General features: G+C 39.1%; 1 protein-coding gene across 1 annotated transcript; it reads right to left on the reverse strand.

Moving 5' to 3' along the window:
- Positions 1 to 29,078: 29,078 nt before the first annotated feature.
- On the reverse strand, positions 29,079 to 36,968 carry LOC104534694 (zinc finger protein 385B-like). Its single transcript, XM_010192495.1, has 5 exons — positions 36,833 to 36,968; positions 33,320 to 33,565; positions 32,067 to 32,245; positions 30,862 to 30,963; positions 29,079 to 29,297 (listed from the first exon to the last, which is right to left on the reverse strand). The coding sequence occupies exons 1-5, from the start codon at positions 36,966 to 36,968 to the stop codon at positions 29,079 to 29,081; spliced, it is 882 nt and encodes a 293-aa protein (XP_010190797.1).
- Between the last annotated feature and the right edge of the window lie 14,323 nt (positions 36,969 to 51,291).

Consider the following 51,291-nt stretch of genomic DNA (forward strand, 5'->3'; position numbering starts at 1 on the left):
TATATATATATATATATCTCCCCTGAAAGAGCTTAAAAATTGTTCCCTCCTTCTAAGCACTGGATTCTTGAAGGCGGGAAGAGGGAGATTATAATTATTAGAGAAATAGAGCTTCAACGTGAACAGTGCCTCCAGCAACATGTTTATGATGATAGATAATATATTGCCTTAAGCTAGAAGTAGTTCATTATTTTGATTCCTCTCTCACTGGAAAGAGCACACAGCAGGCATATGTGCTGTTAGCCACTACTTTTCTGGCTGGTGTGTCATTTTCATTGTGTGGTACCATCCAAGAGGGCTCGTGGAGAGGCTTCAGTGCCTTGGGAACACTGCCTGACCCTGCCCTTTGGGTCAACTAACAGTGGCCATTTCAGCTCTGTTTAGCTCTGTGAAAAAGGATGGCCTCATGGAGTTAATCCAAATTTTCTATCATTCTCTTCAGCTTCTGGAAGAACCTTTATTTTGTTTGGAGAGTCATTCTGAAGAAGGGCTCTCCAAGCTGAACTGTACATTAAGTTCAGCTTCACTATCCAAACCAGTTTTTAATTTGCTTCCTGTTATGATGGCTCAAAAGCATCAGCAGGGAAATGCTGAGTCAAAAGTTGATGCAAATGAAGCTTTCTGAGGGCTGGCTTTTCCCTGTGTGCCAATAACTAAGAGTAGAGAGCACTTTATTCTCTGTGTCTTTACCCCATCAGGAGTTCTGGGTAAATACTTTATGCAGATGGGTTAGCTGTCCATTATTCTCCCTTTCACTGAGAGATGAGAGTCCTGAAGGTTTGGGGCATGGGGCTTAAACAAGGTTTTATGAAATAGTATTTTTCTATTTTAGAATATAGCTGTCAGAAGGAAAACAAACAATCAAAAATACAGGAGTTAAGATTCCCACAGTCACCTCCAGGCATTTAAAAAAATCTCATTATCCCTCCAGACTTACCACAGTGTTGACGATACTGTGTAGAGGTGCAAAGTTCTTCAGCTGAATCACTCTGTTATCAGATGCTATATGCTCTGTGAAAACAAAGAAGTTTCTGTTGATTCAAGGTCAGGTAAATTCCAATAATACTTAACTCTTACTGAATGGTCCAGAAAGTGCCTCTAAGATTTAAGCTGGTCTACTACAGTTACATTTGAGTGTATTTTCTTCAATTTCCTCAAACACCGATAAGTGATTACTTTCCTTCCCTCACTTCAGCATCCCCACAAGACATAAGCCTGCCTCCTCAGCATCCTCCCAACCTTGGTCTATATAACTACCTACAATGTCAAAAAGCAGAATCAGCTGGGTCATCCTGTGCTAACAAAACATATTCTCATCCTCCTATTGCTTTGCACCTTTTAGTGGCATGCCTGTGAACAGTATTTGCCACATTTCTTTGGGAAAACAAAATACAGTGATTCTTGTGATTTTACTTAGTGTTCTTCTGTACTATAAGACTCTCTTTTAGATCCTTTCCAAACTTTTTTTTTTTTTCCAATTTGACTCTATGGCTTCTTCCCTCAACATAAGGAATGAGCTTTTAGTTGCAAGTGTGTTGTAAGCTCATTCTATGAATTGTCTAGCGGAACACGAAGTCTTTCTTTCACCTGTTATACTGTGTACATTCTCTTTTCCTTTTTACAAAAATATTGAGATTACTAGTTGGTTTGTCTAATCGTCTGTTTTCCAACCTACTAACTCTGTAATCAAGGTCTGTGAGAAACAACTGAACAGAGTTCAGAAACAGGGTATATTTGATTAGGCCTGGCGCTATGCAAATAGAGCTGCACTAATTCTGGACGAGATCCAGACTTACTCTTGTGAATTTACAGGCTCAGTTCAGCCTGGTGATATTTGTACCATATTGTCTTGCACAATTTATAGACATATACTCCCTCACCTAGGCACTAGTGCAACTACAGTTGTGCATAGTAGTCCTTTACTTGGGCAGTAAACTCTTCCCTGTGCTCCAGTATCAGAGTTGCTTTTCTGTTGTTGTCTCAATATGGTAGCCATTTCCATTTTTTCTCTTCTTTTAAAATTTGTACTGACTGTTAGCTCTATGTCTGGAAGCATTTCCTGCAGGCAACTCCTAGCCCAGGTTTCTGATCTGTGCTGCTTTGCTCCCCTCCTGCACAGGGCAAGTGCTGCATGGGGTGGGTCACTCAGTGCCTCTCCCATATGCAGCTGCACGTGTCCTACTGGGCTCCCTGACTGGCCCCTCATTCTTACTCAGCTGTCAGCAATAGGGGATGATTTTCCTTGGAAAAATTCTTTGCTAAAAATTTTGACTATCACTAGCTATTAGTTATGGCAGAGAGATGTACCTACACACTAATCAGAGCCATAGGAATTAATCAGAATATGAGTCCCTTGCTTAGCAGATTTATCATAATAGGAGCAATTTTAATCCCTCTTGAGCAAAACTGGATTTAAGCCAGTTTAACCAATACACAAAAGACACTGTAGCTAATTAGCAGGTCTTTGTAGTATCCAGACCCCAATAAATATTAATGTGATGTCCCAAAGAATGAGCTTTATGTTCCTGAATCATACATTTATTAAGTCAAGATTTGACCTTTCAGGAGATTACACGGGTAAATTCCTTCACTCTCTGCAAACACAGGCAAAAATAAGTCTCCTGCAAGCATACCCTAAAAGAATTCAAATGTCATAACCTACACTTAATTAATATATTTGATTTAGCAGAATAAACATACCCAAATAAATGGAACCCTCCTCACCTAGCTACAATAAATTAAATATTAACACAATATCACAAAATCATAGAAAGGTTAGGATTGGGAGGGATCCTAAAGACCATCTACCTCCAACCCCCCCTGCCATGGGCAGTGACACTTTCCACTAGACCATGTTGCTCAAAGCCCCATTGTCTTGCCAGGCACTGACGGGAGACTGACCGGCCTGTAGTTCCCCAGGTCTTCCTTTTTTCCACATCTTTAAAATGCCATGTATTAGTTTTCAATAATGCCAACAGTTACAACTCTTCTATTCCTCCCACACTAAGAATAGAGTCTATCTAGATATAATTACTTCCAAAAATCTACATTAAAATCCTACTGGAGGTACAGAGTCGAACACACCCAAATTAGTAAATTCTAAAATTAAATCTATCAATAGAGCAATGATTCACTATTACATATGCATTCTGGTATTTTCCTCTCAAATTAAAGATTGACAGCGTTTTAACTCTGTTCTTTTACACAGAGGAACAACTGATAAAGGAGATAGCTGCTAGTCCTCACATGGGCCAGTCAGTGAACAACTCCATGCCACCCTGTCTGCCAGGGGCTGATGTGAGACGGGCAAGATCTTGCTTGGTGTGAGGATTCCTGACTTCCAAGAGCCCAAGGCAGTCTGCAGTGCTCAGAGAAATTAATTCAGAAAGGACAACTGCAGCACTAGAATAAGATACACACTGCCTGCCAGAGGCCCTGCAAATGGGTTGAGAGGTTTCGTTTTGCCATCATAGCCATCCACACTGTTCCTCTAAAACTTCAGCTAAAGCTCTGGAGTACTGTACTGACAAAAGCAAAAGGGGACTTGCCAGCCTCCAAGGGCAGAAATATTAGATCTTGGCCAGTGATAAGACTCATGATCTATCTAGAGGGGTTTACAGAAATTGATAAAAATCAGAATTGGTGATCTTGCAACTTCTGGACTGTATTTTAGCATGAGTATTCTGTGAAGAAAGTCTCTCCCACTTAAGCTGCATCCAGCTGTGACAAGAGTGCCTGTATGCCATATCTGATGTGTGTATAAATCTCTGGGGAGAAGTGGTCCTATGGTTGTTGGTGCTACTAAAATAACCCATCTGAGGATAATCTACTCCTGCCAAAACTTTCTACTATCAGCTGATGTAATATATATACAGCCACAAACATTTGTGATAATAAAAAGCTTATTTTATCCAGCCATTGTTACTTTACAAATCATGTTTATTTTGCTTAAAGATATTTTTTTTACTTAAAAAATAAAGAGTACCATAGTAAGCAGATATGCCTATTGGACATCTGTAGCAATACTGCTACAGTTACTTATTAACCAGTAAGATTTTTCTTTCCTGACAAAATTTTTAAAAATATGTAAAGGAAGAGATAAATTGGAAGCAAATTGAGTTGAATGAAAGAAGCAAATACCATATTAACATTCAGTGTGCATAATAATGTGGGGATGTCTTTGCTGTATGCACCAGTAACTGTTGCACAGCATTAAGTCAGCTTCTGCTATTAAAATTGAAGATCAATCTAACTAAAATTTTCCTACCATTAAGATGTGTTATCTACCGTCTTATGACTATATCCTCTTCTCTGTTTCCTATTACAGGCAGAAAAGGAGCTATGTTATGTTGACTTAAAGTTTCTGTAGGTGAGTACCATCCCTTGCACTGAGAAGGGAAAGCAACCTCAGTCAGAAGAATTTACAGGGAGAAAAATTCTGCTCCTCATATTCAGTAAGAATAACCACAGATGTTCATGGGCCTTCTGCAGGAGCAGAAACTTGGCTGCTACAGAAGAAGGCATAGACACACATCTGTACCCCCCATCCTAGCTGGCCTGTGGGTTTCATGCACATTGTTAAAATGTGCTCAGGTGGATGGACGGACACATCCCACCACCTTCTTGCTTGACTGGATCACTCTCCTCCCTCACTGCTCCCTACCAGCTCAGGGAGGATTTAGAAGTTTCTTTGATGCACATAAAATGGTGAAGATTTAATGTATTTTCTGGCATAGAGCAAACTTAATGAAATTTCTACATGTTGACCAATCAAATATAAATTTTTGGCCTGATGTTTAAGATTTAGGAAGGCACGAATCATATTCTGAAGGAAATTAGACTTAATTACTAAAAGTAATGATGCTATGAATAAGCACTTAGATTCTCAGCAGGAGGTAATTACAGTTATGGTAGTTTGGAAAATTTAGCACTGCGGTTTTCTTTATAAGTGTTTCGTCGGGATGCTAATCTAATACCTTCCAAAGCAACAGGAGTCTCAAGGATAAAATACTGGAGACCAACATTCACTTCTGTATTTAATCATTACATTATTTTTTATGTTTCATTTCAGCAAAGGTACTGGCAGCTACAACTGATTGACCATTTTCTGTGGAATCAAATGAAAAAAAATAGTATTCTTTTCATGTTTTCCACTGAAATAATTCTTTTGCCAATTAAACCCATAACCTTACTGGACTTTGTTTGCATATTTGTTTGCAGGTAAAAACATTACAGGACAAAACATCCCTCAAGAGTTTTTATCAGTACAATTTTTTTTTCAGAGCCTTGGAACAAAAATCCAAATGGATCTCCCACAGTGTTTGATGAAGTGCAGGTCTGTGACCATCATATTCTGCATTTCTATAAAACTTTTCCTTGTCAAATGCAAGGGAGAAATAAAAGAGTCTTTCTTAAGTATCAGAGATAGAGAAAAATGAAGTCAAAAAGTGGTTATGAGCTGGGGTTTTGTTGATCCGAAATTTGAGTTAAACATCAACCACTATAAAGGGAATTGTGACCCCATAGAAAAGCCATGGTGGGTGGTAGCATCAGGAGCATGATTGCTGTACCTCATTACTGAACTCTGTTTTCCCTTCATTTCTTGTATTTGACATCACTTTGCTTTTACAGCAAATGTTTTATTGTACATTTTAGTGTGTGTGTGTGTGTGTGTGTAATGTTTGAAGTTTATCAAGGGAACTAATTCCCTTCTATAACACAATAGACGAAGTTATTGTTAGTGTGAGTAATGCTGGTTTCAAGAGACTTGAAAAGACCATAGGCTTTGTGAAGGGCATGGAGGCATCATTAGGAGAGGATGAAGTGTTGAAGCCGTAACTTTGACCTCACCGCTAAGTGAGGCAACTGATCTGAAGGACACTTATTCTACAGGGTGTGATTTCTCCCTCTCTTGTTTCCAAGCATTCCAAAGCAAGGAAATGCTTTATTCTGGCTGATGTTGGATGATGTAAGAGCTTGCTTCCTCCTAGCTCTGTGCAACCACTCCAATCTGCATGTTCGTTTGCGCTTGGCAGAAGGAACTATCTCCACTAAGTACCCAGCATCAGTGTCTGCTTGCTGCTCTTATCCCAGTCTGTCACTGCCAAGCAAGGTTTTTGTTGCCTTTGGACTTTAAAAATGTCAGATTCCTCCACAATTTGTCTTGGAGAGCAGGGAATGCTATACAAATTTTCAGTGAGGTGTAACATTCTGATTTACAGTAAGCAGAAAAGTGGAATAGGACTGCAAAAGCTTTGATGAAGATACAAGCATTTTAAGAGGCTCAAATGCATACCCATCTCTTTATTCAGTCTTTTGAACACTGCAAGAATTTTCATTGTGGCCATGTAGGTCTGAGAGGCTGCCTGCATGTTCTCTATAGCAATGACAAACGTGAAAGTATTACTTTCAGACCAAACAGGGCAGGTCAAGCCCTTCACAACAGGCGCACCAGCCGACAGGTTGACTTTCAGTGATGATCGTAGTCGCATAAACCTCTAGCCACTTGAGAGATAGATATTTCTTATGATTGCATCTGTTTTATATAAATTCTGGAAGGCCTGAAATTCAAATATATGTAATTCCAAGAAACTAGAAATAGACCTCCATATTAACAGGTAAATGAAGTACCAGCATCCTAGTGGGAACCAGATGCTCTCCCTTGACTATTGAAGCACAGAAGATGGTTTGAGTTCCAGACTGGTATTCTGCCAGTCATATTTAAAGCCAAGACTATCTGCAGCTGGTTTTCCTCCCTTCCTTTAAAGAAAGAAATTAATTATATCTTCTTTGCATCTACATGCCTCACTCCAGAACTTTAATTAAGGGAAGGATAAGATTGTTAAACTTCCCTGCTTTAGACTTGCCTCTTCCCCTTCAGTGATTCATCATGTTAGTGAGACTTCCTTTTAGAGCACGTAACTCAGAGAGCAGCTTTTCTGTGCAATTAGATATGTAGACTGACCTCTGTCATCAGGAAAGGATGAAAATGACCTTTAAAATATCAGGCCAGATTCATAGTTACTTCTGGCCATGCTGAAGTGGCTATGCCACACTGCAGGGAATATACTACAAAGGGTGAGTCCTCTTTTGCTGAACAGGGCAAGTGGAGGGACCATCTGTACTAACTCCTGCCTGGTAGGAAACTTCTTGTTTGTGAACCTGGCAAAGTCTGATAGTGCTCAGAATTGCAGAATAGCAAGAAAGCAGACTGAATAGTGAAACCTCCACTGAATTTTTTAGGCCCCCCTGCAAAAAAGCCCCTATGGGGCCCTGAAGAGAAAGACAGATCTTCAAACCTATCACCTAGACACACATTTGTGAGCAAGTAGCAGTCAAAGCTAATTTCTAGACTGGCATCAAAACAGTCTCCCTCAGTCAAGCCAATCTATTTTTGTGCTGTTCGCTTCTGAATCCAAAAAAGGCAAGATTAGCAAATGCTATTACAGCTGGTAAGTAAGTGTTAGTTACTGACTAAAAGTATAAAAATTCAGTAGAGCTTTGCTACATAGGAAGTATACACATTCAACAACAATTATGTGATTTCAACTTCATTAAATCAAGAAAAGGGTAATTGAATGTAAATTATCACAAAAGAGATGTGTCCAAACAGCTTGACTTGGACCAAAACTTGGACAATAGCTGCAGTGAGATGACTTCCCAAAAAGCCAGCTTAAGGACAAATAAACAGTATTATCAGATGTCTTGTTTTATTTCTAACCAGTCCTGGCTACACTTCAAGCCAGAATACTCTACAGGAAGACTTTTCCTATGGCACAGACACTCAGGCAGGGGTCCATCCACAGAAATGCCCATTTTAAGGTTTAGCTTACAAAAATTCTTTAGGACAAGAATCACTTCCTCTTTATATTGAGCTGACACCAAACCAGACAAGTCAATACTGATATAAAGCCCTGCTCTTTAACCCTCTGTTCAAATTATCTCTGTAGTAAATATTGTTGCTACTTCTGCACATTTTCAGTGTGATCATGGCCAGAGTGAATAATACTCTCAAAGATGAAATGAAAGCACTAGTAATCAATCTGAGGGTTGATTAGGCACAGTGGTTTTTTTCTCCTCAGGCCTGACTAGTAACTTTCCTGCTTTCCTATGCCAGTGCCATGAGATAAAAAGCACAAAAAGCAAATTGACAACATACCATTACTGCCTGTGAAAGACACTAGACTGGTCAAAACCATTATTCTGCCACGAGCAATGTGCCTGGGTGAAGTGTTAGAAATACAAAGTCAGTTCAATGCAAAGAGGCACAACTCATCCAACTATTCATCAAATATGCATTATACAAATGGAGAAGCTGTACCTTACTTAATTAAGATCCAGCTTTAGAAGTAGTAATGTTCTTGATGGGAAACTGTTTCACTCTGGTATCTGTAAATGAAGACTCCTACCTGTAAGGGAATGATCATTTGGAGAGGTGGCAAGGGAAAAGCAGAGGATTTGGTCTTCATAAAATCAATTATTGAGATCAATCTGATCTTGAAGCTGAATCCAGGCCTTGAAAGGTGAAAAAGCCTCTTCAGAACTGAAAAATAAAGGAAATAGTAAATGCTGAAATTGGTTCATCATTTCAGAGCAAGGAAGATACATCTCAGGAGAAGAGAGTAAGGACTCATAAGGAGGGCATGACATTGGAGGTACAATTCTTTACTATTTTGTACTTGTGGTTTAGGCCCAGTACATAACTGAGCACCACAATGCCCCAAAAGAGGGGCTAGTCAAAATAAGGACTGGGAGGGCTTCTCATCACTTAAAAGGTGACAGGCAAAAGACACTCATCATAAGGAGGAAAAAAAACCAAAACAGTTTTGTTACCAACATCAAAGTAGAACAATGAGAGATACAACCAGATCTTCAAGTCAAAACACCTTACCCCCGCCCCTCCCTTCTTTCTGGGCTCAGCTTTTGACCCCAGTTTCTTCACCTCCCCTCCCCTTTGCCTTGAGGTGCAGGGGGATGGGAGTGAGGGCCGCAGTTGGTTTCCACGCCATGTGGTCCTTCAGGGGGTAGGGAGGACTCAGCCCAGCCTGTCTCTCTGCTTACACGTGGCGCCCTTTCCACAGGAGAAAAAGTCCTCAAAAGTCCAAGACGGGTCTGCCCACAGCTGCAGTTTCCCTCATGCACAAAACTGCTTCAGCCCAAGTCCACAAAGCTCCAATGTGGGTCTGCCCATGGTCACAGTTCCCTCACACACGAACTGCTCCAGCACACACTGCCTGGAGTCACGGCTTCTTCAGGGGCAGCCACTGCTCATGTGGCCCTGCCCCACCAGTGAACTCTACGGGCTGCAGGTAGTCAACCTGGCTCTTGCCACGGGTTGCAAAAGGGGAAACTGGGCTCTGCGTCCTCCTCCCGCTCCCTTTTGAAAATCACAGCATCAGAAAGCTTGGTGAGAGGGCTTTGTAAGCCAGTGAATGTGAAGTGCTGGGTCAGGCAAAAAAAATATTCCCAGGCTGGGGACCAGCAGCAGTAATGTGTGTTAAAGTATCCTGAACAATTATGGAAAAAAGACAAAGAATTAATGACACCTAAGAGAAAGAGGCACCAATTTCAACTAAGGGAAAATGACTGCAAGATTTGATTACTCCAGAAGCTGTAGGAAGGACACTTATCCCCAAAAGCTGGATAAGCAGCTCTTGCTTAGCACAACATCTTTCACTGTATCAGTGACAGTCACTGCATTTTCCAAAGCACTAGTGACTTTTGGAAACCCTTTGGTATACAGCTAGGTGAGAATTGCTGCTGAACGTCATGATCATGTTAGAAATATGTCAACTCCAGTAGCTACTCTTCTAGTGTCTGTTATTCTAAGTTCTGCTGTGGTATTCAGGAGATGGTTAGTAAGTCCCCTGTGTTCAAGATAGCCTTTTTGGTCAATGCAAAAACTGGGTAACATAAATTCCCTTTCTTTGCAAGACTAACACTTATAAAGATTTCACGGTTTAGTTCAGAACCGTTCCATTTAGTGGACTGATGATTTAAGCTTTCCATAGTAGATGAATCATAAATTCTGAAATCTAGCTCAGTTTTAGTTTTACTGTTGTGATAGGCATCTACACTGAACAATCTATAAATAAAAGAATCCAAATGACTATACATCATAAATATTTATTTCCCTATCCATCAGACAAACCTGGGACTGAGACTGAAAAATACATTTGTGACAAACCCTTCTAGCAGCTGCAAAATGAGCAATGGGGACATCTTGGGATCTTTATTAATTTAGAGGTAGCGGGAAAGTGGGACTGAGTTTCTTAATACTGTGCCCCAGCGGCTTTCCTGACACATTTCACAACATGAGCTAGACAGCTGCTCTCATCTTCTCTGTAGACAAAATAAAGATGACTTTTGATATCAGTGTAACTTCTTTTTCAGTTAACAAGCTGTCCCTCTAAGTCAAGAGCTGCCTTTGGTGATCACTGTCTGTAACCCCACATCAATTCTGTGCTAGCGGGTATGTGGCAGGAAAAGGGACAGAAAGGCTGCAAGAAGTTGATGGCCGTGGCAGACTGCAGACTGGCTGGGGAAAGCACTTCATACCTGTTAATATTAACTCGGGTACTCTACAGCCTTAAATTACTAGGATTTTCCAGGAAAAAGTGAATCCTTGATGGCAATGCATTGCTCTAACAGCAAGGCCACAAGTCCTCATTGTTATGTGAGCAGCTGATACTGTAATATCTTTCAGGCTGGAGCCTTCTGGGGAAAAAGTAGCAAATATTTCAGTTGTCACTCTCAGTTTCTACTTTTTGCTGCAGTGTATTTTTAACAGCATTAATTATTGTTTGGCACTTGTACTTGGAGTGTTCTCTATGAGTCAGGCTAAAAGTTAATGGGCTCTAAATAATAATACAGAAGCAGACAATTAGTAAAAATGCATCAAAGCACTCTGTAATGCAACCATATTACCAGCTGATATAGGACTTTTGATGTAATTACTGAGGCTAAGAAGTCAAATGATTGAACCAACCAGCAAATCAATGAACTGTGCATACACAGACTATTAAAATCTAGAGTGGCAAGGTATCAGTCACCACATTACTCTGAAGTGAGTCATTTTTTGGCAAAAGTTTGCTGAGAGGTTGTGAAATCTTCTCTTTTGTAGGTTTTAAGAACAAAGGCTAGGCAATCTCTGCCAATGCTTACTCACCCAAACCATGAGAATTTTTTCCTAACACCTAATTTAAATCTTCCTTCCTTAAATTTAAGCTGCTTGTCTCTTCAGTCAACACGAAGAACAGGTTGTTTTGTCTTTTTCCACTGCAGCCTGTCACAGACTTGAGGTACAAGCAGATGAGGGTGAATGAGGGGCTGCACCACTGCCATGGGGAAATAGCTAGTTCAGTTCTGAGGACAAACATATCTTTGCACATCCTATCTCTGCTATCTAAGCCAAGACAGAGGCTCTCATTTATCCCTTAGAAGAGGGTGCTGAAATCCAGGGATGCTGCCATTGAGTTTTGATAAGTACTGGCCTTATATATAGCTTCTTTAAGTTGGAAATATGTTTTTAATTCTGTCCTTACTTGTAAGCACAAATAACTAACTCTTACTTTAGGTACAACTTGAGCACAGACTGCACTTGCATATTGTGAGAATACTGTTATTTTATTTCTTCTTTACTGATTTTTTTAGTTTGACTTAAGTCATATAATTAGATAAAAAAAACACGTAAGCTGAACTGATGTGTTCTTCAACCTCAGGAAAAAAAATAAATGAGACCAAAAAAGCCCCAAACTGGTCTTTTGAAGTTTGGGATATTGTCCCAGCTGAGAGGTTGTTGGAAGAGGGATGTTTCTGAAAGTTTCCTGCTTGCTTTCTTTTCTAGCTAAGAATTTGGAAACTGAAATAGTTGCTGACCTCTAACTGTGATATTACAAAGTGACAATGAGGACATTCTAATAGAAAATGGAGCAGTGTGTGTCACTGTGTGCAAAACTTTAATACTGGTACCCGCAGATAATTGAATATTTCAACTTGGAAACCCATAATTTAGACAAAGAGTCTATCTTCTAAAAAAAACCCAAAACAAACCAGGCAACATACAAATTAAGGTAACAGAAAATATGAACAGAGGAAAGAGGAGCCAGTCATGAAATTTTCAGAGATTTAAAATGAAGAGAGAAACAACCATTTAATTTCACTGCTTCTCTGCAGAGTATAAGTTATTACATTTTTAAAATGAATTTTCAATTGACTGAGGAATCTCAAACTGGTAATTAATTTGTGCCCTCAGCAATAGCTGCAGCAGGCTGAATGCAGCCCCAGTGCTTCCATTACATGACACGCAGCGGGAGATGAGAAGAATAACACTACCAGTGGGATTACAACAGCCTCCTTTTCTGTACACACGTCTCCCTATCTATACCATCTATTAGCAGACATCATATGGAAACTAGAAGCTGAACTGAAACTCCTCAGGTGATTTCAGGGCTGTTTTCATAAAGCAAACAGAAGACAGCACACAAATGCGACACAGACCAGCTAAAGCAAGGTGTCAAAAAACTTTAGAGTGAAGGAAATTTTGAGGGGCAAGGTAGAGACCTGGAGTATTTTGCAGGTCTGTAAATGTGGTGGTAGACTTCCTTAAGGAACATCCGCAAGGTACAGGAAGAGTATGTTTGAAGAAAGAAACAAACCAAAAAGCACTAAAACCTTTCTTCACTGAAAGGGCTTTCTCAGGGATCGTACCTGAGAACAGAGATGCTGTCATTTCCCTTTAATAACCTCACAGATCCAGCTTGGCAATAAAAGGAATATATGGGTAATATCTTCAAACAGCCTATCTACAGCTGAATGAAGCTGCTTGTGAAGGCCTGGGACTTCCCTCCCTCCTGCTGCCGCAGGCTCAGTCACTGCTGAGCCGGGGGGCACTGCCCTAGGCAGGCTCTGCCCTCTGTTCCCTTCAAGGTGCTTAAAAGCAAACCTCAAAGCTTCTGCTCTGAAAAGGGATTTTTCCAGATCAAATTCACTTGACAACTGTTTATCTGGAACACTATATTTATTACCCTGATGCTTGTATCCTCAGTTACTTCATATGAACAATGGTGGAAGTCACTTGAATGGTATCCAAGGAGACAACTTTACTGAGCTAAACTAATTAATCTTACCTTACTGCTGCTTACAGTTCTTTTTAAATAGACAGTAACCAATCCCATAGAGCCTATTACAGCTCCTCTGTACAGCACACTTTATAAAGGTATGTAATACATTTATCAGAGCTGGTTTTGCTTCTTAAAATAACTCTGTTAAGCTTCTCCATTTCATTCCTAACATATTATTTTCCACTTCTGCTGTCAGCCTCTTGTTCTCATTATGCTACCCCTGGATCTTATTTTCCTTTACTTTCAATAACATTGATATCACCCATGTGTGCCTTCTAGTTTTGGTGCATTATTCCCATTTTGCCACCAGGTGTCATCAAAACGCACCCCCAGCACCACTGCTCGCAGCTTGCTGAAGGGTTGGGGAATTATTTGGAGAGCTGGGATGGAAGTGACATTAGCTGCCAATAAATGGACACTGTACTAAGAAGGCCACACTTTTTAATTCCCCATGCTTTCTCTGTTTAGCTAGACATTTGCATTATAGCTACAAAATGCAAACAGCAAGCTCCAAACATTTGCACTGTGAGTGGTCGGTATCAGCTTACCTTTAATTTCATTAGGAGGTATTTTAAAGTCTGCCCAGATTTACAGTGCTCATCAGCACACCTGGAAAAACGTCTTTCTCCCTGGGTCAGGCCTGCCTGGCTTTTCAACAAGCCATCAGAGTTCCACATTACACAAGATGAAAAAAAAGGCATGAATTGAAGAGGCATCAGAGACAACATACCCACTTATTCCAGAATTTCACTTTAAAAACATTAAAAGAAACCCCAATAGATTGTGAAGCAATTTCTTTTTCAAAGTAAATGTAACTCTTGGTCTTTGTCCTCCAACTCTCCCCAAATATTTACTTTTTCAACAAAAACATTAAATGCTGTTTCTACCTAGCACTTTCTAACTGCCCATTTCTGTATGCTGTCACTTGTCCAGCTTGCCATTTCTACATTAATTTACTGCACAGGGGATTTCTTTTTTGTAAACCATCTGGACCAGAAGCTTGGATAAATTACAGGTGTTCACTGGGGCTGTTAATCAGATCCCTGATACAAAAACATTATCTGTCAGGTGCAGAAGTAAACCTGCCCTGAATTCGCAGAGATGGCCAGGTACCATAGGACTTGCTGTGTGCATGGGGGAAAAGTAAACCCAGCCACAGGGGTGTCAAGGCATTGCAACCACTGGACACCACACCGGGCCAGGCAGCACCTATGGGTCCCCATGGGCTTGGACATGCTGGGATCATCCTTCTGCCAGTCACTGCTGGCTCTGCCCAGCTGTTTTCTATTTGTCTGACACCAGCCAGGTGCTTCACAAGAGCCAAACGCGGGGTGAGATTCACCCCTTCATTTTCTTAAATATCTACTATTAGCAAATTATAGAGCAGGTTGCAGCAAAAAATAAGTGTGTCACCAAACCTTCTGGTATCTTTCAGAAAAGAAGATCAACTCTAGTGCACAAATAAATTACTTATTTCCAAGTTGGTTGTTTTGTTTTAGCTCACACAAACCAAAACATTTGCATCACTTTATGATTCCTGCAAGGCCTAGTTTATTGATTTTTATCTTTTGAGGCAGTTTAGCTGGACTGGATGCTACCCAGCACCTTTTAGCTCAGCTGCTTTTGGCTAGGCCAGTTCAGGATCCTGCTTCCCTCTCAGATCCAAAGGAAACAACCCAATATCTTCATTTGCAGTTATCCTTACATGAGGCAGGTAGCAAAGCCTCCTTCACTTGCTTAAATTCTTTGGGAGTAGAAAGAAAATGGATTAAAAAAGGATAAGGGGAATTGCAATCTAGAAACCCTCTACATCTTGCTGCATCTGGAGGAGGGAAGCGTGCTACTGAGGAAGAGTCCCCATTCAGTTTTGAGAATCTACAGAAGTCTATGAAACTCTGACCTATCCCTTTGCGTTGTGTGAAATGGCAACTTTCATGAAATTTAGGCTTTGCAGGATCCCACAAACTGAATTTAGTGTTAAATATAACCCCTAGATTACACACAGGACTGGTTATTAATATCACATCTATTTGACCTAGATTCGGTAGACTGCAAAAGTGCCACATTTAAATTTAACTTCTAAAGAAAAAATAATTAAATTGAAAAATCAATCACTGGGTAATTTAATATTCAGTTTGTTTAAGGTCAGATTGCTGCTATCTTTTTATTTATTACAAATACAATTACAATTATAATTTATTACAATTCAGTCAGAGAGGTTCTTTGGTCTTATATCCAATTGGTTCTCCAGCTACAGTTGCTTTGCACTTGCATTCATTTTTTCAAACTGCAGTAATTTCATTCAGTTCAGAACATTTTCAATGAATTTCTTAGTATTATGAACTATAAATATTTTCTGTGTGTGTCATGGTATATGCATCTCCACTGTTCAGAGATCTTAGCTCAGTGTAGTTTGGATCCAGATTAAGATATGCAATTCCAGATTTAAGGATTTGTGCCTGTGGTTCTTGGGCTTTTTTTTTTCTCCTCTCTTTTTAGTTTATGGACTCTGACTAATTAAGTATAAAAATATTTGCCTATATAAAAGGATCACTAGTATTTTTATCATAGCATGCTAAATGTCGGTTAATGTTAAGTTTTTAATGTGTTTTTACAAGAAGCAACATTTCAATGTGTGCTATATTTTTAAAACATCTAGTTAGGTTTTATGACAAGCAAGCTTATTGACTTGTAACAGTAAACTGTGAAGTAACCTAATCACTTTAGGAAAGTAATTTGGAAAGTACTTAAAGTATCTTTTTCTTTAAATGATATATATTTTTAGGGAAGCAATGTTGGTACAGCTTGCTCTCTTAATAAAATCATTCTTTGAGGGTGAAGCAAATGCACCATCCTTTAAACAAGACCTTGGTAGACTGTTTTAAGGACATGCAGAATTTCTGCAGCTTAAAGCTGTAGTTCTAAAAAGAAAAAAGAAAGCTATTTTCAAGTTTAATTGCACTCATCTTAAAATAACAGCAGCTGGCCATAAGAAACTCTATCTGCATTACTTCCTTTCCTCTGAGATGCATTGTAAATCAAATATAATGTACTATTCATCCCTAGAGCTGACTCTGCTGTTAGTCAAGAGAATTAGGCTTTTATTCCTAAAGTTTCGCATTTCAAGGTAGTATGAAGCATTAGAAAGAATCACAGATTGTTAGTCTTTTCCTGCATATTAAGCCAGAGTTTCTCATATAAAGATCCATGTTTTTCTTTTCAATGGGCATGCCTATGGGAGGAGCACAGCTGGTGAGACATCTGCAGTGGGGCTGACTTCAGGGAGGTTCCTGCCAGGATTCTGCTCAAGGATTTCAGACATGCAGTCCTTTGCTGTTTCCTTTTTTCCTGGGTTAGTGAAGAAAAAGAAATTCCTCAGATGAAACTACTTTCAGTAGTCTGTTTACACTGTAGTTTACAGTGTTGTCCACTGCATTTTTCCTTCATCAGTAGACAAAGTGAAGGAGGACAGAGGCCACACCAGAACATGGCACTGAGCTGTGTACCTCAAATCGCTAGGCTTCTTGTAGCAGCCAAGGCCGTATCTCCAAATGCAAGCATTATGCAGATCAATGGGAGTACAAGAGGAATCTCTAAAAACACAATTAATTACAAATTCAAGTTCTAACTAAAAAGCTTGAAGAGTTCTTCTAACTTAGCTGTATGTTGAGAATATTGAAGATTATTTTCAGTACGTTAAAAAAGGAAGTTCTCAGGTAGCAGATTTTTTTCCTTTTTCCTTTTTTTTTTTTTATTCAACCTGAAAGCTTTTTAGCAGACTAAACTGCTTCTATTATAAATCAACATTCCAGGTGTTATAAGCTCTACTGAACTTTTCTTGGGGTCCACTGTTGTTGTTCTGGCATGAAGAACCTGCAGGAACTTCAGAAATACTTAGCATTACCTCTCAATTCCTTCAAAATGACTACAGAATTATTTCTTTGGAGGACCTTATTTAACCTCCATTCTTTCAATCTGTGCCAAGAGGAAACACATTTTTACTGTGGAGTGGTAGTGTTAATTTTTTGGCTTCTTTATCCTCTAAAGAGGCTCTGGTCAGAGTTGGCTTATTCCAAGATTTAACTCTGAAAATACCAAGTTCCAATGCTACAGACGTGTTTTGTTTGTTTACTCATTTTAATGCCTCTAGAAATAAGAGAATTCTTCCCAGCAAATAGAGGGAAAAAACCCCACCACCAGTAGTACATGCAGACCAAGTACTTTGCCTTCTAACAGTAAAAAGAAAACAGAAAATGAGTCAGACTAGTCTACTGTTACGAGATGTACTAGATACGAGTAACTTTGAACTGGATAGTTCTCTTTACAAATACCTGTACATACTTCCAGGTCCTCTACCAGGACAAGGCAGGCCATGGGCTGGCTGCAGAGTCACAAGCTGCAGGACAAGTGCCAGAGATGAGAGAAGCCAAGCATTCAAGATTTGCAAAAGTTATGTCCAGGGCACTCAGCTGGTTGAAGAGAACAGCATCACCCCTTCCTCCTTGTTGTTGTAAGGCAAAGAAAAACACAGCCATGTGATCTCCATCTTACTTTATTAGCTCTCCCTTTTAATAATAGATAATCAGTAAGAGGCTGATTTCCCAGCTGCACAGAGGCCTGGCAGCCTGTTTCACAGATTGCTTTGATTCAGTCCTGGTAGAACTGCCTATGTTTTTGCCTTTTCAAAGAATCACTACCTGTTTTTGGGGTCCTGGTATGTCTTTTCATCAGCAGGCAATATAAAAAACTCCCTTTGTCTCAACTGCATGTGAGAGAGACACTCACAGAATTGAAAATTTTCTTACTTTAAAAGAAGCTAGAAAGCAAGTGGGTGATCTATTGAGATGCATCATTGTGTGAACTGCGTGTTGAAAGCATGCAGCCAAGCTTTGAGAAAAGGTGGGAACAATCACTGCTATCAGCCTTCCAAGTACCAAGCAAAAAAAAGGTTTGATAATTTTCTTCTTCTCTGTCATGATGAGAAAAGACAATTCCTTTGACAATGTGGTGAAATATCTTTCTAAAATGATAGAGGATGATTGTAGTTTTTTGATTCCTACCTTAAAAGAAACCTTATTTGCTATCTAGAGTCCATTTCTACTGACCTTATTCTCTGAAAACCTCTATGTGTATTTAGGAAGAATCAGATACTTTAAGATGATTTCAAGGCAGGAATAAATTTTATACACGGATGTTTTAAAGGCTGTCAGGTCACGTCAATAAAGTCTTGGGAGGATTGCTGTTTGTAAAGCAGATATGGTGTATTTAAATTCAGCGTTAATTCCTCTTTGATATATTGAAGAATCTGAGCAGTTACCCCATTCGAACATTGTCATTAGTCCACTTAAAATTTGTACTAACAGTGGAATCATAGAATTATAGAATGTATTGAGTTGGAAGGGACCTTTAAAGATCATCCAGTTCAACCCCACTGCAGTGAGCAGGGACACTGTTACTAGATCAGGTTGCTCAGAACTCCATCAAGCCTGACCTTGAATGTCTCCAGGGATGGGGCCTCCACCACCTCTCTGGACAATCTGTTCCAGTGATCTATTACCCAGCATTCAGACAACATCTTGCAATTTAAGTCTCATAAACAGGTTTCAAATCAGACTAAGGCAAAAAAGTGCAAAGGTATTTCTTCTTTATAACAATACCAATATGTTAAGAAGCCAACATTTTGTCAGTGATCTCAAGTTCTCTGTTGTTGGCTCCTGAGGAACAATATGCAATAGCATTTTGTGTTTCTTCCTTATGCCAAGGTCTCTCTCATGCCAAGAAGAAAATTTCTTTTGGTGCCTAACAACATTTTTACTGAAACATTGGAAATATCTGACAAGTTCTGTTAGTCTTAAAGTTCTACCTTCATTATCAAATGTTTTGCATTATTACAGAAGCATGGAGTTGAATGTCTACTTTAGAGTAGACATGCAATGAACATATGAATAGAAAGAAATAACCATCACCATCCAAGTTTCTTCATTTATTTCCATTATCTCCTTGACTTGGAATATTTACCAACTCTGGAAATGTTGACAGTAAATGTAAATGTGCCTTGTGGAAGATGAATAGAACTTCTGAACTTATTGCACATAGGAACTTTTTCAAGTCACAGAATCAAATTTGGCAGTTAAAATTGTAGCCCTAGGGGGAAAAAATATAAATAATTAAGGGTTTACGGTGTGCAAATATATTTTATAGGTCATCAAGTAATGGTGTGCAGAGTTGCCAGTAGAATGGGTTAGAGTGGCCAAGTGATGTTCCTAGGTAGAGTGCTGCCCTCAGTGGCCCACTTCATAAGATCTATCAAACATCTATCAAACAGCTTTTTGGTTTAAATCTCTAAGTGACAACACATAAGTGCACTTCAAATCACAATTGAATTCTTGCTCGTTCACATCATAAAACAAACACTGGCAGTCTGAAAACACACCTTCATAAACGTGTTTTTGTCCTTAAATGCCTGTGAGTGCATTGTATCTCCTAGCAGCTCACAAGCGATCATGGTGCAGTGAGAGCTCCCTCTCCTCTTGCAGCCCACCTTGCTTCCTCTCCTCTCACTGCCTCCTCCCTGCACTGGTAGAGTGTCATCCTGGCACACAGCAAGCAGCCTCAATAAGACACAAATATAATATATCTCAAATTTCCTTTAGTTCCCTTTAAAAATAGATGTTAATAACAGTAGGCAATGTATGTGAGGAGTTAAGTGTCTTCTGGAGCAGACTAAAACAGTTTAATGCCTCTCTCCCGTGGCAGAAACTGCAGAGCAGGCCAGCTCCAGTGATTCAGAAGGCACAAGAGCATTGCCAGCATTCAGTCCCAGAGAGGGAACAGCAAGCCATAACTTTTAAAATTAACTTTTGCATTTGAAAATGGGGATGTAATTTTTATCATTGACTACATTTGAACAGTTCTGATGCCTTTGCTACCACTGATCAGTATCTCCTCCACTAAATTATTTAGAGAGGGCAACCATGAAGCTGATTTATGAGAGTGGTGCCAGATCTGGCATCACAAAAGGCTCAGGTGATAGTGTCTGTGTTTGCATGTCCCCCCACCTCTTATGTATTCCAAAGATAGGTAGCAAAGAAGGAGAATATAACTGGAGTCTGTTTAGCAACAGCAAGGAACTGCAGCCTGAGATTTATGGTTTGGTAGCTGTCACAGGTGAAAAGCATTCACTAATGAAGTCCAAACTGGTGTCAGATAGACGTTGTGTTCCTGTTCCCATCTCCTTTTTCTTGGGGGATGAATAATTCATCAGCAAACACTCACCTGTGAAAGTCACAGGTAAATCTCATACTGGAGGGTTTTTCTGCATGAACTCTGGTTGCTTCTCCACTGGGGGAGGGAGGCAGGAAGCCAAGATGTGTGAAATGCATCTCTGCCTCAGCGAAGGAGTGAGGCATCAACTCAAGGCACTCTGGAGGATTAATGGTTCAAGATATGGAAGGGGATTACTGTAGCCTTGGACTCAGGGGCAGGTAGACAACAGGAGACAGATCTCTTGTCCCTCTGATGTATGTCAGATATTCAGAAGGAAAGGAAATTAAAACCCAGCACACATTATAAGGCATGAGTGCGCCTTTCCATACTGTGGCTATTCTGCAAACAGTGCCGTTCCGCAGGGTGGGTGGACTGTGTTCAAAACAGGAGCACATCCCTGTGCGATCCCATCAGGAGTGATAGAGACATGAAAAAGCAAGGGTGGAGCCAGTGTATTTCCTCTTACATAAATCAAGCCCCCCACTATTTCACTTACCATGTTTGGCAATGGGTAGGCTCACATTGTTCGACTGGGAGAGACTCAGAGCATCTTCAGTGAAGTCAAGCAGGGAAGATCCGTTTCTCATTCAGCCTTTGCAGAAAATGTTAGAGTACATTTTAAAATTTGAATTGCATGTGAAAACCTGATTTGGCACAGTTGAACATGAAAATTAGCTTTGAATGAAGCTACCACCTGCTTTCCTGAGGAGATAACATATCCCAAAAAGGAAGTGTTTGCAAGCATCACTGACCCTCTAAGGCAAGCATCAGTTCTGCCAGAAAAATGTGCTTAGCACAGTCAAGGCTGACAGAGCTTAGACAGATAAAATGAGAGGGGTCATGGTCATGTTTTCCCCTATTCTTGGGCTTTCTTATGTGCTAAAATCTGACATCACAAAATCTTCTGCCAGTTTTACTCTCCCTGCAGGTGTTGTAGTGGTGGTTATTTTTTGGGAGAGGGGTGGTAGGTGGGAGATGTAGGTTCCCTACAGCTGCTATAAGTGAGCTGTAGGAAAGATACTGAAGGTGGACTGTTTGGTGACTTTATAGTTTAGGGAGCTGCTTCAAGTTCAAGGGCAGAATGAAAAAATCTCACCAGCAGTTGCTGGAAAATGAAGACAAACTTCATTCAGGAGATGGAGGAGGGAGTTGGCATCTTGGCAGGCTATGAGAATTGACACTTAAGAGGCTGATAGAGGTCTGGAGAAACAAGTGGCACTGTTTGATGTGGTCAAGGAAGGAGCTAGCAAGAGGATCAAAGAGTCAGCTGATATAATCAGAAGGCAAGGCAGGACAGTGCTGCAATAGGTTCAGACATAGGATGGCAAGAGCTTGGCTGGCAGAAATTGGTACTTGAACAGTGGGGAAAACCTCTTACAGCTGCAGGAGAGGAAGTGTCTAAATGGAAAAGTAACTTGGTTGGATGGCTCTGGGGAGAAGGCTTAACAGAAAATGGCATCTTTTTATGACCAAGAGATCTTCTGAAGGAAACACAAAATCCTGGGGAAACGAAATGGAAATTTCCCTTGCCGGACAAGAGCCACATTTGGATCTGGAGTGCCAGAAAGGGTGTTCATTGCCTGGAGTATCTTGAAAGCTGTGGCTCAGATTTAGTACTCTGACAGCACCAACTGGCTGTGTGCATGTGAGGCATTTAAATCTGCTGAAATTACGTCGTATATCTAAAGCGTAAACCGCAGCCTTTGAAAAGAAAGCCTGTGTGCTGTGGCTGCTCCTAGTCTAGGAAAATAGCTCACAGTGGCTAACATCTCCTACCAAATGTGTTTTCCATCACCACTACAGTTAGATACTTTCATGTAAGACTGATCTAAACATGTTGGTCCCTTTCCTGATGCAAACTGCTTCATGGGGCTAGATGTGGCCATCCTGGTACTTATACTGCCTGCACTTCGTGGTTCCAAGTCTGGCTATGCTTGTTTCCCCAGTTCATCTGATGTGGAAGGCATCCCTTTCCTCCAGAACACCTTAGGTCTTCTGTCCTAAGTCTGCTGTTTTGACATGGTTACTGAACTAACAAACCCACTGCAGACACCTACCCTCACCTCGTGTAAAGAGACTGACCCAATTCTTTCCCTTCACACAATACATTAAAGTGTTTTATGTTGATGAAATGTGCTTTAATACTTTTTTTCTTCAATTCTACCCAAATCCTTAAAATCACTTTCCCTTTACATCTCATCGAATTTAGTCAAATAGTAGAGAGATTCAAATAGTTTTTAACAGTCAGTGAAAAATTGTTGCTAAGGTATGAACTCCACCTTTCAGTTTTTTCCATATTCACTTGGCTTGAGCAATAAAATCACAATATTTTCCCTACCTTTATTTCAGGGAGTCATTTTTATTTGTATGTTTGTATAGATCTGAATTTGGTTTTGGAGACAAAAAAACCTGTGTAGGGGATTTCTGTCTGACAGCATGTCTATGTTCTGTGGATTTTGCTGGCCAGTTCTCCAGACACAGAAAACTGTCTCCACCTTACCTAACCCTGCTTCTGAGATATCAGGTGCCCTTTTTTTTGGTCAGCATCTTACCTGAGTAATCCACTGGATGTTCCTCAGATTCAGCCAGCAGTAGGCTTACTGTCTGTTGCACAGAATATTTTTTTCCTACTATAATACATCCTTTGCCACTTACTATGTTGCCCACATTACTTTTAAACAGTCCATAATATTTTTCTAAAAAATATGATCGATTCTTGCATTGATGTTTCTTTTTTAAGTCTGATAGGGTGCAGAAGAAATATGCAAGACAAAAGCCAAACAGTCCATCACTCCACAACACACATACTTGGAGACAATGCAGAATAGGTGCCAGCCATGGTGCCTGATGCACTAACAGAAGTTGCTTGACTGTGAACACAGGACGTGAGCAAGACCAGTGAGAAGTTTTTTAGCCATCGAACTGGTTAAAGGGATTCAGATAATCTAAACAAATAACTTTATGAAAATAAAATTTTAGCAATCTTCTAGCAAAACTCACCAAGGCCTGAAACATATCACAATGCAAGTACTGCAAAGTCCTTTTTTGGCCTGAAAAATACCACCTCAGCCCATCCAAAATCCAGTCACAACATTGCAGGACAAATAATTTCCCCTCCCTATCACTTTGACTCTCTCACCTTTCCATGCAGATCTTCTTTTCAGTTGCCCTTCTTCAGCCTACTACAGGTAAGACTCTTGTCTTCATTTTTTTCAGGCTCTCATAGCAGGTGTCCACCATGTTATGAGTGATCAGTCAGTATTGAGGGCTGCAAAGTTTCCTTCAGCTTCCAATTACCCTGTAACACAATGATTGCATTTGAATTTTCAGCAGAAGACTCTTCAATCTTTTAGAATTAATGACTCATTTAAGATGGCAAGGTTTCTGGAGGTCACGTAGTCTAGTCTCCTGCTCAAAGCAGCCAGAGTTGTATCAGGTTGCTCATCAGGCTGCATATGATAGCTTCCCCAAGGGTGGATTTTGCAATAACCTTCCTGGGGAGCCTGCTCCAGGACTTACCCACTTTTACTGGGAAAACCTGCGCAGCCATAATATCTTTTTCTGCAGCTTCTCATTGTTGGCTCTCTTTCATGAGGGCTTCTCTGAGAAACGTCTGACCCTCGTCCTTGTAACCACTAATCAGACATTTGAGGACAGTGGCTAGAACTGCCACAGCCTTCTCCAGGCTCCATAAACCCATCTCACTTTCCTGACTGCAACATGCTCATTTCCTAACTACCATTGCGACCTTCTCCCAGACTTGCTTTAGTTTGTCAAAACTTCATATCAGAGGCCCCAGACTGGACACATTACTCCAGGTGCAGCTTTGAAAGTGTCCAACAGAGGAGTTTTACCATGTCCCTTAACTTGCTAGCCACGGTTTTGCTAAAGCAGCACAGCATTCAGTTAAGCTCTGCTGCCACAAGGGCGCACTGCAGACTTGCGTTCAATTTGTCCACCACAAAATTTGGGTGTCCCCTGCCCCGCCCGGGACCTTTCCTACAAAGATGCTTTCTGATGCATGGGTCTGGTCTGCAACATTGAACAGGGTGGCTCCATTCCAGACACAGGACTTGGCCTTTGAGGTTTTCATCAAACCACATCTCCAGCTTGCTGAGGTGCCTCTGGACAGCAGCCTCATCCTCCAGCACACTTCCTGGAAAAGCAGGCCCCCATTTGATATTAGAAGCCACACGCTTGCTGAATGCTCTCCAACCCACTGTACAGGTCGCTGGTGAGTACGTTAGGTGTTACTGACCCCCAAGGAACAGCACTCAACTGGCTGTCGCAGACTGCGATTGGCTACCCAATGGTTGGAGCTTGGTGGCTCAGTCACTCTTACCTGGTAGCCAGCCACCCTGTCCATGCTGCCCTCAGTTGCCTGCAGGTGCTCTATGAGAGGCTGTCAAAGTCCTGACTGAAGTCAGCGTGAGGGCATCCACTGCTGCCCCTTGTCTGCACAGAAAGCATTTGGGCTGCTCAGGCACCATTTTGCCTCTGGTAAACTCATGTTAGCCAGTTGCAAGATACAGATCCTGTATCTTGCCATTTTTGAAGACAGGCACAAAATTGTCCTTTTTTCCAGCTACTGGGGACCTCTCCCAACTGTAGTCTTTCAAAGGCGATAGTCTCAATTTGGCCTCATTCAGCTTCTGGTGCTTGGCAGGTGTTGACTCTTGGCATCCAGCAGCTAGCACAATATTCTATCAATACAAATAAATATTAATAGGAAACTAAACCAAATAGAAATATGTCTTAATCAATGTTACCTTAACCCAAAAACATAATATCCAAGAATTTTAGATACTCAAAAACATAAACATGGTTTTATCTGAAATGCTAGTCATGCCAATAAATGCTTGAGGATACTCAGAATGTCACTTGGAAGAAGAATGTTAAGAAAAAAAGGTTAAAAAAATATGCTAGGCACAGTAAGACAACCATCATGACCACTGTGACCAGAAAGTGACAGCTGTGGAGATTTACCGTCCAAACAAGCATGAATAAATAGTACAGTACCTCACTTATTCAAGGTGACTAGTTCAAAAGATATACAGTGAAGCTCACTGGGCTATTGCCAGATGCATAGATAGTGCAATACTTCCTGCAGAGTTTAAAATCACCATGCTCTCTTTTTTTCAGACAAATGTAACAAATTCTTTTGCAAAACTTTTCTGAGTGCAAAATGTATAGTCCAAGATCACAGAGAAAGAGAGTAAAAGTTAATTTATTTTTAATGAAATAATCTCTTTCTTACAGGAAACATTACATTAGTTAATCAGTAGATGGACCCAGTGTAATATTATCATAAGACTTCAAGTGACAACATGGACAGGAAAATGCACATGCTAGCTTCTGTCTTCTTCCTTCTGCTCTCTGACCGAAATCAGAGGGAAAGATTTTATTATTGTTTTGACCTGCAGAAATGAGAGGCACACATACTGGTATAATGCAGTGGTTATAGAAGATCCTATTGCTATTATTTTTCTTAAAAGTATATATCTGTATAGACTACTGGACCATAATCTTTGTTTGATATCCATTATGGAAACCTTTTGCAGTACAGGCACCGTGATCCAGCCACGCGCATCAGCAGCAAGGTCCTGCAGCTGTGTCTGTGTCTAGTCTGGATCCTCCTTCTGTGACAGAAAGACAGCAGTAGAATAGTAGACATACGAGAGAATGTGAACCTATGACATTAATCTTATTAACTTAAAGGTTTGTATATTCAATATATTTATTCAAAATGGTAACTGCATTGCAAATGTTATATTTCAGTACTAGTTCCTTGTTATAACAAATCCATGAATTTAATAGCCAGCTCTCTGTAATGATATTACACCTCAGGAGAAAATATCCTAACATATCAGAGAAGCAGCTGATAGCCTTTGTGCAAGTATGATCCAAATTTTCTTTCTCATGGAGACCTCGTTTCTGAAACATGAGACTGCAGTGGGCATAATGAGAAGGTTTGTCATTTATCATGTAATTATAATCTCAAATGTTCAGTCCTGCATGTCATGGACAAAACTTTGGTGGCAAGCAGAGTTACAAAGAGTGTTGAATACAAATCTGAACACGAGTCTTCTTTGGCTTACAGTCTTTTAGCTCCTTGTGTTTCACAGGGTAAGTAATTCCTCTCATTGCTGAATGTAATGACACGTTCTTTCACTCTTAGTGATCTAAATATTTCTGCGGTGTAAGATGCTCTTTGAAATAACCAGCTGGCCAAGAAATCTACGCACCTCTGGCTGGTCCCCTTAGTACAGCTTTTGTGTATTTTAGATGGAAACATTTTCAGTTGCAGAAACTTGTATTTGCTTTTAACTTCTCATCACGAGAACAGTAGGTTCTAAAAAGCAGGTAAAATAGTATTTTAATACATTAACAACTCTTGTTTCCTGAAGAACTAATTAAAATACACAGGTCTGAAAACCTATTTCATGTTGGACAGAAACAGACTCCTCATGCAAGTAACTCCTCTGAAAGTAGTTGAGCAGTTAAACCTGACTCTACAAAGATGAGTTACAAAACCAGGCACAAACAGATGCACATGGAAGAGCGCCCACCTGTACTAACTTGTGATTCCCACAGTCCACAGGAGTAATGCAACTGTACCTGCTTCTCCAGAGGACACTGAAAGTCCAGACTGTTACCTACCCCTTTGTAGGTGATTCTCCAGCAAATTACCCTCTCACAACACAGTAGACTGCTCCACTGAATAGTGGAAATTGGGTATAATTACACTTGCAGAAAATGGTCTCTAATATCTTGCAACTAAGAGGTATATGTTGGTCCATAAATTCTCTATTATAAAGTTGCTGAAATTTTTATTCCTTGGCCTTTGTGGATTTTTAATGGCCCTGTTGGCTTTGTATTAACCCTAACGGCCTTACAGTTGAGTCTTTTACTCATGTACTCTTTATTGTTCACTTTGTACTAATAAAGAAAAGATTTTTACAGAACAGATCAAGCTTTTCAGCAGGGAAAAAGAGAATTTCACAGCTTCCCCAAACATCTGCCTTCAAAAGACTGCTACGTGAGGCAGCTGCCTATGTTGCCCATGCTTCAGAGGCAAGTCCTGGCTCCAAAGTGACCCACTCCCAGTCTCAGGTATCCCCAGATTGGTTTTAAAGTTAATCCTTAATCTCAATCAGAGATAGCATAACCATGTTGTAGCATTTTGGTGGTGCAATAAGAAAACAGTAATCACCCACCTGGCCCTACTGCTTCTTTCTCTGAATCTCTGATGTAGTGAATGTTTACAGCCTTACTGCAAAAAAAGCCCCACTAAAGGCTGTAACAGGATGTAGAAAGGAAAACACCAGGGAAGTAAACACAGGTTCTGTAATTATACTTTATTGCAACTCTAATGCTTTGCCTGCTCCTGAAGACTCCTTTAACTAAAATTGTTTGTTCCAGGTTTTTTTTTCTGTACCAAATAATAAACACAGGAAGCATGTATATTTTTCTTATTATTTTATTGAAAAGGTACATTTAAAAAAATACACAGACATTTTACTATTAGGGATTGCAGATAAAGATGCTCTAAAAGTTAATTCTATTTTATTCCCTTTCTCCCACCTGTTGCCCCCATCATCACATAATGACTTCAGTCTGAGTACTGCATATTGACATCACCTTTATAAAAGGGTTGGGGCAGTAAGAAGACAGGTGGGGCATTACTGCAATATATTCAGTAAACAGAGAATACGGTCAATTATAAATATTTTATGTTCTGTACATTATTGCATTAGGGAGCCACAATGTTATGCAGCATCATTACAAAGGAAACTAGTTAGAAATGAAGAAAAAGGATATTTAAGTACAAATACATGGATCCATTGTCATGTTGAACAATGCATGTGAGCTGTATTAATGTGCAATTGAAAAGCTTTTTTTCTCTTTAAACATTGCTTAGCAACACCAGTGAGGAAACAACAAAAATAAGTTAAATGAAAGTAGCAAACAAGTAGTAATCTTAACTATGTGTTATATGGCTTTCTATTTTTAATTTCTCTAAATAAAGTGTGACACAAAAGAAACAAAAGCCTCAGTGCTGCATTGCTTTCAAACATTTGCACAGAAACTAAAAATATTAAAATCAGACATGTGATACATCTTTAGTACTACACAAGATACACCAGTACCGGGGCCTAGGACAGTACACAATCCCTGTCAACAAGAGCACACTGAAAAAAAAAAAAGGTACACAATTAATTTTTGAGATGTTATCCACGATCAAGCATTTGGTTCATCTACCTTTTTTCCACATTAGATTATACTCCATTGGTTTTCAAAGAAGTATTTACATAAGTGTGAGCAAGGAAGACCCTAGTTTTCAAGTCTGTCAGGAAAACATTTTATGTTCCTTGATTCCAAGGTGCATCGTACAAATTAAAATAAAAATAGATGCATGAATCTTTAATGATACACATTTTATGAACAATTAAGTTTTTAGTAAATAACTCACTATTTTGATTAACAAATGAGAGACAGAGAGAGACTGAGAAAAAGAGTTGTCTAGACTCCAAAATGCAGTACTCTCAATGATGAATGTTATGGTGTGGGTGGTTGAGGTGTCATGCTGGATGGCATTTCAAAAGAGAAAGACATAAAATCTCGACCCCTTTGCTGCTTTTCTTTTACTCTTTCTACTGGCCATAGTTACCTCTTTTACACATCAATAAATCAGTATGGTGCAAAAAGTATGGAGGCAGGTGTTGCCCGGATGGGACCATGGCCTGGCCTGAGGAGAGCTGGTGGTATTGCAGGCGCCTGGAACAAGGAGGCAGAGGGACGGGGAGGAAGGGACAGGGCGGATGAAACAGCTGCAGCTGCAGCAAGAGGAGATGAAAGGAAAGCAGGTGCCAGTGGCTTAATCATGTCCTTCTGGAATGCAAGTTTCGCCTGGAATAAAACACACAAAAGAGCAATGTAAATACAGGTCTCCCTGTACCCACTTTCACATGAGGGGAAAAAATGAACCCTGACAAAGGACATACCGTGATTTCTCACTAAAACCTCATGTTAAATGCTCAGAAAACCAAACCGTATATTTAAAGACACAAATCTCTTGAGTGCAGGGGCAGCCAAACTGGAATTTAGAAGGAAGCATAATTTGCAAGTGAACAACATTAAATTATATAAATCGCAACTGTGCAAGAACTAGTAAAAAAGCATGAATAAGACTTCAATGTCAAAAGTCGAATTTTCCACTTGGAAAAACGTACTGTAGAAAAGTAGAGTGGGTCAAGATAGGAAACCAGTATCAGTCCAGCCAGCTTTTTACCTGCTAATGCTGCTCCTTTCAAAACAGAAATATTTTTTAAGATCAACACCAGAAAGAATTCTTTCTGAAATAACTATTACTCAGTTTATGATCTACAGTGGTTTCTAGTGCTTGTGGTGAAATACACACACCACAGTCTTACTGAAAATGGTCTGCACCACAATCACACATTCATGGGGGCAAAGATACCCACTTCCTTCCTTTATTAGTGGAGCTCTCTCCTTATGCAATAGGTTATAAAATGATGTATTACACAAGCAAAGATTAGTGTGTGCAGAACCTATTGAATGGGGAGACTTAAGAAACAGCCTGCAGCATTTTCATTTTCCTCTATACAATTGCAAAGATATACTAATATTTCAGCTTTTAAAGGATTTTTTTGTAGGCACTCTGGTGCACACAAATTTTCATCTCTCTCTTTCCAACCTATAAATTGTTTTTGTGCCATAGGTGGCATGCACTTTTCCCTAATGAATAAAATAGAGGCTGAGTCATGAGCAAATAAACATACAATCTGTGCTGTGCTAGAGCCAGCCTGAACTCGGGCTGCAGCTGACTGGCAGAACCAGCTTGGGGAATTCCTGGAAATGCAGGTGGGTGTGAAAGGGGAAGGGCTGGGGGCACAAAGGCAGGAGAGGTGTTTTGATATCCAGTGACAGACACAGCCCCAGTGTGCAGATAGGCAATCAGTTCTCCTATGCATCTGATAACTCTTTTGCACCAACATAATGCATCCACACAACACTCTCTTTTGCTATATGCACAGAATGAGCATCAGTATTTTTATATCTTAATATTTTATGTCCTTTTCCTTGACTGCATCTGTCATAACTGCGAGTTATCTCAGGTGCCCAGAAAGACAGAGTATATACATTGCAGCCTTCAAGAAGTGCACTGGCTCAGCAGAGCCAATACCTTTCCACAGGACACACGGTTCATTCCCCATTCTACTGATTATTCCCTTCTTCCTCGCAGTAAATAATGCTCACAGTGCTGTCTGTGTGCCTTTGACTGGGCAGACAGAATACATAACTACCTTCAAATCCGATCCCCATGCAGATTCAGCCTGCAGGGGGAGAAACGCTGCAGAAGCGTCAGGCCTGTCATGTTCCTGTCTCTGTGCCATAGAGTTCCCAAGGTCACAAATTCACATAGACAGTGATGAGAAATAAAAATACTTACTGCTAAAATACTTGGGCTGCGCTGCAGTTTGTTGTAAGGACTGTATTTAGGTTTCATAGGCTTTCCTGCAACTCTGTCCTTATGCCTTCGGCTGGAAATGTGCTGAAATAAATATCCCCACATTTAATTAGCTGTTTAAACATTTCTCAGTTTTTAGTTTGAAATTGATTTATCAGCAGGATATGCCTAAGCGTCTGTTTGTAAGATAAAGTAGGTTCTTTAGAGAAAGCAAAGATAAGTTTTGCTAAATTAAACATAACATTTTGGAGCACATCAAATAGAGAATCAGAAACTAATCAAATACAGTGAATTCTGTGATCCAAGACAGGCTCTGCAAATTATTGATATTTTGGTTAGTATTTCCTTTTTCCCCTTGAGGAGTTTTGAACCAGGCAAAATTGTAATCACTAGGTCACAGGGATATTCAGAAGTAGGAGGTAAATTTCAGTCTTGCTGATGCTGTTCAGTTGTAAAAATAATTCAATATTAGCTGAAGGAAGAACCAATACCCAGGGATGTATCTACACCATGCAATTTAATACTATCTCAGAGATAACTGTAATAACAGTGAACGACAGGACACATCCACACAGCACAGCACCATCCAGTCAGAAATTCCTGTTTAGGTATCAGAAATAACATATTTGTACTGGCACAGCTCTGAATCCAGGGCTAATTGGCTTGGACAGAGCAGAGCTGCATGTTCATACAGCTATGCTGCTAATGATAACATTGCTCTACGCAGTTCAGACATATCTACAGTATTACCCTCCTGCCGATTGTCCCAGACTAACAGATTCAAGTCACATTCTCCTTCTCACATAGTATTAAAAATTATTCCAGCAGATTGAAACAGCACCATAAGAGGAATTCAGGGAAACTCAACTGAGAATTTCTTCCATTTGGGAGACCAAAGTTCAAATACCTCTCTTGAGCCATAGCAAACTTTTAAACTAGATATTCTGTATTATTCATTGATACTGACACCTTGTCCAACTCTGCTTTATGACTCTCAAGCCCTTTCTTTCCCAGCTGTAACAATTAGGTGAACTTGGCCTATGATGAACTATTTAGAAATGGTTGTGGGATGACCAAAAAGAAAGACTAAGCACACTTTTTGCCAAAACATCTTCACATAGACCTACACCCCACCTACAACACTGCAATGCAACTAAACAACAGAGCCCCAGATATGTGCAAGCTACCTGTTTAAGTTGAATTTCTGAATTAACATGGACATCACAGATTTCACAATGAAATGTCTTGTTCTGCAATCCTGAGCCTTTATTGCCATTCTGCACCTTCAGCCGGGATCCAGGTCTAGGGTAGGACTTGATGGGACCAGCACCATTACGAGCTTCAACCATGGTCTTGTGCTTGGAGCCTAATGGGCAAGGAGACAGAAGTGAGTTAAGGATCAGCAACATACAACCATGTTCATTCGCCCAAGGACTTTTCGTAACATGTTCATCTTAAGACAGAACGGTGAAAGTCATGACAGATTTGGATTAATGTTGACTCTGTTTTTCATCAACGTAGTTCCCACTTGCTTGATCTAAATGGAAGCCAGGCAGTGGAAGAGGGGTTGGTAAAAAAAAGGGAACAACAGGCACACTAGACCACTGTCTCTGTGTTTGGGGCCAGCGTGTGGCTGTATGGCCAAGGTGTTTGATGCTTATCCTTTTGCAAAATTCATGTAGCGGGTGACTCATGCAAAGGGACATTAGCCAAGTGCAGGAAAGGAATCACAGCAGTCACTCACAACCTGTCTAGGAACAGGAATACTTCAATAATATGCTCTGATTTGGAAGAAATGGCTGCTTTGGCCATTTCAAGAATGGATTACAGCTGTAAAATCAGCTTCAATGCTTTGTTAACAAGTTTTATATGACCAGCATGCCACAGAACAGCAAGAGCACATCAGGAGTTGCTGTTGCAGCCTTTTAAAGAGAAGAAATCTAATTCATAATAATAAAAAGATTCTAGGACATCTAGGAAATCAATGGAGCCCACCCTAAAATTATAAAAAATATCAAATGACAAAAATTACTGTAAGTTGTAACAGCAAAAAAAACACCAGACACCAAAGATAGTGAGATGAAATATGAAAGAGCTAGAGAACTGACATTTTACAAACTTTAGCGTTATGGAAACTGCTATGATCCTCACTATGGAGATACGATGGAATCTGATTAAGTAACATGAACTGCAGGCATTTTGTCAACCAAAAGCTTATACAGTACATGAAAGCCAGTTCAAAAATTTATAGAGCTTTAATAAAATATCAACCACCATGCACGAAACTGTCATTAACAGAAATGTTTTTGTTACTTGACATTGTAAGTTTTAACTAAAAGACTCCTCAGTGCAGTATGGCTACCACAGAGTCAGAAAACCAGCTTGTTACACTGAATTTCAAAAATAACACACAACTGACTTGCATTGTATGAATACTCACCTGTATTGTGGGCTTCTAGTTGCGACAGGGAATTCACAGCCACTTTGCATAATGAACAGTAAAGCAGTTTTTTGGCTTTTTCCTCTTCTGACTCAGAAACTGTGTTAGGAGCTCCATTTGTGCTCTTGGAGGATGAGGCAGGTGTTACAGGTGCCACTGCTGCCACTCCAGGTTTGGGAAGAAAAGGACTCACTTCTGTGCTGGACTGCTGACTCACACCATTGGGTTTTGCTTTCCCGTTATCTTCTAAAAGAAGTAAAATACGTATGTCATAATATGCTGCACACACAAAAAAAAACCCAACCCCACGGAGTAATAGTCCTGTGATTTTGGTGAACCTAATAAAACATAGGCCTAATTCATCTCATTTTATATTGGACAGCAGCATCCTTCAAATCTTGTTAAAATCCTACCATGAAATGTGTGTAATTTGACAAAAGGGCCGATTTTCCTGTTTTATGGTTACCAGTGAATACCAATGACTTCAACAAATTCACGCCAGCTGTTGTTGCTGTTATGCTGCAGGTCTTACCAGCTGAAAGGAGCCCAAGAAATCCCAAACGCAGCCAGGGTTAAGGACTAGAGGGCACTGAGAAAAATGGAAGGCTTTGCACTGGGGATTACAGAAGTATTTCTGAAAAGCAGTATTTTTGCCTTTGGAACGGCTCAAGTTTCTCAAGGTTACTGGGAGGATGCTCAAAGGCTCCATCACCAACTTGACATATGATCCCTCATTTCAGCCACAGGAGTTGATTATGGTACTGCACTGCACACACGAACACAACTGCTAATATTTTCAGGTTTTTCCAAGAACAATCCCCAATGTATCCAGATGACTCTGATATGCATTCAGCACATTCCTGTACCACTTCACAAGCATAAGTCGATCATCTGTGCTCCTATGAGACAGGTAGGCACGTATCACTTCACTCTACAGACAGTGATCACAAGGTAAGAGATTAAATGTCCCAACTGTGCCTAAAAAGGAACTTTGTGCCAGAGCCAGTATTCAAATGCTCCTTGCCTACGTGTTGTCTACAAGAGCTCATTTGCATTTTAACCTCATCAGCTGCAGTCCTTGTGACTAACAAGCCACACTAGCTGCCAGCAGCAAAACAAGCTCACCTATAAAGAACATGAGAAGGGAAGGGGACAGTACCATGGTGTTGATAAGAGCAACTCTAACAAAGTGCACACAAGAAATGATTGCAGAAGACTGTGACGTGTTGTCACTCTGAACAACAGGAATCAGATTTTACCATCTACGGAAGTACAACATCTACTTAACAGCAACCTCTTAAAAGCTGTTTAAATTCCATCTGAAATCTATGGCACAGTTTTAAATAATGTTGAACTGATCCGAAAAACTAGGTTCTATTTTGAGCACTTGGTTATTTTTAAATATGAGCCCTTGCAATTTATGTTAACAGCTACCAGACTCCAAGTATCAGGCCAACGCTGTGCTACCAAGAATTCTGAATACAGGATTGTACCTCCTACAACAAACATTTAAGAGTGCATGTGAACTATGAAGAGGCATCTTGAAACTAAACCCACAGTTGTTGGCATGTTTCCCAGAAGTGCATTGCAGTACAGCAATTTTAGATTGTTAAAAACCAGGAGAAAGAAAATTCTAATAAAAGAATTATTATTTTTAAAGTAGCGATAAAAATACTTTGAGATTACACAATATGAACTGTATTAAACATTGAAAATTATCAAGTACAAAGACTACTATTAGGACCAAATTAATGATAAAACCAGATTCTGAAGGTATTTTGATTGATAAAGTATGACAAAAGAAAGTTATGTTAAATCATAGCTCATAGACTGTTCAATTTTAATATCACTACAATAATAAGTCACATATGCAAAAATCTAGAACATATTATATGGCTTATGAGTCTTCATAAAAGACAAATTTTTAATAAAAAGCATTCGCTAATATTTTAAATTAAAGAGTTTTCAATATGGAAAGTTCATAGAGGTGCTAACATCTACAAAGGAAACACAGTGAATCGCTGTCATTTGTGAATTCACATTACAGGAAAACAGACTTTTTGTTGTTGTTCTATGCAATATTATGCCAGAGTCCAAAAGGCATAATGCCAGAATGTATGCGAACCTGCGTGCAATAAGGGAAGGTTCCTCAGAATTTGTCATTTCAAGCTTTAAAATAATAATATACCAGCAGAATTGCAAGCTGTATGTTAATATATAGAGACAACACTTCCAGTTTCGTTTCGGTTTTTTTAAATGTTGTTTCCTATGTATTTTTTTTTAATGAAAGCATAACAATTTGGTGCTTTTGAAACACTTCCTGGAGATAGCAATCATCTCCCCTGTGAGAGAGCACAAGAAGGGACCAGCAGGAACACCATCTGACCCCCGGCCTGAGAGACCTCCTCATGCAGCGAGTGCACTGGTCACACTCTGGCCTGCAGCCCCTCACCTCACTGCTCAAACTGCCTGCAACAAGAGGGAGCAGATTTTTATTTCTTTGTTTTGCCATCAAACGTCTGCGGAGTGAGGGTCTGAGCAACGGAGTAAGATCTATTTCACACAGGCCACCAATTACCATCACAGAGTGATGGTTTTCCATCGCTGAATTTAACAGATGATTGAAAAATGACAGATTTCATTTCCCCATTTCTACTCAGTTAGCTGACCACCAGCTGATGTAGAGCATAAATTTTTAAAATATTCCCTAGATTTACAGTGTTTTCAGTATTCATAATACAAAGCAATTCTAGAGTATATAACGTGCAACAAGCTAACAAGAAAACTTCTAGAAAACTAGAGGGAAGTTACCAGCATCCAGCTGGGCTCAATTCTGCCAGTATCGAAGCTTTTGGAAAGAACCTCAGTTCACATAATAATTTCATCATTTGGAAAGCTTCCTGACACAAATAAGCTCTTCATCCATGGAGATGTATAAGGAAAGACATACGCCCCTCTATGAATTAATGTTTCCTTCCACCACTCTAAATGCTTAATGCAGAACATCTTCAAAGATCATAATTGTAAGGTTATTATACAGTTTAACTCCCACAGAAAGTACACGGAGCTAAGTGCACATTTGTCACTGCAGTGGGGCCAGAACTGGGTTTTCCTGGCTTCTAAAATCAGAAAATTGCACTTCTCCAAATGGGCTTTGATAACAGCTTATTGTTTTCAATCCACAGAATTCAAAACACCATTACTTGCAGTTTTATGTTGGAGACAGAAATGCCAAGTATTCAACTGTGCAAAGCACAGGAAATGCAAATCGCATGTATATACAAAGCACAAAAAAGACTACTTGTTTATTTGTACTTATAGCACAGAGCTAACAAATAATATCTCCGTGCAGAAATCAGAAATGTAACTGTTAATGCCTGCTCACATATACGTACTTCCAAACTGTATAAAATGCATGTGGATGGTTAGATGCAGCTGTAAGATTATAGTCCTCGTGATATTTCTGAAGGGAAGTATTATTGAGAGTAGGCTCAGATTTGCTCCAATTCCCACCTGGGCCAGCCAAGGCCACAGAGCCCAAAGGAGACCACGCAAATGCACGTGTGAGTCCACCCAGCCCAGGACCGGGGTCGTACCACTGGTTTCTGCTGTGCAGCTCAGCAGAGCACAGCTGGAAGCAGGAGGCCATAGTGGTATCCACCTCTTCCCAGCAGCTGTAGTTATGATTCAACTTGAGTCAAGGTCAGGTTGAAATGCTCACATTGTAAATCACATGCAAGAGGTACATTTAAAAAACTAACCCACGCTGTTGCACTGTAACCAACTATGTTCTTTTTCCACGTAGAAAGGGCATAATTCATCTGTGTTAAATTCCTATCTTTAAATTAAGTCTTCTTTTTCCTCAAGACTCCAGAGAAGTAAATCAATGGTTCATTTCAAGTTCTTACTGAAGCCTGAACTTATTTTTAAATAGAGCCCAAGGAAAAAATAATGCAAGCTAATTAAGTATTGCTTTGGGCTCAGTAATATCAATACTCTTGTTGCCTACTTACATTGTTTTAGTTCTGCTTTGAAGTTGTTCTCACACATTTTTGGTTGTTTGCCTTATGTTTGTGTCAGCACCATGGTTAAATTCAAGACTTATTTATCTAATTCATACTGCCTCATTTCAGCTGCCTGTACCAAAGTCAGGACACAGCGCAGGATAACATCTGACAGGTTCTGGCTTCCAATGCAAGACCAGCTGAAGTGACCTACCAATTTCTGCAGGTCATGCCACTCTCACTACAGTTGCTATGGCACAATCTATAACACCTACCCGTTAATGCTGAAAATCATAGTCCAGCTAAGTGAATGGGTTTTGTCCTAGCTCAAAAAGGGGTAAAAATGTTACCATAAAACTTCTTCCCTCTGACACTCAACTCGCATCTCTTCAGTTATTTTCTTTCCTGGTGAACAACTGAATGTGAGCGCTCTGCCCTGGCTCATACTCCAGTGACCAATGCAGTCCATGCAGGAAGTGAAAAGACTACATTTTTTCATCCCCCTAACCATTCCATTAAGCAGCTTGGTTTATAAGGTTCCTTTAAGAGAGTTCATTTTGTTTACTTTGTGATTTGTGTGAAGTGTTTACAATCATGTAACATACATATACTCGCACATTATAAATTTGTATTTTACAATGATCTCTTACCATACTAAAATGTGCCTGTAGTATTACTTTCTACAGTTAGGAAACAACTTTTTTTTCTTTTTGAGTGAGAGTCATGATTTTAGTGCACATTAGACAGAAGTTCCAATTTTGACTTCATGGTGAAAATATACATGCTACTTTCAACAGAAAAGTAACTTAGAATTCAGATCCTTAATTCAAAATTGAGATTCTTAATAAAAATAAAACCAAGGACAATTCTAAAACTCATATATAAATCTAGAAATTCAAATGATAAAGGTTTTCTGTATCAATAACACTCAAATCCCACAGCATGTCGAACTGCATTTTTTTGTCACTGAAGATACACAAAACATAACTTTGCAATAAACTTGTTTTGCAATGGCCTGTTCAAATACCAACTGAAATTAAAACATTATCCAAGGTAAAGATGATATATATGATACACTTGTAGGAGCCCTTTCCAACACATACGCTAAAAGCTTTTACATACAGAGTTCTGCTATGATCCTAATGACTCTTACAAAACTGTGACATTTTCTGCCTGTATGAAATAAATAAACCTGCTCTTACTGTGACAGTAACAGAAGAAATAATATTTTGGTGACTGAAAACACATTCTGTGTGTGTGTGTGTGTGTGTCTATGTGATAAAAAGTATAGCTTTACACCTGCCCGTCTCCTTTGCCAGAAGCTGGGACTGTTACTCACGACGTGAGCCGAAGGTTGCACACGGACAGACAAGGATCGTGGGACAAAGAACAGCCTCTGAAAGCAGCACTGGCTGTGATGGAAGTGGCTCCCGACTGGGAAGAGTCCGTGCCGTGCCTATAACCACCCACTGCCATGCTTCAGCTTCGCACCTTTCCTAGTGCCAGGTCCTTCCCCTCGTGCCCCAGCTGCAGGTGCTGAACAGCAGCTGTACACAAAGTACTACAAAAGAAGGGCAGCACAGACATTGCATGTTCTCCTTTCCTTCTTGAAAAACCTGAAGGAAAGAGCCATTCAATTTCTAATGTAATTTCCAGCCTAATCCATTAGGAGAAATACAGCAACAATTATTTAATGTAAAATGGAAACACTGCATGGTTATCAGTGCTGTGCAAGTGATGAGCAGAACAGATGTATGGTTAGGTGCAAATCCTTTTGCGCGATCAGCTTTGTTTACAGTGGTATGTCACAATACTACACCACTACTGAAAGAACGACTTTTAAAAACATGGGCAGCTTGATTATCCTGAACACCTTCAATTAATTTCTGACCATGCCACTTCTCATGGTAACTAAAACCAAGAGTGACTTCTGAAAGGAAGAGTTTGGTTTATTTATGGATTAATAGAAATATGGAGCAAAGATTATCTTCTGATAGCCTTGAGTTCATTTAAGCTGCATTATAGGGAACTGGTATTAGTCTGAAGTGCTGTTTTTTGAGAGTAATTGAGACTTTGAAGTAAAGCAAGCATATCTCCCAAACTAGCAGAGCTGTACTGAATGAAACCAATTTTCAGGTTCTCCCTATAATTTCAACAGCTCCAAATATGCCTATGAATATTGGGCTGCATTAAACAACCTTTGAAGCATACAGTGATTACAGAAAGGGAAGAGGAAATCCATCAGGTTGTCAGACTATTGTATAAATGCTCTTTCTCTGATCAACTGTGCAGCAAAGGTAAAATCACTTACATTAATTACAGCCATATAAAATTCAGAAAATTTTGCTGAAAAGCTTATCACTGTAGCTAATTTGGCATCAATTTAAAAGTAAAAATGTGTTTATTAAAAAAAATTGTCAGTTATAATTTGACTCTTTAGATGTTTGGCACATCTGACATAAAACTAAAATGTAACACTTATTTCTCACTACACTTTTTCTTCCTGCACTTCTTTATAAAATATGTCCATTAATAATGCTGAAGAGGTGAGTTAGCTGATATTACTAAAATCTATCATTTGACCTTGCGGTTCTAAGCTTTCTGCATACAGAACAATAAGCTGGTGCCCAGACCAAGTAATTTTCAGTTTAAGAGCAGAGATCACAGCTGCAAACTGACAGGGATGAAATGACAAGAGGTAGAACCACTGGTCACCAGCACAGGCACCAGTGTGGCAGCCAAACTTCTCACAAGCTTTTTTCTGTTTTTTAATCCATCACAGAGAAAGCAAATTTTTCAGAGGTGACAGTAACAGAAGTAAATTTGGCAACTGTTTGCAGGGAGCTCTTCCCAAATAGGACTAGGAAAAGCAGGAGTTTGGGAAGCTGGTTTCAATGGCTGATGAGTGGTAGGTGCAAGGCAGCACCTTGAAAGTACATTACTAAAGACACACAAAAATATGGGGAGCTTTGAATGTGAAGGACATGACCAATTTGGAGTGAGAAAAACCAGTAGCTTTAGCTGTACCACAGAAATATCATAAAATTTGCAGCATTTAAAACTAAAACATAAAAGTAGAGAGATCACAGTCAAAGTGGTTACACACCTGGCTGAAAGTAAATACGGGCTATGTTAAGAAACCATGACAAAATAAAATCAAGGTAAAAATCACTGTACTTGAAGGACTGCCTAAACAAACTCTAGGATGTACCCTGGGTCACTGGTCTGGGGCAGAGAGAGAACACACACAAGTCATATTGGAAACAACAGTTGCTGTACATCTCTTTGCCTTGAAATAAGAAGAGAGAAGAGGACCAATGACCAAATTAATAGAAGGCCAAGAAGGATCTCCTTCTATGTATTAGGTAAAAAGCTACTGAATAGAAAGGCAGACAACAGCTCCAGTAAGAAAAGCAAGTTTCAAAACAGTTTCTTCACAGCAAGACTAATCTTCTGCTCGCTCACACTGCTATAAAGGAATAAAGCACACACTTACACAATTAATTATCCTTTTTATGAAGACGAAGATGAACACTATGAGTAACATATGCCATAATGGCAACAGCAGGAAAGCAATAAAGTCACTAGTGGTCACAACCTTTATGGCATCTGTAAGCACTCTGTCCTGCATCTCGGCATCACTCAAAAAAAACCCCAACAAAGAGCATTAGATAATTTCTTGAAATTCATTAAGACAGAGTTAGATAACGTTGATAAGGGATTTCAAAATTCTTTTTGTTTTATCTCCACATTTGCTGAATAATGAAAGTCTAATGGCTGTCAGACAAAATACCTACTTTCTCACCAGTTGTGCAGTCTACTGAGAAATGAGGCTGAAAAACCCGTAGGGCTCTGTTCTAGAAAAATTCCACTGCAAACCTACATGCAAATCAGACAGCACAGTGTGTCTATTAACCCTTTGATTGCCTTTAGTTTTCATCAGAGGTTTTTCCTTGTACTTCAGGCCTGTCTGAAAAACGGCTAGGTTTTACATAATGAAAGGTTGTTACATGAAATTAATCTGTTTGGCACTTTCTAAAGAAAACCAATTTTGTTTCTATACAAAGACGAGAAGCAAATGGAAGCTATAAATATAACTCTTCATCTCAAATACAACTGCACACTGAAAAAAGCTACAACATATTTTCTTGAGATACTGAAGTGACATCAGGCAATGTCTGGATGGCTCTGCAATATTGAGTGAACTCTGTAGCTAGACTGATTATTTGATTAACTGCATCACTACTCTCCAACGCGCTGACCCAAAGCATCTTTTTCATTTCAGAAGTATTGCTTGTTTGGCTATGGTACAACAGTGATGTTGACACTTAATTACTTAGATATTTTATTTCTTATTTGGCATATCAAATTTTCTCCCCTTATCCAATTTTTAGACTGAAAAGGATGAACAGGTAACCATGGTAAATGCAGTGCTCTAGTTCTGGAGAAAACAAGCTTGTCTAACAAACACAAACACAGAACAGTTACCTAGTGTACATTGCCAATGTCGCATTTCTCAATGACACATCAAACCCCTGTTACTGTAGGTTGGGAAAACTTTCACTAAAAGTTTGTTTTTAACTCGGCAAGATCAGCGGCACTACACTGCCAGCAGTTGAAAACTAACTGGGCCTAACCAGGGAACATGTAACAACACACAGCTAGCAAAGCTGGACATTAATTTAATGAATATCCATATTATCCTACAGTCTTCCTGGGTTTCGTTGCTGTATGTCTAGGAAAACTTACTTTAAATCTACCTTAACCTTTCTTTTCTGAGCTATGCCAGTCTGATTGGCTGGAATGAAAAAATTTAAGATTTGGAAAATTATGATACAATTTGGGCAAAGTTTGAAATACAGCGTAAGAACTGTTATTACAAAATGTGACTCTCATTTGGTTGAAAATAAATGCTTTTGCTCATTAAACTCATCTTTTTCTGACACCAAACATCTATTATTCTGTAAATATTTCATACTCCCATTACAGACTCTGCCACATTTATTTTAGAGGACCTGGAATGCAAACTTTCTATAGTACTGCATTCTCTTTTTAACATTTTAATAATGTAGAAATACTTAAAAAAATAACATTCAAAGATTACAACAAACATATTGTATTCTGCCCAGACATCCTTCACTTCTGCTTAAAAATGTCTTGGCTCATCTCCTCAACTATAAAAATAACAGTGCCTCCTCCATCTATGAATCTGAAATATATTACTAGAAACACATTTCACTTGCTGTTTGCACAAAAAAATCTTGGAATTCAATGCACAGCTGCTAAAGTGCTTTGGAACTCAATGCAAAAATTTATGTGTATCTAAATAAATGAATCAAGAAGAACTGTCAATCTGCATGCAAGCATACTCTTGTGGGCCTCTGTCTGATCTACTCAACTTGGTACTCGCCCAGGCAGAACTGCCATTGAAGTCAACTATGAAACACTTGTCTTCATTTCAGTTAAGTGACAACTATAATTGTGCATTCTGACTCATTTCTGTGGCAGGTTTGCCTGAGGACTGTGGGTATTTAGTCATGCCCTCAAGATTTGACCAATAAATTGCATTTCAAATATAACTTGTCTAATAGGCACCAAAATATTTCCACTCTCCTTGAAAACAAGTAATAAATAATATGTAACTTATTATTTGTATATATAATATATAGAAAATGCAGCATACTTCTTACACCAAGTCAATAACGCAGAAGCTGTAGAATTAAGGCTGGAATGATGATAAAGGAAGATTTTTCAAACGATTTATTTAAATGTCTGATGTGCCAGCTGTGGATATTTTTGCTTTTGTTTTTGATTCAGGATCTCTGAACGATTCTATATCAAAACCAACCCACCAAATTCTTGGTCTCACAATTGCCTACCATTCCCTAGCAACATGCATTTTTCCTTGCATTCTAAATGCTGCTTGCATTTATGTTACAAAAATGAAGAGAAGTATGAGTAAAAACAACATTTACCAAAAAACCCCAAATCAAGCCACATTACTGATTCTGTGGAAGTTGCTGCTAGATCAGCTTGTACTCTCAGAGATCTTTTTCTTTCCTGAAATAGTGGCTGAGAAACAGAAAAAGCCACCAGCAAGACTGTTTTCCTCAACTGTAAGTACAGTTTTTCCAGAACAAAGGTTAAAAAATAGAACATTTATCCCATTTAGGGGCAAAACAAAAGCATTCTGAAGAAGCAGCATTGCGCCTGACCCATTATTTTACATTTGGAGACTAAATTCAATCAAAGGCTGAGAGAAAAGGAGGAAATTTAACTCAAATTTTAAAGACTTTACACAACCTTTAACTTTGGCACAGCTGGACAAAGAGAAAATTCCATTCAACTACCAATTCTGTGAGTAATCACCAGCATTCTATTATTTATTCTCTGATTATGTGAGAAAACGAAGTGTCTAACATCAAAAGAATGGCCTTACTTCTTTATCAACATATATTTTTTTTAATAAACTCTGTGAAAGTACAGTTAAAGCTACTCCTCCCAGGCTTGTCAAAAAAAAAAAACAACAAAACCAGCAGCTGACTTTTTTTTTTTAAAGAAATTTTCTATTCTAATGGATTTAAAGGGCTAATTTCTGTCCCGCATAAATAAAGAGAAGTTCTACAGATTTTCATTTATTAGTCATCTAAAGACAAACCTAGGGCTTGGTTCATGGATTAATTTTTTTCTTAAGCAAATAATGTTGTCATTTGTCAGCAAAATAACAACAATCTTAAGGTGATAGGAGGGGATATTTTATTTCTCTCAGCTGCAATTTTTACAAAATCTCATTACATAACCCTCATTTTTTATGATACTTCTGCATTATCTTTCTACCTAATAAAAAATCACAAAGCAGATGAATGACACTTATCTCAGTCTCAACTTTCTTTTTGTCAGCTACTTCTTTTTTTGTCCCACTTTCTTCCCTTCTCCATTTCTTTACCTGAAGACTCAAGAACTCTTACAATACTATGCTGTAAAGACAATGATGAGTAAAACATTATGTGATAACTAATGATTTTGGTAGGGCCACCTCTCTGGTATTACGTCCTCTATGGAAATACACATATTTACATTTGCTAGTAATTTTTGTTAGTTCTTATTCATCTTATTATCATTCCATTATCATCACCATCCTATCAAAAAAAAATACTTGGATTTTCAATAGGCACATCATTAGCAGAACAGACAAGAAAAACAGATGCCTGATTTCACAATATAAAAGAGCTAAAAAATTCAGTGCATATAAGTGGATTCTTTATATGACCACATACATAAAGAAAAGGTACCTGAAGGCATCCTTGGGTCTGCTCTCACTGCCCAGCAACATTAGTAGAGTCAAACTTGCTTGGGTCAATGCCTATCTTTACCTCTCCCCAGAGTAAGAAAAACTTAGCACAATTTTAAGGATGCTAATGAAAAAATACACAATGAAATTCCAGATTTTAGAACTGGAATAAGTAAAAGTGATAGTGGTATACAGTTTTAATGAAACAGGACACATGAATGCTCAGGCACAGCACAGAGCATCCAAAAAGAGTATTATTTCATCTTACAATATATTTTTGATGCAGAGCTTCTGCTTAAATTACTGCAGGAGAAAAAGCTTATCATTCCTTCAAAACAAAATCCTCCTTGCATGTATTTCTAATTGATATAATAACTGGAGAAAGAAAAGTCTGACCTTTTTCAATATCAACATGAATTGCAACAGCTCATCAATGTAATTGTGTCAGCTGCAGAGCTTATTTTTCAGTTAATGGCACTTATAATCAGTTTTCAGTAGAGGTGCAGAATTTGATATGTTCTAGTTAGCATTATTATAGACAGACTGAAGAACTATCTGAAGACTTCCAGGAGCTCCCAGGAGTTTATCAACACTAAAACGGGCTCTTCCATTCAGGTTGTAAGGCACACATGGAAAGATGAGGCTTGAATATCCATTTTTGAAAAGCATGAACAGTAAGAGTGACAGGGAAGAAAGTGCTTAAATGTCCAACCTATTATAATGACCTCTTGATAATAGACTTTGATTTGCTAATTATTGTTTTGGCTAACCTTTCATCCTAAGAGCATAAACCAAACAGCAACTTCCTGAAACAGCTGCTGAAATAACTCACCAGAAAATGCCCAGGAGCTATTTACTACTAAATCCAGCACAGGCGGTACATGTGCCACTGCCAGTATATTTTACATATCAATACTGATAATATGATATTCATGTAAATACATGCATGGTACTTGCAACAGTGCACCTACAATGAATTTATGAGTGTTTAAAAATTCTATTTTATATTATCAACTATAAAAGCACCGTGGTCAAACAGCAAATTCTATACTGTGCCTTTACCTCTGTTTTGGGGACAGAGTTTCAACAGGCAGCAATACAGAATCATAGAATGGTTTGGGTTGGAAGGGCCACAAAGATCTTGTAGTCCAACCCCCCTGCCATGGGCAGGGACACCTCCCACCAGACCAGGTTGCTCAAAGCCCCGTCCAACCTGGCCTTGAACACTTCTAAGGATGGAGCATCCACAACTTCTCTGGGCAACCTGTGCCAGTGTCTCACCACTCTCACAGTAAAGAATTTCTTCCTAATATCCAGTCTAAATCTCCCCTCTTCCAGTTTAAAACCATTACCCCTCATTCTATTGCTACCTGCCTTTGTAAACAGTCCCTCCCCAGCTTTCCTGTAGGACTCCTTCAGGAACTGGAAGGCTGCAATAAGGTCTCCTCAAAGCCTTCTCTTCTCCAGACTGAACAGCCCCAGCTCGCTCAGCTGGTCAAATATATAGTGATCTTCAGATGGCTGTGAAAGACTGAATGGAAAGAGAATAAAATTTACCAACCTCAGAGGGTTACTGAAATAATGCACTTGAAATGACACCCCTTTGTGGTTAAATCTGATTGAATTTACTACTCAGTTGACCATAAATTAATGCCTTTATCTAACTGAAATATGCCTGTGCTTAGCAGACACTATCTGAACACACATAAACACAGATGCATGATTATTTTATAGTGCAGAACTTCAGCAGATTTCTTTATGTAAGCATAAATGTGAAGAACTGATGAATCTCATCAGTAGCTTTTGATGAAGGCTAGACATAACAACAAGTATCTTTGAAGGGAAAGACAGAACCTTTAAACATGGCAGATTGAGATTGGGGGACAGTAAGAAACACATCCTTGTGTTCCTCTCCTAGACCCTCTCTTTTCCTGCTCCACCCTCAAAATTCAACTTTGTCACCACACATTTTGAGGTCTAGAGGACTTAAGTATATTACAAAGAATTAAAAGATCGAAGAATAAATGCCCTAGAAACACCCCATATTTTGGGGTTCTTCTAATGATATCTGTATGACAAATAATGTGTTCCTCAGAAAAGACATACCACAGTTCACCTGTGGAGGCTGTGTGTCTATCTCCTAGCTATTTCTGAAGGATTATCTAAAAAAAAAGTTTATCGGAGCTATGTAAACAAACCATTCCTTTAAAATGAGTGCAAAACATGGTGATAAATGGAAATTAAGGGGATATTTTAAAGAGAATGGGTATAATTTTTAAGATTACTCCAAGTACAGAGATGCATATGGAAAAGTTTAGAATTTAAGCATTGACAGAAAGATTTTTAAAATAAGCAATAAAAACAACATGATAAAGGCAGTGCTGCTGATGGACTTGCAAAATATGAACTGAGCCCTCCCTTGGGATATTACACCTCATTGGTAGCTGATGAATAAACAGCACTGGTAATCGGGACACTGGAGAAACTCAACCTATTGTAATCTTCCTAAGTGTGATTCAACATGTTGCACTCTACTTTAGGAATAAAAGGAAGAAACATTCAGATTTGTTTTCAAAGCACCCACAAAAATCCTTTAATGAACTAAACCCCACAGACAAGACCTCAACATCAGCTTTTCTAAGTCTGATAAAGCTTGGAGTTGCCAGTCCTGTCTAATGGGCCAACTAATTTCCATATGTCTACATGACATCAAGTAGCATTTATCAGGTCCATCAACATGCCTATGCTGTTTTCAAAATGTGAGCTAGCCCATTTGGAGTCAGACACTCTACTGCACCCTAGCATGACAGAGTTCCTCAGAACAACCTTCAGCTGCTTTTAGTTATACAGTTATAATGACTGCAATTACTCTTACAGGGCCCACTTAGGACTGAGAAGCTGGCAAACAACTTTCCAGTCACATCCCTTTCCTGTCATCCTTGTCATACACAGCAGATCATCATTACACTGGAATACCATCACCATGACCCCAGGAAATGCTTTTGAGCTGCCCTGAGACACAGCTACAGAACAAAGCAGCAGTAAGAGGGGTCAGGATTTGAAACAGGGTCTAGAATTGGCCTGCTTAGGTGCAGGCCAATTGCACCTAATCCCTGTACCAGCTGAACAAAAGGGAGTTTTCATAGAGCATCCAAAGGGTTCATCTGTACCTAAATCCCAAGTAGCAAAGCCTTCTGATCTTATTTGAAAGAGGACTGATCTTGAAGTGCCCATACCTGTCATTGCACAAACAGCTCTTGCTGGCAGAAGGGATATAGAGCATATACCGAACGGATCAAAGACAGAAAAAAATTATCTTACTTTTATAATCTGAAACTTCATTTTGACTCTTCTGAGTAGATTAAAACAGTTGCATTAACTTTCTGATTTTTATATCAAAGCAAAATGCAAAGAAGGTGATACCACATCATTTGTCTGCTTCATTTTGAACTATTTTTTCTGATTTAGAAGTATGATCAAAGAATTCCTCTTCGCTTGATAAGTAAACAGTGACATTTCAATGCAGTTATTATCATATGCATTCCTAAAGGACTCATCACTGTGAGCATCTAGACTCTGCTAAGCTGGGATCACAGACACTATTCTTCTATTGCATTCTCAGAGCTATATTTAAAACACACTCAAAATATTCTAAACTGTCTTATATATTGGTTGCTGATAACAATAATAAACACAATAAACATAAACATAATAATAATAACAACAAGAAAAACCATGAAATCAATCAGACATTGGAAAAATCTCCCAAGGAAGTGGTAAATTCCCCTACTTTGGTGAGTTTTAAGAGTCAGCTTGACAGGGTGCTGACTCATTTAATTTAAGCTATACTTTTACCTTTAAAGGTTGTACTAGATAATCTTTGTGGTTCCTTCCAACCTGGTATTCTATGATTCTATAATTCTAAGTATTTTCTAAATGGTGAAGAATTGTGCGCTTAGAAAATAAGGTTACATAGTAGCCTAATCACGTTAGGATGCAAAACTGGCGCAATCCAACCCATCAATATCCACTTACTTGAGGTTACATCAAACTCAGCATTATGGTACTATGGCTTTATTGTTACATGTTTGCTGATGATCAATTTACAAAAGTAATTTCTGAGTCATAATGTCTTATTAACATCAGCAGGGAAGGCCACTCTCTCACAACCTTGGCATCATTATGCTAAAAACAAGTTCCAGAGTCACCCCTTTCCACTTGGCTGAGGACACCTTTTTCTGCAGAAGCTCATGATCTTCTAGAATATTTCCAAAAGACTTTAAAGATTAACTTCTGTAACTCTACCAGCAGCCACACTTCTCCAGTTGAAAGGAGATGCTTAACTGCATCATAAGTTTTGAAAAATAAGGACTGGCTGAATTTGGGCTTTGCCTTTGATAGATTCATAGCACAAGCTGAGCTAACAGTGAATTTATCTTTCCTGTTACTACTGCAATAATGATCTCTGACAAATAAGTGTTTTAGATCCCATGCTATGTCTGATCTACAGAAGACATGGCTCGTAACAAACCTGACATTTTAGTTCAATATATAGCAACTGTTCAGTCTGGAGAGCTCCAGGTCATTCATCATTATGTCACTCAAAATGATGGCACATCAAAAAGGCCGCTAGTCATGCCTGTTGTGTCCTTTATTAGCAGACCTACATATGAGAACAGTAAATTCAGTTTATCCATTTACTGTAATAATCCCTACCCATTCTGCACTAATACCAGTGGAAGTACAACAGTCAACAAAGGAACATAAGAACTTAAAACTATCTTCTCTGTTTAGTTTCTCATTCTCCTCTTCCATACTGAAGAAAAGGGCACCAGGAATTACTTATTTCTTGATGAAAATTTCTTAAGAACTTAGCAATCCTCCAAAGTGCAGTGGTTAAACAACAGCTCTACAAGCAGTGGAATTTAATTTCCTTTCTTGATTACATTTAGCCCCTACCTTATGTCTTTCTAATGCATTCTTTTCAGACCTATGGCACACATACATACTCTGAAATCCCCCATCCTGAAGGCAAACATAGAGCCTGATCAGTCAGTAGGCCAAGCAAAACACATCTCACACAGTAGCACCTCTCAGGATGACCATAAATTAAGGCTTCTCTTCTACCCAGGTGCCAATTTTTATCAAACTTATAGGAGCTTCATTGAAACATCCTCATCTCATGATTTTTTTTGACACAAGGTAATACAATTAAAGTTGTGAACACAGGGCTAGAGAATAACAGAGGTAAGGATAAATTAATTGACCATAAGTCTCATTTCCTCAGGAAATCGGGATAAAAAAACCAAGACCACAAATGCACACATGAACTGAAACTCTCAGTATTAGAAATCTTTTAAAGAAAACTAAAATATACCTTTACAGTTAATATATAGTAATAATCCATTTCTCAGAGAATGAAAGATGTGTTAAAATATTTAGATAAAATGATATTGGTTAATTTGCTTCAAGGCAACCCTCCCCCCCCTCACTGATTCCCTGAAGCAACCCAGTGATTGCTCTAACTGCAAAAAGCATTATGTTAAGAAGCTAAATATATGTTAAAGAACAGATGAACAATAGCGTCTGTAAAGGAAGGTGTAGCTGAACAAAATTATGACTTGGTTTCAAGTCCATAGCCATAAAAATCCCTGTCTCCAAGCTCTTTCTCTTATCTCTGTGACCAGTATTCCCTGTGTATACAGAGAATTTGCTGCTCCAGGTTCAGGTTTTCATCCTCCCAAACATCCCATCCACATTCTTCTGTAGAGCAGTAACAGGCCTCTTCTTCACAGAGAATCCCACTGTACTTCTAACAGGAACAAAGTGTTTAACTAAATTGTCACAGTGATTTATTTTTATTGTAGAAACACTTGCAGTGGTATAATCCAACAGACATAGATGGTAATCTGTCCAATTTGTGCAGAGTAATTAATAGCATAAAACACCACACTGCCAAAACGGAGCAGTATAAAAATATCAAGAGCACGTTTCCCTTGTCATTGGTTAGATTATTTTATCAAAAGCTGAAGGTAAATGTGTGAATGAGTTTAGGTACATTGCACAGAGAAACAGAAAATTTAGTGAGGGGTAGATTTCACATAGTCTGGCATAGGAAATATGAGACAGACCCAGACTTATGGAAGAGATGATGGAGTTTATAAAGGAAGCTGAAACATTTGTTATTTGCCCCTCAGCCTTTGGCATATGCAGGGGAGTGCATTATACAACTGCATTATCACTGAATACAATCTTAACATGTTAAATCCTCTGAAGTTTTAACTGGTATCTGACTTAAGCAGTTGTCTGAGTTCTTACAGCATACATCTGGAGCAGTAAGCTATTTTAACCAAAGATATTTTTGATATTTCAGAGAGTAAAATATTTATCAAATATTTTCAATCTCTTTCCATTCAATAGCACACAATTTATTTAAATCAATGGTAGTTTGCTACTGTTTTATAGCAACTTATAGCAACTTATAGCTTGTTTACCTGAAGAAGCTACTTGGATTCATGTTCTCTGTCTCAAACCTAAAATGTGCTTTCCAAGGTGAATCAACTCAAAATTTGGGTTGTCATTGCTAAGGACCCAGACATAGACAGTTTTGGTGCTGCTGCGAAGAGAGCAAGATGACAAATAGCCACTGGATGGTCGGGTGCAGAGGGTTGTGGTAA

Source organism: Mesitornis unicolor, unplaced genomic scaffold (genome assembly GCF_000695765.1).
Source record: "Mesitornis unicolor isolate BGI_N332 unplaced genomic scaffold, ASM69576v1 scaffold52180, whole genome shotgun sequence".
Lineage (NCBI taxonomy): Eukaryota > Metazoa > Chordata > Aves > Mesitornithiformes > Mesitornithidae > Mesitornis > Mesitornis unicolor.

Coding starts and splice junctions, on each gene's coding strand:
- LOC104534694 (XM_010192495.1), bottom strand. CDS start 36,968: ATGGCCTCCTGCTTCCAGCTGTGCTCTGCTGAGCTGCACAGCAGAAAC. Junction 33,566..36,832: donor TGTGGCCTTGGCTGGCCCAG/GTGGGAATTGGA, acceptor TACTTCTTTTAG/AAGATAACGGGAAAGCAAAA. Junction 29,298..30,861: donor GCAGCCCAAGTATTTTAGCA/GTAAGTATTTTT, acceptor GTTTTATTCCAG/GCGAAACTTGCATTCCAGAA.